Source organism: Urtica dioica, chromosome 10, assembly GCF_054948205.1.
Source record: "Urtica dioica subsp. dioica isolate 48M chromosome 10, U.dioica_male_clone48M_v1_H2, whole genome shotgun sequence".
Taxonomy (NCBI): Eukaryota; Viridiplantae; Streptophyta; class Magnoliopsida; order Rosales; family Urticaceae; genus Urtica; species Urtica dioica.
The window spans coordinates 23,206,401-23,267,348 of record NC_142765.1 but is presented as its reverse complement, the minus strand read 5'-3'; the positions used below and the strand labels follow the sequence as shown (position 1 = coordinate 23,267,348).

Here is a 60,948-nt window from a genome sequence, read left to right as displayed (position 1 = left end):
CGTGCAACATCTAATCTAAGGAAAAAAATCATTCGCGTCAATCATGATCGAGATCATAATAACCATTCAGGAAAAGTCGATATAAAATGTCAACTACTTGTAATTTTCCGTATTTTTATTATTCTAATACTAACCAATCTCTCAACAGATAAGCCGAAAATAAAGACGTGCGAATTGATCTGACACCAAAAAACACGACAAATTAATTAAATATATACACATTCTCTATCTGGACACATACAATCAAAATGTCTGTAAATACTTGCAACCAGTTATGTTTATATTCATGGCTACCACGTCTCACAAAGTGCCACACCAATACATTTATAATATATATATAACAAGAAGTCACACGTATATAAGATACACGTATACACGCAGACAAAGAATTGATTCAGCAGATTATGACTTTGTCAGAAAGATTTCATACTTCTGTGTCTAGAAACCAAAAAAATACACTGAAAAACATATATATTGGCTAATAAGATTAGTCATCAATTATATAGCAAAAATGGGAAGGAAATATGGAAGGCTATGTATAGGGCGTCGAGGAGGGTGTTTCGGGACGAAGCCACGGAAGCGAAGATCAACCTCGTTCGGGTCCACTGCCACGTCAGCGACGGGTCAGACCGCCGAGTTTCTGAGCAGCGGTGGAGGGACGATTTCGGAGAGCTTGAGCAACATAATAAATGATGGTCATAACGACCAAGATCATGATCATGATGAGGATGAAGATCAGAATAAGATCGTTGGGAACAAGATAATGATTTTGGTTGATTCAAGCATTGAGGCAAAAGGTGGTCTTGATTGGGCTCTCTCACACACTGTCCAGAGCCAAGACACGGTTGTGCTTCTTCATGTTGCCATGCCTAGCTCCAATTCCAAACAAGGTATATATATATGTGAATATTGATACATATTATTAATTATCTCTATCTAAAACAAATAGTATCATCATCATTTACTTCAAAAATAATTCATTATAAGCTTTAAATTGTTTTTTTATTTTAACACTAGACCTCTTTTGCTTTTTTCTCAATTTCTGGCCTCCCAAAGTTCAACATCTTGGGATATTTATTAAAATTACTTAACATATTTGCAGATTCAAATGGGAAGGTTAATGATCTGAGGGCTACAGAACTCCTTCACTCAATGAAGAACATGTGTGAGAAGCAAAGGCCTGGGGTGAGTTAAAAACTATTAAGTAATGATGAAAATAGAATACCGTATAGAAAAAGATAAATTATAATAACAATAGTTAGTATATACATATGAAAAAAATCAAATAATAAGTAGATAAAAACTGATGGAAGTCTTAGAATGTTTATGATAGTCTTTTTCTGGCATGCATGATCATATGGAATATACTTATTTAAGAATATATTTATGAGATGAGCTGTTCATAAAGAAATTGCTTTTCATATTTTACTTTGAAATAAAATTGGTTTTTAATCATGCATAGGTTCTATAAAATAATGTTCGAAAAAAGAGCAAGTCCAGTCCGATGTTGTACCTTCCAAACCAATGAATATATATATTTTTTTATAACAACCAGATAAACGTAACAACTTATATTCTCTTGAGAATTTTTTATTTTTTTTTAAATGTCAACAATATTAACTTAAGAGGCCTAGATTTTGTAGTGATGCGTGAATGGGATGAGTCATCAAAGACAAATCTATCCAATAACGAGCATTACATTTAATTCTGTATAATTTAGATGCTATCCCATTCCCAACCAACAACTAATTATAAATTATTTGTTTTTTTCTTTGCATGATTAATTAATTAAAATATGTATAGGTGCAAGTTGAAATAGAGTTGCTACAAGGAAAAGAAAAGGGTCCAATAGTTGTAGAGGCAGCAAAGAGGACAAAAGTGTCGCTTCTTGTGATTGGGCAGAAGAGAAAGAGGTCTATATGGTGGAGCCTCAGGATGATGTGGACAAGGAGGTCAAAACGACGTGACGTGGCGGATTATTGCGTCCAAAACGCTCAGTGCATGACCATTGCGGTTAGAAGGAAGAACAAGAAGTTTGGAGGGTATTTGATTACCACCAAACGTCACAAGAACTTTTGGCTTTTAGCTTAATTTATTTTATACTTGTTTTATGGAGAAATGTTGTTTCGATTAAGTTTGATTTAATTTTCACACCCCTATATTTGTATGCCTTGTGTGGAATGAAAACGTTGATTGGTCCAACCATGTATATGTCATCAAAGCATTTTTTTTTATCCAATAAAAATGAATTTAGTTAATCCTGCATCATGTACCTGTTTACATATATTAGAGTATAGTCCTCGTTTTCCCAAAAACGACTGTCATTTACAGCTTTATTTTCTATCGTTTGTCTAAATGGACTAGTTGATTATGTTAGTTACTTCTATATGTATAAGGACTAAAAGGGATGTAATCTTTAATTCATCAATGAATAATTTCTCGTTTTATCATTGAGCAAAACATTATCTTCGTCAACATGGTATCAAAGCTCTTCTCGTTGTTGCTCTGATAGGTGTTCGTCTTCTCCGATCTGCAACTCTTATCGCTCCGATTGGTGATCTTTGTCTTCTCCGGATTTTCATGGATCATCACAACACAGATCAATGTGTCATTTTATTGCATCCAATCGCGTCGAAGCTGGATGCGAACAATTATATCGTGTGGAGAAAGCAAGTTCAAGTCATGCTCCGTAGTCACAATTTGCAGAGCTTCTTTTTATCGAAAGTCGTTTCACCCTAGAGAGAAACCGCGAGAATGGAAATGTCAATCTTACGTTCATCAGCAGGGATTGGCAGGATCAACTGGTAAATTCATGGCTTATGGCCTCACTTAGCGACATTGTTCTTGTTAACGCCTGAAAATGGATCAACACGAAAACCGGTCCGCGGTTTGGTCTAGGACCGGACCCTATGACCGCGCAGTGGTCGAACGGAGAAGTTGTCCCAACACGTGTACCTCCGCCGTGCCGGAAAAGGATTTCCGACGACTCGTCACCTGAGAAAAGAGAGAAACGTGAGCTAAAGGACCGCGGAGGGGTTTCCTCCGGCGGGCACTCCGACGCTCAACATTAGTCTAGGTGTCGTGCTTCGAAGTTCTAGAGAGAGAAGCTCTGATGAGAGAGAAGCAGAGGTTTTGTAAGTGTGAGCCAACTTACCTCTAAATGAGAAAAATTGAGGTATTTATAGAGATGTGATGATGGGTTGGGGTGAAACCGTCACTTTCTCGGATCCGGGGTGGAGGCCGACATTATGAGGCAGGTCGCCTTTGGCGAGAGTGGAGGCCGCCATTACGAGGCAGGTCGTTATTGACGAGAGTGGAGGCCGACATTATGAGGCAGGTCGCCTTTGGCGAGAGTGGAGGCCGCCATTACGAGGCAGGTCGTCATTGACGAGAGTGGAGGCCGACATTATGAGGCAGATCGCCCTTGGCGAGAGTGGAGGTCTCCATTACGAGGCAGGTCGTCATTGACGAGAGTGGAGGCCGCCATAACGAGGCAGGCCGTCATTAACAAGAGTGGAGGCCGCCATTATGAGGCAGGTCGCCTATGACGAGAGTGGAGGCCGCCATAATGAGGCAGGTCGCCCTTGGCGAGAGTGGAGGCCGCCAATATGAGGCAGGTCGCCCTTGGCGAGAGTGGAGGCCGCCATTATGAGGCAGGTCGCCCTTAGCGAGAATGGAGGCCGCCATTTTGAGGCGGGTCGCCCTCGGCGAGAATGGAGGTCGTCGAAGTCATGACCGGGTGAGAAGGATGCCTTCTTGGAGGCGATCCTGGCTGTGTTTCCTTGTTTTTGGGTTGGGCTCCGATGGTTTTTATGATCGGGAAAAATCCCACATAACAGTTCTCTCTTACCTGGTCTCAATTAGGGCGAAGATTTCTCAGTTTAAAACTCAATTGAATGGAATTAAGAAAGGATCTATGTCTATCAATGAATATCTGCTCAAGATCCAAAACATAATTGATTTACTCGCTATGGTTAGAGAAACAACGAAAGCTAAAGAATATATCGAGTACATCTATAGCGGCTTGCCTGATGAGTATGAAAATTTCATCATAAGCATGGATACGCGATTAGATCCACTCTCAGTACTGAAATTGAGTTATGCTTCTTATACAAGAAAGTAGAACTGAAAATAAGCATCTCACTTAGACTGACTCTCCCATGGCCAACCTCTCTCAATATGCGAATTCCAGTTGGAATCGAGGTCGTGGATCCAATTCTGGTCACAACTCAGGTTACAACAATTCGCCACTATCTCGAGGAGGTTATTATCCTCAGCGTGGAGGCACTCCTCAATTCACTGGAAGAGGTAACTCACACGCACCAGTTCACTTCAGGACGTGGCTACACACCTCAAGCACCTCGAGGTCGTGGATCCGGTGGCCACGGTCATGGTCAATGTCAATTGTGTGGAAAGACTAGTCATCTTGTATTGTAGTGCTATTACATATTCGATCATACCTTCTCTGGTCCCACTGATCAGCTCAGCAACAGTCAGAATCCACAAGAAATACAAGGTCATCTAGCTGAGTTTGGTGATGATCGGTTCACTGACGTCCAATATAACCTTGGCTCAGACTCAGCTTATGATTTCTCTCCCGAAGACTAGTTTCCTGCAACAATGTTAGCCACACCTGAGAGCGTGGTTGACTCAAATTGGTACCCGGACTCAGAGGCAATACACCAAATTGCCTGCTCTGAAGAAAATTTAGCTCAGAGCAACGAGTTTACATGCTCAGAAAAAGTCATATCATGCAATGGTATGTGCTTCAACATCTCTAGTATTGGACTCTTCCTTTGTTACTCACAATCATCACAAACCTCTTCTCATATAAAACTCCAACACGTGCCTAAAATCTCCTTATTGTGTAAAAATTTGCAGCTGACAATAATGCTTACTTTGAGTTTTATCCTACGGCGTGTTTTTTCAAGGATCATGTCAAGGCTTTGTACACAATGGTATATATGTCTTTCTTTGATAAGCCAAGTTGTCCCTAAACACAAAGCCAAGTCTACAATCACAGTCATCTACAAGTCCGGTACTCACAACCTCAAGTTCATCTATGGTGTCAAATAATCATGTCAGTGCAAATGTCTCTAGTGTAAATCAGTTTTCAATGTCTCCTAGTTTTGAGTGATGACACAATAGCACATGCTTCTGAGAAAATTGTAAACGTTGTTCTACACTCCTATAATGTATGTAGTGTATCAAGCTTGTTGTTTAGGCAACGTCCACAAGTTTCCATTCCCATCTTCCAATAATGTCTACACAAAACCAGTTCAATCGATTAACACTTATTGCTACTCGTCCAGTGGTTACCACTATTGCATACACTTCATTGATGCTTATTCACGGTTTAATCGGATCTACTTGTTGAGACAAAAGTCAGAAGCACTTGCCACTTTCAAACTGTTCAAAAAAACATGCCGAGCTAACGCTAGGGGCAAAAATTTTGGTAGTGCAGTCTGATTGAGATGGAGAGTATCGACCATTCACTTGCTATCTTACCTCTCAAGGGATTGTTCACAGAAGCTCATGTCCTCATCGTCATCAACAAAATGGTTGACTGAGCGCAAGCACCGGCATATTGTACGACAAGGTTTTGTGTGTACTTGGGCTCCAACTTGGTTGCTTGGTCCTCACGCAAGCAACACATGATTTCTGCTCCTCCACAAAAGTAGATTTGTGTGCCTTTGCGAGTCCTTTTTCCGAGACGTTATGGCTGTAATCATTGCTTGGAGAACTTGGCCATTTACCTCCATGCCGCCATGTCCTCTGGTGTGACAACCTAGTGCTGTGCAGATCGCTGCAAATCTAGTCCTTCACGCTAGGACCAAGCACTTAGAGATTGATCTCTACTTTGTCCAAGAGAAGGTTTTTCAACGACTGCTCGATGTCCGCCATGTCCCCGCTCTTAATCAGACAGCTTGCGTGCTCACCAAGCCTATCTCCAACTCTCGTTTTCCTGCTCTGCAATCCAAACTCCGCGTCGAACCCTTTTCGACAGTGAGTTTGCGCATGGAATCTTTAGATCACCGATGTGGGACTTTTCTTTAACAAAACATGGTATTTTATCTTTATCGATCTTCACGATGGGTTCATGAACTTCATCTCTAGCTTTGAAGCTCTTGATACCACGGAAATGAGCTAGTTCCAACTAGTAGGGATTTGGATAATTGGTCACCAAAAAATCAGGACCTAACGTATTTGCACTGATATTATTTAAACCACCTTCTTTCATCGTTAAAAGCCAGACCGAGTAAAAAGATTTCACTTGATATTTTAGTTTTCAGAAAAACAAAATTCATTTATTCGAGTAAAAGAAAATGCACTCTACATTTACATTACTAAAAAGATTTGACTTCTTTGCATTAAACTAACTACAGAAGAACAATATTTCAGCTATATACTAAGTTATTTAAATTCTAGTTTTAATTATGTGCTGCAAGATACAATTTTCCTAATTGCAGTCATTTAGACGTGTAAATTGGACATAATTAGTTGTCAGCAATTTATCTTGACTTGTGCTATTGGTATTAAGTTAGGACAAGACATGTATGCAATATGCAATAACAATTCTCCAAAAAATCCATTTACAGTTTTTTGGTTGTAAAAAATATACATGTAACTGATGTACGCTAATAATCTTGACACCAAAATTAATTTATTTTTTTAATTTTTTTTATCCCTAGGGATTTATTGTTTGAAATAATATGAATAATATGAATTATTAAGAGGAAAATCAGGTGATCGAAATTGTTCACTTGAAAGTCGTCTACGGTGATTTGAAGGAGCAATCGTGTCTATACGCGATGCGTTGCAGGTGATCATAACCCGCAAGCACTCCGGCTCCGGCGACACCGAGAAGCATATTTGCAGAGAGTCCTCGGTAGAGGGCTGCGAAGCCTTCGAGACGGACGATCTCTTTGAAGGCGTGAAGCGAATTGCGATACTTTGAGGGTTGTCCCGACGTCATCATCATCCTCCGTCGAACGGTGTCAAAAGGGTACGCACACCCCCCTGAAAACGTCGTCACGCTCCAACCCAAGAAGAAACTCGCTACAAAATTCCCCTGCATAACATACAAATATTATAAAGAACCGTTTACCTCTCAACTCAGTATTTTCGAGCGTATTTACCTCTCAACTCGTTTTTATTCAACATGTAGATTACGTCGTAACTAATTTGCTATTCAAAATTCAGATACGAAGGACAAAAAAATCGAAAATGAAATTGCCAAAATTGCAAGTTGGCGAAGGAGATCACCAAAATATACAAATTAATTAATAAACGTAGTATCAAATGACTGCTACTCAAATAAAATAGATAGGAGGCCATGTAGTCTAGAAAGAAAGACTAGAAGACTACCATAAATAAAAGGTTCTTTCTAAAGGATATCATTTCAACAAGATGAATAGATTAGTTCAAAATAACCCGTTTTGTGGTGCTTACGAAACACAAGAAAAAAACCGATTATCAATGACGAGCCATGGAATCTGAACGGGCTGGTTGATAATATCAATCATTGTATTGCCTTACGGCTCTTTTCCTTGTTGTAAGGAGTTTAAAATGTTCACTTTAGCGGAATTGTGTCGGGATCGGTCTAATTCCTTGTAATTTCTTTCCCTAGTGTCCTTTTGAAAGAAAGAAAAAAAAAAACAGCATGAATGAAAGTGCAGAAGATAAAGACAAAGCCAAATACCTCGAAAGGACCGACCAACACGATGGGTTTGACAGTGTCGTAGATCCCAAAGTACAGGCCTCGGTACAGTGTGATTCCGACAATGGAAACTCCGAATCCCCGATAAAGGCCGGTGATCCCGTCGCTCGACACAGTTTTCCGGTACACATCGACGAGCCCTTTGAAGTGGCGTTGGCCATCGAGCGAGTGCGCTATCGCATCGGTGGCCAAGCGGGTTCGAGCGAAATCGAGATGGTACAAACACAGAGAGGTCGTTGCCCCGGCGGCGCTCCCAGATGCCAAGTTACCGGCAAACCATTTCAAGTACCCGTCTCTCTCCTTGGAGCACCCCAATTTTGATTTGAAGTAACCTTTAAACGCAAAGTTGAATGCCTACGGATATAATAATCCAAAATCTGGTAATCACATTTGGTAGCATTGTAATAATGTGCAGATTAAAACTCGCCAAACACAGGCGATAGTTTCATAATGTTTAGTGAAAACAAAACTTGGCAAAACCAAATAGTAATCCAAAATCTGGTGAATCGCTTACGGTGTACTAAAAATTACTTTGTGAAAAAGAGTATTCACGAAGAAAATAAAAATACATATGTAAATGCGAAATTCATCGTGTGACTAGAGAGGTTAGTTCAGGGTTAGTGGTAAGCCTGCATAGTATACTAAATTATTAATTAATTGTGATAAACCACAAAGGGTTGGTCTAGTAGTAAGAGCGATTCTTGGGACCTTATACCAGTCCCCGGTGCTTGTGGATATTAGTCAGCACCACGGTTAACAAAACAAAAATTAATCATTTAAGCTGATAAAGGGTTCGAGTTATGAAAAGTCTATAAAACAAATGTAGCAAGTTCACAATCCCAAAAAACTCATGCGTTCAAGAAAACCAGAAGCGCAAAAGACACAATCATCTCATTTGATGATTCGGTACATGAAACACATAATCATTCCCACCCAATTTTTTTTTTTTTATAACTGTGGTGTAGACCCGAGTAAAATCCACGAGATAGACCGATAAGGTCTCAAGAATCGCCCTTATCACTGGACCAACTCAAGCCCCTTGGGTTTACGCAAAGTCTCATTTGATATGAATCAGTACATGAAACATACAATCCAATCCACCCAATTAATTAAATCTTACAAACCAAATATTATAGAGAACCCGAAGAAGTGAGTACCTGAGTAGGGAAATATCTGATGACATTGGCCTGGTTTCCTCTCCAGAACGAAGGAAAACCTTCCTCTCTGAAAACCCTTTTAAAGCCGTCTCGAACTCCAAGGTAAGGCCTTTGGATTTGACCCCGCTTGATCATCTCGCCTTGGTTCTGAAGCAAGAGCTTCACTCTCTCTATCGGAGCCGCCGAGCTCTTCGCGATCACCGCAGCCACTCCTCCCATCAAAAAATCTGCCGAGAACTTCTCGGACTGCCTTGTCATTGCCGTTCCTTGTAATCCACACAATGCTTTTTTGCAGTTTGAAATCTCTTTCTAATGGATAGTAAAAGAGGTACGTCTAAGTCAAAGCTATACAAGACAACTTCAAGTAAGAAACTTTTGAATTCGGTCTATGAATTAGAGGAAGAAAGTTTTCAATTTTTTTTTCTTCCTTTTCTATTGAATTTGAATACACATACCCAATACATGAAAATCACCCCAGTTGTTAACAATCCTAATCCCGAAATTCCAGTTCAACCACATATTTTGTCAAGCAAAAGGAAACAAAACCCATTCCACCAATTTATAAAAATTCCGAGGAAAATCATATGAAATGCAGTGTAATGTGAAGAAAGCCAACGAGAGAGAGAGAGAGAGAGAGAGAGGGAGAGAGAGAGAGAGAGCGAACCTTAATATTATTAAACAAATGATTTGGGGAATAAGTCGAACGAATTTGATTTTGGTTTTGGAGAAGAACGCAATCCAGTTATTTGTGGAATGTATAATTTTGCAACTCATATAATAATTTATCATTCCGTCCAAATTTCGACGCCCGAGAAATTGAAGACTAAAAACGACGCCACACCGTCATATTTTTGCAAATAAATTCATTCAAGTATTTATTGAAATGAAATTTCAGGACCTTTATATTTTAGCATATTGCATTTTTTTTTTCAAAGGCCAAATTTTCTAGTTTCAATCCTTTCCTTTTTAAAAAAATAAAATAAAGTCCTTCTCTCTCTCCCATCATTTCTTTTACAAAAAAATTAGTCAAGCCACTGAAAGTCTAAGAATAGTTAGATATCTAACATTTTGTAAATTTTTTTATAAATAACCATCCCAATTTATTTACGGCACTCATAAAAAAGACAAAAATACCCAAAACCATTGAGCCTTATTTCTATGTTTTGTTTCGTAGTTGTGAACTTGTGATATTTTTGGCTTTTCAATGGTTCACAATGAATTAGGACAATCTGCCATCGGAAATGAAATTATGATCTCTATGTTAGAAAACATGAAATAATAAGGATTTAATGACCATATAGTATTCAAGTCTTAGGTTGAAATTGATCTTGGTCGTTCGGTATCGGAAGGGATTGGAATTTATCCGTTCTAACCAATTTCAACGTCCACCAAAACTTTGTTCCGATAAGAACGCTTAAAGTGTTTCCGGTTTTGTGTAAGGAATTGATATGGTACAGTATAGACCGGAAGTCGTTTCTTCTAGTTTGTATCGTTAAGGTTTATTTTGTTTTTTTGTTGGCTCTAAACTTTTAGATTTCTATCCATTGAATTCAACAGCTCCAAGAATAGACTGGTGCCATATGTAATGGAAGCCTGAATTTTTTTTATATTATAACTCTAAAAAGATTTGTCCTATAAATACACCCACACCTTCTCACATTTTTCTTTATAACAACAATATCTCTATGAAATCCTCTCATACTCTCTAAATTTTTGTTATAAAGTATAATATAATGTTGCAGTATATAGTTTTATAATATAATTTAATTCGTAAAGTTTTGTTATATAATTATATCTTACCGAAGTTCTCCTCGATTCCGCCAATCACTATACAAAACACTCCGCACAAATTCCACCACCACCACCATCACATGATCCCTCTTCCCCCGCTAATCAATTTCTTTGTCCCAAGTTAGTCAAAAATACAAAATACTTACCACCCTTGCCTCATCGGGAAGAGATTCCCAACTTCTCGTCACACGAGAAGATAAAAGAGAGTGGGCTAAGAGATAGATTTCTCTCGATACGTTCTCCAACTTTCAACATTAGTTCGATTGTTATGGCTGAGGTAGAGAGTCTCATCTCATTTCTAGACTTTATTGCTTTTAAAAGCGAGTAATAGTAGTTTAGTGTCTGGTGAGAGAGATAGAGTTTTACTAAATGAGAAAAGTTTGCATTTTGAGTAATGCTTGGAATCTATAAAGAGAGGTAAGGAGCTTAGGGACACAAAACTATCGTTTGGTGTACCCGGAAGAGTCATCAGGGCCGGCCCAAACTCACCGGGACTCTAGGCGATTCAATATTTTGGGGCCCTATAATACTAATAAAATTTAAATTTTCAAGGTAAAAATGTAAATTTTTTAAAAAATGGGCCAAAAGTGTAAATTTTTAGAGTAAAAATATAATTTTTTTTTTTAAAATAGGTAAAAAGTGTAAAATTTTTGGGGTACATACACATATGGGGCCCTAGGCCTGGGCCTAGCCCGCCTTAGCCCAAGGCCGGCAATGAGAGTCATGGTCGTAAGTCAAGTCGCGATCACTTGCTGAGACTTGCGAACTTCTTTGTGCCGAGTCTTCCAAGTGTCGGTGTCACACCCTCGAGATCATATGCCGACACCACACCACCGAGCTAAACGCTGACAAGCATCAGCGGGTGGCAAGGGACGACGAGGGATCCATGTTTCTATGCCACACTCTCGAGGCCATAAGTCGTAGACAGCACGACATAAAGGGACGCCGAAGGAGGCAAGTGCTTACATTAAAAACAATGTTTTTTTTTCTTCATATTTTATCACTAATCGTAGTTTTTTCATTACATGTGCTATCATGCTTTTTGAAGAAATGACTTTTATTCGATAATGAGAAAAACACTACTCAATGATCATATTAGTCTTTGACTGATAAAATCGCAAAAAACGGAAATGGGAAATAGACGTCATGAGAAAGAGACCCTCTAAACCGCTCATTTTTTGTGCACCTCTTAAAAAAACCCACCACGAGTAAGACTCTCTCGAACCCAACCCAAAACCGACGAGCCAAGCGACCAAGCCCTCGTGACTAGATCCGTCTAAAACAAGCAGCTTTTTTAGGGCAATATAATGTAGTAAAAAAAATAATTAAAGGTAACATAATTTAATTTTGATGTCTACTCAACCATCTAAAGAGCTCCAATTCGCCCGATTCCTATGTAAATTAATAATTTGTTAACCACATCCTCAATCTCGAAGGAATCTGCAGTGTTGTCACTGACAACAACAAAAAAAATAAATAAATAAAGCTTCCACGTTATATTTCATTTGGGCACACAGACATTATGACTGGCGTTAAAGATTGATTCTTCACATCTTTTTTTTTTTGTCACTGTTTTTGCAAAACAGTAGAGAGAGAGCCAAACCGTCATTGCGTTATTATTATTAGTTTATTACCCGGATTCTGTTTTCGCTCTCTCAATTTCACTTTCCGTATTACTTTGAGCTGGTTCTCGCCTCTTTACTCAGCTCTTTAAGCAGAGTTCCAGGGAATCCCGAAGAGGAAACAGATTGGAGCGTGAGAGACTTGGATTCAATAAAAATTAAAGCTTTGATTGGTTGATTTTCGTATTAGAGAGAGAGAGAGAGAGAACGAATCCCACTGATTGAGAGAGTCCTGGAAGTGAGAGAGAGAGTCGGTCGGTCGGTCGCTTGGGATTGAATCTTGGAAATGGATTGAAAGTTTCTCGGAGAGACGGAGAGAGAGAGAGAGAGAGAGAGAGATGAGACGACGAGCGGCGGATTTCAGACGGCCGGTTCGTCGGCGATTCACGCAATGGATCTGGGTTCTTCTCGGGCTTTTCTCAATCGCCGGGCTGTGCTTGTTTGTTCTTCACCACAACCACGATGAAGATCGGGTTCACCAGCCCTCACTGGTATGCTTCTACATTCAACTCCGCTTAAAAAGAGAGTACATTTCTGATCTCGGTCAATAAGCTTGGAATGTGCATGAACTTGCGGTTTGAATTTGGTTTTTCAGATTTTTGTTCTATTTTTTTTTTTTTAGCTTTATTGGATCAGGTGAATGAATTGTCAGTGTGAATTTAGGATTGTGTGGTTTTGGATATTGTTTAACATTTGGCCTTTTTCTTCTGAACTTGTTCTTGTTGCAACAAGGTCCTGAGGTCTTTCTTCTTAGGCGTTCCTTACGGAATGAGTATATAAATGTGCAGAGTTGGGTATTTTGCACCCTAATAGTGAAATGTCTGCATCATGAATTTGGCTTGTCGTTTACGTTGAGTCGCATAGAATCCCATCGAAATTGATCTGCTCCGATGTTCTAATCTTTTTGTATCTTGAGCTCGAATTGTCGACTTTGGACCGACAGAATCGCCTTTTTTGGCAGAGATGAAAATAGATAAGCAAAATCGATAGCGGTCCCTAATATAAGGATGGCATTTTTTTTTTCTTTCTCTTCTTCTTTTAAATAGTGCCAGTTAGTATTTGTCCAGGGAAAGGAATAAAATTGTGCTACGGCCTTATAATTGGTGTTTGAGTGATCATTGGTTATGTATGGATTCTGAATCTCTCGAATACCCATCTTTCTTGCATTTTTCGTGACATTTTAGTCATGTATTTTTCAAGGTTATAATCATTATCCAATGGATTTTTATTGTTATATCCGTAGTTGCGCGTGTTTTGTCCCCAATTCGTTCGTGTATCTTCCTACTTACTTTCTGTTGTCCAATTGTCTGTATGGCTACTATTTGTTCGCAAGGTAAATGGGTATGTCAAACTATGAATGTCCGTATATTTGGAATATTATTTGTATCGGAGAATTAATTCAAAGGTCTAGATATCCATTTAGTTTAATGTTTAATCTAATATTTGGCTCGTCTCTTCCAGAACAAGAACGTGAGAGTGGAAGAGGTTTCTCGCGAAGACTTAAACTTTACTCGAGAAATATTGAGTGCAACCTCGTTTTCACGCCAGTTGGCGGAGCAAATAACGCTTGCCAAAGCGTATGTAATAATCGCGAAAGAGCACAACAATCTTCACCTCGCTTGGCAGCTCAGTAATAAGATCAGAAGCAGCCAGCTTTTGCTCTCGAAATCCGCGCTGAGAGGACACTCGATAACGCTCGAAGAAGCGGAGCCGCTCATCAAAAGCCTGTCGTCTCTGATCTTCAAAGCACAAGACGCTCACTACGACATCGCGACCACCATAGTCACGATGAAGTCCCACATCCAAGCGCTCGAAGAACGGGCCGTCGCCGCGACCGCCCAGAGCACCGTTTTCGGCCAGCTCATCGCCAAATCGCTGCCCAAGAGCCTCCACTGCTTGAAAGTCAAGCTCGTCGAAGACTGGCTCGCGAGCCCGTCTCTGCAAGACCTCGCGAACGAGAGGAAAAACTCTCCCCGGCTCGTCGATAACAATCTCTACCACTTCTGCGTCTTCTCGGACAACGTCCTGGCCGTCTCGGTCGTGGTCAACTCCACGGTCTCGAACGCCGAGCACCCGAAACAGCTCGTATTCCACATCGTCACGGACGGAATAACCCACGGATCGATGCAGGCTTGGTTCCTCCGAAACGACTTCAGAGGCTCGACGGTCGAGGTTCAGAACATCCACGACCTCTCGTGGCTGGACCCGAACATCGACCACCTCAGATTCTACATCCCCGAGATATACCCTCAGCTCGAGAAGGTGGTTTTTCTCGACGACGACGTCGTAGTCCAAAAGGACCTGACTCCGCTCTTCTCGCTGGATCTTCACGGGAACGTGAACGGCGCGGTCGAGACGTGCCTCGAGGCGTTTCACCGCTTCTACAAGTACCTCAACTTCTCGAGCCCCGTGATCAGCTCGAAGATCGACCCTCAGGCTTGCGGCTGGGCGTTCGGGGTCAACGTGTTCGACCTGGTCGCGTGGCGGAGAGCGAACGTGACGGCCCGGTACCGCTACTGGCGGGACCAGAACGCCGACGGGACTCTCTGGAGGCTCGGGACGCTGCCACCTGGCCTCCTCGCGTTCTACGGCCTCACCGAGCCGCTCGATCGGAGATGGCACGTGTTGGGGCTGGGCTACGATTTCGGCATCGACAACAGGATGATCGAGAGCGCCGCGGTGATCCACTACAACGGGAACATGAAGCCCTGGCTGAGCCTCGCCATCGCTCGTTACAAGCCCTTGTGGCAACGGTACGTCAATCAAACCCACCCGTATCTCCGAGATTGCGCCGTGAGATAATATTAAATTAATGCGTGTTTCGTCGCCCTCCTCGATATTTCTATAAAATTCAGACCCGGGATAGTGCTATTATTATTATTGTTATTATAGAGTCAAGAAAGTAGAAAATTTTGACTTTGTTACAGGAAGAAGAAGAAGGAAAAACAAAATACAAGAAAAGGAAAAAGATTTATTTTATACGGTTTAGAAAGTTTTCATATCTTTGGTTGGTGGGGGATTCATTTTTGGTTGGTGGGGGGTTTTGGGTTTCCCTGTACCAGCTGTACAATTATTTGTTCATCAAATCTTGTAATAATTATCGGTTCGTGCCTTAAGTTATTATCTTGTAACTAATGAACAAGGTTTCATTGTGCATTTCCTGGTAGAAGTCCTCAAAATTCAGTTTCAGTTTCAGTTTCTGACTTGCTTGTATCTAAATTTTATAGAATTGCATTTGCTCAACTCCTAATCACTAATTAAGTATGCCGTGTTTAGAACCAAGAAGTTGGTAGTGACAAAGATGAAAGCCGAGATGTGTGGATACGCGCACGGTCTCAGGTTCAATCCCCCCATAAACTCGCAAAATTTAGTCTGTCGGGCGAACTAGTCATCCTAACCTTTCCGCCAAAACCTCTTTCCAAAGTGATCGTGGAAATAAAATCTAATGATCAAATCTCTTTTTCGTTTATTGGATCTTGTCTCTAGAGAGAGACTCAGATTACATTACCTCTAAAATTTAGTAAAATTGAACAAATCAGCAATATATAGCTATCACTATTTTGGTTTGATATTTACACTATATGGTGTAATTTTACACTCAATTTTAGTTTTTCTCCGAAATTACCATACAATATTTACAATTGTCAAGCTCCAACAATCTCTATGGGAATCCTCCTATCTACCATTGGGCGAGACCAGCCCGTAGGAAAGTTTGAGGACTATTTATGCCAAAAGCTCTATACATAACCTAAAGTAAACAAGAATTATCAAAACCTTGCAAATGAAGGCTAACCAAATTAGCTTGAATTTCTTTCCAAGTTACTAATTATATATAAAGTAGCTGATGGATCTCTAGACACAAATCATTGTCCAGTGAATTTTTTTTTTTTTTTTTTATATATATAGAAAAAAGAAAAAAAAAATTAGATCCTAGACGCAAATAATACTCGTTCGTACGGATTTTTTTTAATCAGTAAATTAAAAATATCTTCAAAAAACTTTAAATTAAATTTTATTCAAATCTAAATATTTCTGGGTATATCTTCATATATTTCTTCCTCAAAACTAAAATATATTAATTATTCCGCTCCAATGCGCGAGGCATACTGCTCGTGTGTACTATAAAGTCATGCATTTGACAAGGCAAGAAATCTCGTAATCATATATGCTTTCAAATTCTAAACGGAAGGCCAGGTAGCGATCTCAGAGCGACCATCCTCGGTGGCACATGCTCGGAACATTCCCATGGTGTTGAAAGGCATAGCGACCTCTCCGGAGGCCGACACGGCGACCAAGCCGCACGTGCCGACGGGGACCCTCTCCACGGCGCAGGCGGCGGCCTCTCGGAGCGGAAGGCCCTTGAACTCCATGAGCGCGGCCACGTCCCTCGCGACCGTGCCGCGGATGATGAACTCGCCTTTCCCCGTCGCAGAGACCGCGCAGAGCTCGTTCGCGTACGTCCCCGACCCCACCATCGGCGTGTCCCCGACCCTCCCCACCATCTTGTTCACCAGCCCTCCCGTCGACGTCGCCGTTGCTAAACCCCCGTGCCCGTCCACCGCCACGCACCCCACCGTCCCTTGGCTGTCCCCGTTTTCTATCGATTTCGGGCTTGGCTCCGTGTAATCAAGCTATAATAATAATAATAATAAGAAGAAGAAGAAGAGAGTATTAAGAGCTAATCAAGTAATAACTCTATGAATATCAAGTTGCAATATATATTATCCATGAACAGCTTCTCTATCCTTATTCTTTGACGATTTTTCGGGGGCAAATTTATAAATTCTTAAAACCAAAATTTCTAGTCTAGCCATATGAAACGTTAGAAATTTTCAAATAACCAACTTTTCATTAATTTTTGGTAAATAGTCACGTAAATCTATTTATGCTATCGAAATGATAAAAAAACACAGAGTAAATTTCTAATAAATATGTGTAAATAACGTTGATTACCGTCATATTTTATGCTATTTACGACAATTTTTTGGCTAAAACGTAAACGCTTATGTTATTTGGCTTATATCGCTAAATAATTGAAATTTCTATTAGTAAGGAATAGTAAAAGAGAAACAAATAATATTAGTATTGCGTACCTGTGTTCTGTTTGCGTCCTTGGCTTGCTTAAGCCTCTGGATATTTTCTTCTGTGACAAAATGATTTGGATCTACAATCTCGACACCCTGTTATACGATCCCGGTAGAGTTAAAATTAGGATAAACCGTTACATGGATGGGTTTCAATGAAGAGAAATGCTCTCTCACTTGTTCCCTGGCGAAAGCCTCGGCTCCGGCGAATCCGAGGTAAATGTGAGGGGTTTTTTCCATGACGAGCCTGGCCAGAGATATCGGGTTGACCACGGTCTTGAGGCCCGAAACGGCACCGCAATTCTTGGTGTTTCCGTCCATAATGCAGGCCTCCATTTCCACTGTTCCGTCGGAAGCTAACACCGATCCTCTGCCGGCGTTGAATTCGGGAATGTTCTCGAGCTCGCGGACCTAATTAAATTAGATCGTATTACATATTATTCGGTAATAATAATAATATAAGAAAAAGACACGGGATCGATCAAAAGAAGCACAGAAAAGTTAGGGTTTGGAAAGTGAGATACCACGAGCTCGACGACGTCCATGGCAGATTTTCCAGCTTTGAGGGCGTCGACGCCGATTCCGAGGCAGTGACGGAGGGCTTCCTCACGTGGCCGTAGGCGTTCCTCCGGCAGACTCCTCGGAATGTCTCCTCCGCCGCCGTGGATTGCTATAGCCCAACCACCCATTCTCTCTCTCTCTCTCTCTCTCTCTCTCTCTCTATATATATATATATATATATGTTGGAGATTAATGGAGTGTGACTTGAGACTTGCATTTACGTATAAATAAAACAAAAAGTATTCGGACTGTACAAGCGAGTAAGCGGTTAGCGCGCTACGCTGTCACGAACACGTGAAATTTAATCCTTTTTCTTTTTCTTTTTTTTTAGAAATTTCAAAAACCACGTGAGTTGAGCAAAATTTAAGATATATGTGCCAAATGTTAAAAATGGTAAAAACATCGAGAATACATCTTCTCACCTACTCTAACAACTCTCTCGATGATCGCGAGTTGAGGTCCCGCACGGCCACCTAAGGCCCTTGTCGTTTGAGTTTATTTCTGTTTTCTTTACCGTTGGTTTCTGTTTCATTCTTATCTTTGTAATCACGGTTTTCCTCCGCCATACATGAGGACTTTTATGACATTTCGTGACTCCGACCACGTTTCAAAAAAAAAAAAAAAACAACTCTCCTCTTTAGCCAAAAAAAAAAAAAAAAAAAGATCTCATATTGTTTAGAATAATTATTGGTAAGTGCATTTTCGTACTTGCTGATTGAAATAATAAAGTACAAAAAATATTCATTAGAAGCATTATTGGTAAGTGCGTTTTCATACTTGCTGATTGATATAATAAAGTACAAAACAACAAAATATTATGATTTATTAGTTTAAGTCCTATGACAACTCGCAATAAATGAAGAATTATGTCTACATTTCCATGACTCTCTCTTTTGATCGCTGGAAATTGTTTAGAATATATATTCACAGCTTAAAGATCAAAATGGCAATTGATTCAAACCGATGATTCTTATGTGAACTATTAATGTCTAGTCATGAGACGAAAGCTGTGACCCTATAATTTTACATCGATACCTTAAATAAATATATCGAATAGGGCCAATAGACCTTTTAAGGCTCGAAGCAAACATCTTCTGAATACTTTTACTAAACATAAATGAATTTTGCATTTTGATCAGATGTGCATTTTGAAAGAAATTACTTTAGACCCATAATAAATTGGTCTATAGTATTCTTTCATTATCTGACAAGATAAGATTGAGAACCCCCATGAGATAAACAGTCATAACTCAGATTCCTCAGCATCAAGAACATCCTGAAAGGGACATGAAATCTAGTCAGCACCACAGAAAAAAAAAAAAAAAAAAAAAAAAAAAAAAAAAAAAAAAAAAAAAAAAAAAAAAAAAACAGTCTGCATAAAGCAAGAGAAGCAGAATCATGTAGCTCTTAAAAAATTCTGAACCTTGATGATCATAATGGCTGCTTTCCTGTGTAGAACCTCATTATATTCCTTGCAAGCAAAACTCTGACACATGCGAAAAAAAAGGTGAATAAAATCTATAAACAAAGTGGTTAAACTGTATCTAAAGATATAAGAATGACTCTGCTGACTTGAACACAGTGCGGGCAACCGGTATCTCCATGACAGTAACAAGAAGTAATAAGCTCGAGTGCCAAGCTTAGTAGCTCCATGAAAAAAGGTTGTATCTATGACATGTTCATAAAGATTGGGTTCTCGTAAGTTGGCGTGAAATTCAATGCCGCTTCGTAATTAAGGTTAAAATAAACATTTAATGTTTGAAATTCCGTTCACACGACATACCTGGACAGACATGCCCACCCCACCAGGATGCTTATCATACAAAAGAATTCTCTCGGGACGATAACGTGTTTCTTGAGGATTTGCACACTCTGGCGCCAGATCAGTTAAGTTGCAAATTATGCGCCTTCATATGAATAAGTGAAACCACGGAGCTAATAAGAATTACACAAACTGATAACAGAGAAATTAAATGGGTTTCAATTCAACTACTTCAGTTAACTAAATGGAAACCATTGTTGAACAAGCCAGTTGATAAAGGATAAAGGGGGTTCGAAATCTATTTGAAAATGAACCGAGGGGGAAAAAAATATGGAAGTGGTTATTTATTAACAAAAAATTAGGAAACTAACTCACTTAGACTTTCGGAATCGCTGTTTAGCCAACCTTCGGTAAATATTAGGTAAATAGCCACAGACTTGATGTATTTACACGTATTTATTTTCCCTTTTGTTGTTGTAGTTAAGCTTTTTGAACGTGTAAATAATGGCTTATGGCTATTTACCAAAAACTTACTCAAGGTTGGTTAAATAGAAAACTAGATACGTAAATAAGGCTATATATCTAATGGACCTATTTTTTAAACACAATATTACGAGACTTACAGAGGCACCACATTCAAAAGAGCGTGAGAAGCGGCATGCAAACCCGCACGGAAATCCCAATTATTCTTCTCAACGGCCACTTTAGTCTTTTGCGGAACCGGAACCCAAACCGCCTGTTCACGAATGAAAAGTTAAACTTTCACAAGCATAAACTATGCATAGTTAGGCAATTGGTAGCACCGATACGAAAGTTATGCGTACCTGAGAATTGTACGAGTATTTAGGAAGAGTAAGGTCAATTGTATCGATTACAACTTTGGATCTTTTATCCACACGGTGGAACCCAAACCAAGTGGTTGTCACGGTACAAGGATCTGCTCGGGCTGTTGTTTTTACGTACGGATTCTTGGAAACCCTTGCAGGGTAAGCCTATATCAAGCATAAGAAGCCAAGGCGAGCAACTTATTAATATACATTACCATGCTGTTACAATATACTAGCCATTATTTAACGTTCTTTCTATCTTAACCATTTTATTTTATAAGCTGATGCGTTCAGTCTGGTTTCCTTGGATCTTCCCGGTACTAAAGCTTTTGTAATACAGGCTTCAGCATCTTCTTATCCATAAATTTTTTATTTTTTACGTATGTATTTTATAGGTGGGTAAAGTACTTCCTAACATAACTCTACTAAGTTTATTATAAAGTTTCAAGATCAAAACAAAACACAATATGTACCCGTTTCCTGTCCCTCCTTAACTATTCTCAGCTCAGGGGTTCTTTTAGGAAATATAGTGATCTGGGTGCAAAATATTCCTCTTTTATTAGTAAATAAACAGGGTATTGGTGCTTATGTAGTAGTTTTTCGATATTGAACGAGTTTCATAATGTACGATATAATATCCAACTCAGCCTAAATTCAGTTGATTTACGATAATACGGTGAAAGAGAATACGCTACTGGGAGGCTGACATACAGTATTCGCACCAGCAACATCAATGTCCGTGTAGTCGCGCGTTTTTGTGTAATACTTTAAATCAGCCACTTTGCACAGAGCAATCTTGGTAGATAAGTTCAAGGTTGTGACAAGGTAGCTCTTTCCTTGGCGCATATATACAGCCCCATCATATACCTAAACATAGGAAGATCAATTATATAAAGCTTTACGAATGCATTAATCAACTTTTCTATTACCTGAAAGAAAGCCTTGCTTTCCTCAACCTCTTCGAGGATCTCCTTTGTGTTTTCATCTATAATTTGGTATCTCTCTGATTCTATCGCGCGGATACTAACTTCACGGGAAGGAACTTTCTTTTTTATTTTTTTTCATGGTTTCCACGAAGAGACACAGAGAAAGAATTGCGGTGAACCAAAACCACAATAAGCATATCAAGATACTCGAGCAAAAAAATAAGATAATTTCAATGTTCTAATTATTACAGTGATATAGAGCATACCTCGTGCCCGATATAGTTCCACATTTTAGTGGAAGAATCACATGGCTGAACAGAAGTCAAGTGTCCTTTACCCTTAAGAGACTCAATGGCACTGCTTAAACCAGGGCCAAAATATTTTTCGTCGTAAAAAAAACTCAATGGATGCTCAAGAGCAGCACAGACTAAATGCTGTTCAAGAACCTGCAAATAACAAACATCAGCAAAATAACCATAAATTAATATTAATCATATATTTTTTTTTTAATATTAATATATGATTAATATTAATCATATATTATTTTAGAATAAGTTAAAGCAAAGTAACCTGCTGGTTTTTAGCATCCACGTGACAGCACTCAATAGATCTACCAAAAAGTTTGCTAGGATTTCTCATAAAATACTGATCAAGAGGACTGTCAAATGCAACATAGACAGCAAGAGATGGCCTCTCTCTCCGACCAGCTCTTCCAGCTTGTTGCCACAAGCTAGTATGCAAAATCACAGACGCGGATATTTGAAGAAACTTGTCAGAATATTTACTAATAGATATATTTAAGCCAGGAAAAGGAACCGATACAGATGACACATACCTAGCAATACTTCCAGGAAAACCGAGATGCAGAGTCACATCAATATGACCAACATCAATACCCAACTCAAGGGCATTTGTAGCAGCAACCCCACAAAGCTTCCCGCCAAACAAATCTCTCTCTATAGCTCTCCTATCCTGCTTCACGAGTCAGCCATTAATTAAGCAAATTAAAAATACAACTGTCTCAATAAATGGTTTGTTATAAGGGACAAAGAGAAACTGGATGGCAAGGGGTGTAGAATATGCATTATAAGTCTTCAAAGGTCAGAAATGCTTCAGCAGTATAGTATTATAGAGAAAACAGTGGAAAAAAAACTAATTCTTGTCCATTCGTAATTTATCAATTTTTGTCAGTTAAAGTTCATGAAAAAAAAATGTGCAAAACAACAGTGATGCCCACAAGAGTAAAAAATAAAAATAAAAAATAAAATAAAAATAAAAAATAAAATAAAAACCTACTAACCTCAGCCATGTAACCAGCACGATAAGAACATACAGACTGAACCAGATGAGGTGCCGTCTCCTGAAGAATTTCACGCCTAGTTTGAAAATATCAATTCAGTTTCACTTCTATATTATTCAGATGCTAATGAGAGATAATTTAGGAAATTCCATAGGCGCCGGACATTAATAATAGAAAATAGCAATCGTTACGTAAATTGTGCCAGATAGAGAATCAGTTTATTCACTCGGTGAAGTTGGTGGCTCTTACGTGTAGCATAAGACAAGTTCACACAGTTTACGTGTCTTACAGAAGGCAATACAACGAAGCCCATGCTGCACCATTTCGGCAAAAAGGATTGCAACCTCCATTGGGCTGCAAATATTCAAAAACTTATAAACAACGAGGATATACAAAACTGCACTTATAGTCATATGAACATCTACACCAAAATTAATACTGACGATATCTCAATGTTGAGTATGATATTAGAAAAAAGTAAGATTTCCGCATCTTTGTTATACGGTCCATGTTATCTTGCCGAAATAAGCTGCAGGTTAATTTGGCTTATTGGATAGGCATGCAAAAGCTGGACGAAATTTGCGAGAAAAAGACTTGTTACTGATTCGCATTTCTTCCCAAAACTATATATTTTTCCGGCTCCCATAACCCTTATAACTCTAGAGTAAGAGGCTTCAGTTTTTGAGAAATTCCTTCTGAAAGTCCTGGAATACCTGCTGCAGGATCTCAGTTGTTTGCTTGTGACCCGTGAATGGTTGTAATAATCACTATATGCCACAACGCATTGGTTTCTACCACAAATCTCAAAAACCATTTAGCAAGCAAAGTCGTGTTTAACTCCTTCAATTTTCCAAGCCGTACTACTACACAGTGTCTAAGACATGATGGTGTCAAAAGACCAGATGATTAATGCTTCCTTCGTCAAGAGATTTTCTGCAGAAAATCTTGCATTTTCCTCTCAACCCAACTCAAACTGGCATTTTTTACAAGGATAAGTGATGCATATGATCCAGTGTGGGTCGAAGATGCCTTGCAGCTCCACAGATCTCCTCAGAGAAGTACCAACAGCGCATGGGCAAGAATCCGCTGGGTTGTGGGTTATTGAAACCTTACAAGATTATTGGAAGAGAGTTGGATCGGTAACGACCCTTTTTGTTCAAATGATGCCCTATACTTGCAAGACTTTGCAATGAGCTGAATAGACTCGTAGCTTTCTTAAGCAAGATTTCAAGTAAAAAATTGGTAGAGAAACAAGGGTGGAAGAGCATTACCCTTGTAGATTTGTTAGATGTCAAAAACCTCAAAAGTGTGAAGGAAGAGCTTGGCTAGATGAAAATGAGTCTTTCCTTGTGAAGTTTATGTTCTATTCGATTACATTATATGGAGGTACTAGGAAAACATGATATATCAAAAGACAGACTATTATGCATCCCTAAACTTTCCTTTCATGTAACATGACAATTACCTGGAACATTTTTCATCAGCGAGCCAAGTAGTATCCAAGCTAGGCTGAGTTTTCTTGGACACCTGCAGCACAAAAAGTATATAGAACTCACAGAACCATCTCGGCGTCCAAAGGTTCATTGAGTAATCACACGAATGAACGTACATTTTCTTTATTTAAAACAGGATTCCAAAGAAGAAAAAGCTTCCTGGAAGCAGGACTTCCGTCATTCTGAATCAACTCCACATTCTGAAGACTCGCAAGCTCCTGGTAATCAACCAATCAGAGGTTTAAAAAAAAATTACCAAATATCAATGCACCCTGTTGCCAGACCATAGCAACAAAGTTAAGCTCAATTTGTACAAGATAATGCAGTTGAGACTATTCATTTCAAAGTACAGGAATTATGCAAAATAATATCATTTTTTTAAGACAGTCAGTTTAAGGTGTGACTCTATCCAAACCCATATCTTAAAAAACCTACAATACAATGTTCGCGAGGATTTGCGGATGTTGCGGTAGAAAAGATGAAAGACGGGTCACTTCCATACACTGCACACCAGGCAACAGAAAAGTGGATTTCCGAGCTTATGTATATAAGGTTTATATAGTCACCATCAACCATCTATACACAAACCCAAACGGGCCTAAAAGGTAAGAAGTTTAATATGCATGCACAGCCACTTTTGGAGAGTGATGAAATGTACCATGTGTGCAGAGTCTCCGAAGTCGCCTTAATATCAAAGCGGTATGGCAGCCAAACGCTCCCTTGTAAGAATGAGCCTCATCAACAATTACAAACCTACAAGATAAGAACTAATTTACTCTCTTAGAAAAATGAGGATAAGATTGTTTCCATAACAAAGTAATAAAACCAAATATATGGCACGAGAATAATCATACCAATAAAACAACTACAACAGTAACATGTCTACATAATTTAGAAATACAGTCAGCAGAGCGATACTTTAGATTGGATAAGAGCCGGCTGAATTGTCTGTGGTATGGCAATATAGACAAATGTAGCATGTCTGGGTTTGTGATCATCTGTGTTCAACCAGATAAAATTCGCATAATTTTAGAGCAGTGAAGCGATCCTGATAAACTAAAAAGTGATCTGTTAATTACTAATACCAGTCTAGCATTATCACGAAGCCATTTCCTCTCCCCTTGAGAAGTATCGCCGTCATATATGCCGATGTTTAAGCCACAATTAAGTTCTTTAGTCATAACTGATAAAGCTCGTAGCTGATCTTGAGCTAAAGCCTTCATAATGTAAAAAAAAAAAAATGCTAGATAAGCAGACAAACAAAGCATGGTGTTATTCTAACAGTTCCATAACAGTATCACAAGGTACCTTTGTTGGAAACAAATAAAGGGCACATGACAACATGTTATGGGATAGCACTTCAAGTACAGGGAGATTATAACAAAGAGATTTCCCACTAGATGTCATCGTCGAAACAACAACATTTTTCCCAGCCAAAGATGCTTGTACTGACTCTGCCTATGGGAATCATAACCATCAGAGCTGATTTAGAAAGACAGTTTTTGGAGATATAAGTCATATGTGTATATTATGCATACCATACCTGGTGACTATACAGTTTAGTAACTCCAATATGTTTTAATGCAGATAGCATGTTTTGTGAAAGTAAATCTGGTAGTTCCTCATAAACCGCATTTCTGGAACTAATGTCTTCAACATGCACCATCTGCATCATAAAGAAACTTCAGAATGAAGTGCTAACTTATATTGAATGTGAAGTAAAAAAATCAATACTATTTGTATATTATATTTCCGTGATAGGCTTCAAGTCCAATGAACTGTAAAATTTATGTACCACCTTCTCTCGGTGATCTTAGCAAAACCAGAAGAAGAAAAAAAGTAAGAAAAAAAAAAGAAGAATATACCTGTCCCCGGATTCCAATTCCCTTCCTAAGATGCTCAACCATTTCTAAAGGTGATAACGCATCCGTGACCTGTAGAGCTCAGCTGATGTGAGAATACCCTATTACTTCTGTTGTACCGTGCGGAAAACTAAAGTGAATGCACATTGATAATTGAAAGGACAGATTAAATTTATTGCAAAACCAAAAGATTTCTATACACTCCTAGCAAAAGAAGTTTCAAACAATACCAAATCGTCATAAGATCAATTTAAATTTTTACAGCCACATCTTATCTGACAGATTCAACATGTTCCAAAGAAACTCACGGCCGTCCCCTAATTGAAAAAATATTCGCAACCGGGGACTTTTATTAATCTAATTTATGTGGAACATAAATGAATCTATCAGAATAAACAAATATACAACAACATTGCTACTTTGTATTCAGAGTTGGACCTACTCTGCATCTCCCTGAATGAGAACTTGAACTTGCAGGACTTCTACTCAATTCGATCCCACCATTTGCACTTGTACTTACAGCACTGGCACGCCTATCAACAAACGGAAATACTTCTTCCAAAGATGAAAACGCAATCTTCTCAGTTCCCCTACTAAACTGCATGAAAACTCTCCACAAATCAGGAAATCTGCTTTTTTTTTTTTCTGAAATGAGGCTAGTAAATGTTATACAAATTAAAGTAAATAACTACAACGGATATTCTGACTGATTTAAAAATAAATAAATAAAGTTCGGTCAGAGAATACAGCTATCTTTCATGACGAAAAAATAGATACATTGTATACCCCAATGTAGCTCACAACTATATGAAAGTTTATTCCTTATCAGGGATTACTATTGTTGGTAGTTTTTATCTGAAAAAGCATTTTAAATTTATATAAATATAAATCTACCCGAGCTAAGGAAATAGATCATAAGTTATACGAGAGGATTGCTCAGTGGTAAACACCTCCACCTCTCAGATGAGGAGAAGGGTTCAAGTTCAAGAAGTTTATTTATTAAAAAATAAATAAAAAATAGCTTACAAGTTAAATCAATCTGTACAAGTCCAAAGGTCACGCAGCCAAAAACCTCAAAATGGGGGGAAAAATGCATTCCTAATGCAACAATTTCGTTCATTTAATTACCTATGAATAATTTTCAACTAAAATATTAAAAACCACACACTTCATGATATAGAACAACATAGTATAAAACACAAAAGAATCTTTAATATATTTTACACACTAGGACTGCTTTGGTATCTAAACACACAAATAGCTGGAATTTAGATCAAAGTATAGAAAATATAAGGAATCTTTTAAGGCATAGCGATAGATTAAAAAATTAGCCAGGTATACTCTATAAATAAATAAATGAATATAGGAACCAAAATAGTGTGCTTTTTTTTTTTTTTTTTTTTTTGCAACAGTTGTCAACAATAAGAAGATTAAAAAAGCAGTTATACACACCATGAAGCTCTCGGCAGCCTCCCACAAATTTGTTCTGAAGGAGTCGTCCCTTTGTTTTAGAACATAGAAAATTTCTAATACACCCATTCCTCTGCATCCTAGAGAATATGCAATAATCATAGAATGAATCCCAAAGGTAATCAGAAACAGAAAAGAGGTTTATTTCCACCACTGTACCAGATTTGGAATTTTCTTTAACTTGAACAAGGTGGGGAGTTGAGCAATCTACAACAATCGCATCAATCGTACTTCTTTCATCTTTGAAGCTATTGACAAAGCGTACTACCTGAACCAAAAGAAACGATTTTCCTCAGAATCCAAAAGCCAATACTTTCTCAAGAAAAATATATCTAGTTTCACGTGTCAAGAAATTCAAATATCGATTTTCTTTACCTTCGGAGAGAGAGCAGAAAGATGCTCCAAGTCCTTCATACCGAATTCAACACCGCGCTTTGCGAGCTGGCCAAGTGCTGTTTCCAAACACGCCAAGGTCGTTCTTTGTTTCCTCAGCTGAAGGATCGCACAAACAATGTTTAAGAAAGAAAACGCCTTCAATATGATCTTCAACCACGCAGGACACAAACACGATGAACTTCCATTGTTGTTCTTCGAATCGTGATTCCCGCGATAGAAACCCAGTGTTGAGCTAGCTCTTCTCGACAGCATACAGTCTCCAGAATACGGATCCGACAAACAATTCAAGGACCCGAGAACCTGAATGAGTCTTTCACAGCTCTCTTCATCAAGAATATTCTCGCTCTTATGAGACCTGAGTATATCCATCACTAAGTCGTCGAGACCTATACACTTTTTCCTTTTCGTTCCGTGACCAAAAACCCCTTCCGTTTCATCTCCTCTGTCAGGGGGCTGAAATTGATTAGTCCCTGTATTGACATCGTTAGTTTTCACGCTGTCATTCATATATGATAAATCTTGTATCATATCAGACCACGCCGAATCAGCAAACTTCGAGAGTGGGTTCTCATTGGCAATGTTATTCCCCGAGGTCTTGGATTCTCCGGGTTTCTGATCCGTCTGATTAGGGTCTTTCTTAGTGAAAGGAACAAGTAGCAGAAAATCTCCGCTCTCAATGCTTAACGTATGTAAATTTCTGTGCAATCTCAATTTAACACCCTACAATATCATAAATTTGGAGAGCAATACATTAATTCAAACCAAAAAAAAAAAAAAAAAAAAAACATCTGGTCATATCGAAGCGCAGTGGTAGAGAAATGGTTTCCTTATACAGGCAAAATCACTGAAATTTTCTCCGTAGGGACAATGAAAATAAAAGGAAGAAGAAATGGAAGATATACAAAAAAAATTATTGAAATAATGGGAGAAAGAGCTCGCCTTGAAAAATAAGTGAAAATTAGGGGAATTCGAAGCCGGAGCGAATTTCCGGTTGAGAATGAGCTTAAGTTGTTCGACGGTGATATCGCCGGTTAAAGAGAGTACGGTGGACTCGCCGGTTAATGTACGGACGACAATGTCTTGGACAACCTCCGACATTTTCGCAGCAAAAATTTATTCGAAACCGTCTTCGTCAAAGAAAGGGTTCGCTATCTTTTTAGGTATTTATACTTTCTTTCTGTGTGCACAATTATTTGGCGGGGGTTTCTTCAAGTGACTGTCCGTACTAGTAGAGTTGTGGAAATTGCTTATGTCTATTTGAAATTGAATAGTCTCTAATTTTTTTTTCAAGAAAATAGTATTTTTCAAGTTGTATTTTCAGATTGTTTTAAAAAAATTATTTATTATTTAAGGAATTATTTATAATTTTATCGTTTTTATTTTGAAGATAATAATCCTAAATAGGTACTATTTTAAAAGGATTTAAAAAAAACCACTATTTAAACAAATTAAAACTTAAAAGTATTATTCTTATACGTTTTTCATGGAGTTTGACTACACATACACAAAAGCCAGTGTCCAACACGATCGGTCGCGTAATCAGTCAAAACCCAAAACTTTTTTAGATTGACGAGCAATTATCGTTCATCAAATTAAAAATTAAGTCAATAACGTAAACCAAATTACGCACTTGTAAGTTAACCATTGAAATAAATGATTTAATCCAAATCGTGGTAGGATAGTCGGGATTTGAAGATATCTCCTTAGTCTAGTACTAGACATATGGCTATCAATGTTGGAGACCAAAAAAGAAAACTCATTATACCATAGTATTTTAATTTTCCTAATCTTAACAATTAATTTAGGTAATGTCCATTTTATATTTACTAATCACATTATATATCCTATAAAATAAATTATTGCGATTCTTAGCTACCCATTAATATCCAATTACAAACTTACAATTAACTTAGAACTAAGCCCTATTGTTATATGCTAATTTTTATTAAAAATGTAACTTATAAGCATAGTATATGGCACCTAATAATATAGCTTCAGAATTAGCTGTACTGCAAGAGGGGCAAGAGGCCTACTTATCACCACTTGTATGTTCTAACTATATGTTCTCAAAGCCAACCTATATGTTCTAACTATTCATTAATTATGCCTCAATTGTATTAATAGTTTTTTAATTAATAAATTCATTTTTTGTAAATATTATATAATAAACAAGAGAAACAACTTTTAAATTATTTAAAATGCAATCAATATATGTGACTATGATATCCAAGAAATAGAGGCATACGTAAGTCTATGATTTGTTCGAAAATTGATCGTATTCTTAAGATTTAAAGAGCGAATTTAAATAAGTTAAATCTGACATCCAATCACTATTGAAAAAAAATATATTTAAAACCCAATCATATTGACTTTGAAGAAATTTGTTCTCAATCAAAATTCACTCAAAATACAAATCTGCATGCCTAAGATTCCTTTGAATTATGTTTTTTGAGACCTTTTAAGGGACTCATAATAGTCCCAAGTCCCGGTTTCTACCGTGACCACCAAAATTTTGATTATTTGAGGTGGTACTGGATATTGAAATCCTCATTCAAGTAAACCATTAGGGTGGTCTTCTCGGAGTACATTTTGATGTAGTCATTCAATGACTCATCATAGGCCAATCAGATGGCTAAAAATATTTGTTTGGTACTCGATCCCATGAACCGCTCCTTAAACTCAGATTGAGCTGCTTCCATGAACTAATGGATTTTGGTCTAAGAATTCATACCACTCCTTAGCGGAGCCGACCAGAACGGATCGGCTTCCATGAACTCATGGGTATGTATTTTCGTGAGAAGCGAGGATGTTTGACATCTTGAATCTTTAACGAAGCGCGTGTTCTAAAACTTGAGCCTTGAATGGGGATGGTGTATCTCCTACTCGGGATGATACTTTCTTTTGGCCCAATGCTTATTCTTCGATTCATCGCTCCACCCTTTAGTAGTTTCTTGGACAAGTCTATAACTTCATTCCCTGTCGAGATTGTCTCTAAAATTAAATACATACAAATATAGTGAGAGATACAAAATGTAAATATGTTCTCGTGGGTGATGTGTGATGTGGAAGAACGTACGAGAGTTTTGGCACATAATTAGCTGCGATATTCCCCACAACTAAAAGTCTTAAAAATTGTGGATTTTTGTGTTCGAGGACCCACGATTTTTGCGGTTACCAAAGGCTAATTATTTTCATCATGACGTCAGGCGATTCCTTTGAGGTAAACATTGAGCATGTGAGTTTAATTTTCTTATATCGTGTGATAATTGTCGGGTTATATGCATCGGTCAGTTATATATTTGATTTATAAGGTGAGTAACTTCAAATGGTAAGTACTGTACATGCAAACATGTTTTGATCTATTTTACTAGTCTTTTAGACCTAGTACCTCTTCCATTATTTTGTGTTATGTTTGACAAGTTACGACTTTTCCTTACGGACTTACCATACCTCTCATTATCTCGATTCATCGAGTCTTAATTAGCCAGCGAGTGATTATTATGGTCGAACGTCAAAATTGTGCATGACTATTGATTAATGTGGTTGAGTGTCGCAAAAATTGGTAAAATACAGTTTTGAATGAGCAAATATTCTACGCTAAAAGTATGTATCAAACGAGGAATATGTGCATAATCGAGTATCGTCTCCCACGATGAATGTTTTTAGATTAAGCACAAGGAACAATACAAGTGATTTTACTTTAGAAATCACATAATTTTTATTTTCTGAGAAAAATGTTGTGGGTGCATAACTACCCATCTAAACTTATCACTGAAGGAATGTATAGCATTTGTCAGCAATTTCAGTCAAAAATAAAATTAGAGAAGTTTTCAAGATCGACAACACGGAAAACCTACAAAAAGAGTAAATTTGCATTTTCTAAATCGCAAGCCTTCCGATCTAGGCATCCTTTCAGGGCTGCCAATCCCATCCCAACCCAGCCTACATTGATTTTACCAAAACTCATTATTCAAATTTGCAAACCAATTAATTCAAAATCAGAAAGATAAAAATGTAGCAAGGTTCCAGATATGCAATCATACTCTATTTGCCACATATATTGTATCTATTTGTTTAATATTGGTGGCTGTTTGTGATTAATTTTAGTTATTGTATCATAGATTCATAGCGATAGTTGTCTCAAGGAGGTCTAATAAAACTATTTTTTTCGTTGGTTACTTTAGAGTGTATTAACAAAAAAATCTTGCGGCTATTTTTTATTTTTGTTGTAGTGAATGCCATACTATTACTATCTTGCTAATTTTTAAGCTTCACGTTACTATTTTCCTTGATCTTTTTTAAAATTATATATATATGCTATAAAACTCATGATAAAATAAAGTCCAAAGAATAATATATAAAATAAAATAAAACCTCATTATAATAAAAAAAATAAAAATAAAAAAGTCACAAAATAATACTATAATAGAATATATATACTTACGAAGGGAAGGCAAAAGAAGTGGTGCTTTCAGCCGAAGAATGTGTGGATTCGGTTGATTCACGCAATGCCTTTTTCTTCCGATCTTCAAAATCATCGTCGACCGAATCAAACTCTTCGTCCACGTCATCGCTCTCCTTCATCACAAAACTCAAATGCGTTCAAGTTAATAAACACGCCATAGAATTTAGCGTAGATATATCAACTGAATTTTTTTTAACGTGAATTAATATCTCTAAATATTATTGAAGAAATTAAATGGACACGGCATATACATATATATATATATATATATGCATATATACGCTTTTTTTATATATTCTTGTTAAGAAATGAGAAAATGGACCAAGGAAAAACAAGTATTTCTACCTTTTTACCTGAGACGATCCAGCTGTCATCATCGTCACCACAATATGGTGATTCGGTATTTTGTTCATAATCAAGCTGTACTTTCCAAAGAAGACACAACATAAAATAATAATGTGAACTCTTCTATAAAAAAATAAAAATAAAAAATAAAAACTGAGTCGTTTACCTTACGATTAACAGGTCTGGTTTCTCTCGACATTTCTTCTGAACTACTCTTCTCATTATTATCGACGTCCTTCTTCGCGACATTAAAATCGCCATCTTCTCCGAAGTTAAAGACAATGAAGTCTTCTTCGTCGTGAAAAACATGAGACCAATTTGAAAGCCCATCATCATTGTCTTTGTCATTTCTAAAAACATTCTTATTGTTCAAATCATCACGCATTGCCTTGTTCTTTCTAGTCTTCTTAGTCAAGGTCCTTTTGGCCTCACTGTCGATACTCATTATTTTTTTTTATTTTTTTTTTGTATGTGTGCGTGTGAAAAGTTTTCAAATTTGTGCAATATCTATAGTCTCGTTGATCAGCATTATGAACGTAATAAATGTTGAGCCATTTAAAAATGGCAGGTTTTGAGCAACGACGTAAAGAGAGTTTATTCTAAGAATGCCAACTGTTGCCTAAGCTTTCCTTTTGCATCGTCCAAAAAAGAAGGCAACTCAGTAACTGTGGTGTATGAATATTTGAATTTTTCTCCACCCAGATATATATCTCATTTGAATCAGTAATAAAGTCAAATTAATTAAGTAATTAAGATCAGAGAGACTCTTATATTTTTAAAAAGGAAGAAAGGAGAGTCTCTTATTTTCATTTCTTCTTTATTCTTGGCTATAAACTCCCATAACTGTAATAATGAGAGATAAAATATAGGAAATTAATCATTATAAAGAAATTAGGGCACAAGTCCAATTAGATTAATAATCACATTTTCTATCAATTAAATAAATGTTATTTGATCTTTAAATAAAGTCTAAAAAATGCATATAATTTACCCCTCTATTTTTAATATTTTTGGTACCGATTTGAATATATCGACAATATTATTATTTTGACACCCATTGAAGACCTATTTCTGATACCGTATCAAAAGCAACTTTTAATGATATTAAAATATCTATACAAAAGCTTGAAATAGCTCAATTAAACCTTCAATTAAAATTATAATTCAATTATTCAAAAATTAAAAAATATAATTCAGGTCATGTCTAATTTTTTCAGGTCAAATATAATTCAGGTCATGTCTAATTTTTTTCATATTATGATGCAATGTGTTGTCGTAGTTTTGACTATTTTTTATTCTTTTGTTGGGCGGCATAAATACATTATGTTATCTTTTAGTTGCACTGTTACTATCAACACTGCTAAGTTTAAGCATAAATATACGCTGATAGCTCAGATGTAACAAACATTTAAAAATAGCTAGCAGTATAAATACATAATATTTTCATGTTTTCATACTTATGTACTCGTTCTCCTTTTTTTGCAGCATCAATATCAAACTCTTAATTTTTAGTTGCAATGTAACTACCAGAGCTATTAATGTTTCTTTCAGGGCTTCGGCAATTGAGAGCTTACATTATTTGTTTCTACTGTTGAAAAAAAATTGAGAAAATAAGAGTCTGAAAACACAAAACATTAAATATTTATATTGTCTCATCAACAACTGTTTGTTAAATATTAACAATTTTAAGGGGACAACTAAAAACTAATATGAAATTACTAAACGTGTACTGTGAATATTATTCATCTATATCGGTTTGAACAACCAAGTTCACTTGCCACACAAGGCCCATAAACAATATTTTTTTTTAAAACAACTCATATGCTTGATATCAGCTACTTATAGAAAAGGCCACACTTGTATTCAATGCAATCACATTTCACGAAGGGAGTGAATAAAAATAAAATAGCGATAATTCATCTTCCTGAACCCTTTTTTAAATAAAAAAAATCTTCATGAACCAACTTTTCAACGCCACGCTCATACAAGAAGTTGGTGATGATGGACATTGACAATATTATTTCATTACCCACGTGAAAAAGGAAAAAAGATCGAATTCAAGGTTTTATCTATCCAAACTTTTTTTATAACGTGTATTGCTTGATTGTTAGATTTAAATTAGTTTTTTTTTTTTTTTGTCAAAGTGTGAATTTTTATTTCTTGGAATTGTAGTGTTTTCTTGGTTTGATTTAAGTATGTCTAGTAAAAAATATCAATTGCGGTATGATAAAATTAAAGAAAAGAAGAAAATTTGATTCAATCTCAAAAAGGAACACTTGAAAAATTTCTTACAAAAAGACATGAAACTTCAAGTGAAGCAACAATAAGAGAAGAAAATTTACCTAATTCAAAGAGTGACAAAGTGATGGTAGAAGAAGGGCTAGAGAAAGAGATTAATATTGATGAAACATGTGATATTGTAATGGTTGATGAATAATGTGAAAAAAATCCTAGAAGAAGAGGAATTTGATATGGACACCAAGGGTGATAAATGTGATTTTAGTAAAAATTCTATCAATATTTTTGACACGTCTAAATGGAAATTATAGATCATAAGTTGAGAGATTTATTGGTGGAAAAGGGCCCCATTAGAAATAATGATATAACATTTCCAAAAGATGATAATTGTAGGGCATTTTTCAACTTTTTTTGTACACGAGAAAATTACTAAACGGGGAAAGATATGATAGAAGATGGTTAGTCTATTCAAAGGAATCGAACAAAGTGTATTGTTTTTATTGTAAATTGTTTTGTACGAAGTCTAGTGTAAACCTATTAGGAAATGATGGAACAAATGATCGGAGAAATCTGGGTGCCAAACTTAAAAGCCATAAAACATATGATGAACTAATGATTAATATGAAAGATTGGTTTTATTTGGAGTTGAGGTTGGTCAAAAATAAAACAATTGATCGAGTGCTCAAAACATAATTAACAAAGAGAAAGAACATTGGAGAAGTGTTTTGATAAGAATCATTACTATTGTTAAAAACTTGGCTAAGAATAACTCGGCATTTCGGGGAACAAACGAAAAGATTTATCAAGAAAATAATGGAAACTTTCTTAGTCTAGTTGAGATGGTAGCGGAATTCGATCCAGTAATGCAAGAGCATGTGAGGCGTATTAAAAACGATGAGATCCGTAATCATTACTTGGGACATGGAGTTCAAAATGAGTTCATTCAAATGTTGGCACATGAAATCAAAACTACAATTGTCAAAAAGTTAAAAGAGGCAAAATAATTTTCTATTATACTAAATCTCTTGAAAAATCATTACGAATTGATTATTTTTATATATGGTTGATCAAGTTGTTTCCTCAATTCAAATTAGATTTGAGAAGTTTCAAGAGTGATAAAAATTATGGATTTCCTTTTACTTTTGATAAGCTAAAATTATTGGACGGGAATATTTTGAAAACATGTTGCTTGAATCTTGAAAATATTTTAAAACATGAGGAATCTTTGGATATTGATGGTTTAGACTTGTTTTCGGAATTAAAAATATTAAGAGTTGTTTTTCGAGAACAAACTAATGGTCCAATTTAAATACTTGATTACATAAAAAAAAAAGGTGGATTCTTTTCCAAATATGTGTATTGCTTACAGAATATTATTAACCATTCCCGTGACTGTTGCATCTGCAGAGAGAAGTTTTTCAAAGTTGAAATTAATAAAAACTTACTTTAGGTCAACGATGTCACAGGAACAGTTATCTGGGTTGGCTATGTTGTCTATTGAAAAAGATTTGCTAGAAAAACTTGAATATAATGATTTGATCAATACTTTTGCATCGGAAAACCCAAAAAAAAAGTAAAGTTTTGAAGTTTTGTGTGTGTGTGTGTGTGTGTTTTTTTTCTTCGCATGTTTCTCATGTTTTGTGTGATGTGAATGAAGAAATAAAGAATATTGGAGTGAAAAGTTTGAAAATGAAATTCATGGTGGTGGAGATAGTTGTTGACAAACATATATTTGTTGAACATTTGTATTATTTAATGGTATTACACTTATGATTACCATATGTGAAATTTATTTTGCGGGTGTTAAAAAAGGTGTGATTTTGTATCTTCGCTTTAGGCCTCCAATTTTTAAAGCCTCCAATTTCGTTAAGCAGGCGCCCTTTGCATTATGTACTATTAGAGTCACAAGAGCTTAAACAATAAACACTATTTAAAAAAAAAAACAAAGAAAACTAAACGTAAGGTTTGGTAAAGCACACCCCATCCCATCCCCCAAATGAGAAGACGAGTTTGAGTCACAGCAAAAGCAATCAATCACTTGGATACACTTAGCAAGTGGCAAATTGATTCGTAATAAAATGAAAGGTAATATCGCCATATTAAACCACGGGATTTTCACGAAGTTGCCGCCGAGTTTTGTCTGAAAACAAACGACTGAAGATGAAGCCTAGCCCTCGCAGCCGCAGCAGCAGAGTTTTCGTCTCTCTTTTGCTTCGCAAGAGCCACGGCTGCCACGTAAGCCTCTCTTGCCATTTCCATTCTCTGCATCTCAGTGTCATCCAAATCATCCTGTGATATTCAATGCACATTAATGTTCTTTTTTTCCATCCTTTATCAACCAATACACAGACAATGTGCTTCGTGGAAAGGGAAAAAAAATGTACCAAAAACATATCTCAAATTTATCAAAAACTTTGATCGATAGATAACAACGATAAAATAAAAATAAAATAAAATAAAGTAAATTATCTGTGCGAGGAATAATTTATTCTTCAATTTTTGGTGGACTCGCGCCTATGTTTTTTTTTTCATCCGACGTAATCATATTTTAATTTCTCATCCCTAAATCTCAATAATCTATTTTTACCTTATCTTTTCCACCCAACCAAACAGAGTCTCTGAGTGTCTAAACAAGAGGTGAAATATGAATGTAAAGAAGAGAGAAACTTAAAAAAGAACATGCAATACACATAGGGGCTTACGATAAAAGGAAGATCATCCGGGTTACAGGGAATGACGTCACAATCTTCAGCACGATGATCAGAGTCGGTTTTTAGCAACCTGTCACACAAGAACATAAGAGTTGAAACCTCGACTTGGACAGAATTCAGCTCTTCCTGAAGCTTCTCCAATTTGCTGCTCGATGTCATCGCTTCCCATTGCACCTTCTCTAACGCGGCTTGCTTATCAGCCAGCTTAATCTGTACCACGAAAGCAGAGCCATTGTATTCCATTATATGCATAATCGATAAACTCACACTTGAGGAAACACAAACATATATATCATGATGGTTCTCAAATTGCAGCAACTTTGTCCAAAAATTTCAAAGACAATAAATTCACGTATAATGACATTGTAACCAAAATAATTGGACAGAGTTTAAACAATTCAAAAACTTGCCCACAGTTCCAAAATTCTGAGTTATTATTTTATACACTTATTCTAATGTTGACTAAAATTAAGTTAAATGCCACAATTAAACTACGACCAAATATCGCTGTATGTCCCCCATCGGTAAGACAAAAGTCTTCCAAACATATCATTTTGAGAATTTAATTCAAAAACATACCAAAAGTTGCAATTTATTAATGGTACAAGTGTATGTCAATTAGTAATTTTTATTTTTATTCTAAAGTTTCTACCACCACCACTATTAAAAATAAAATTAAAAAATGTAATCCACCTTAGCATCAGAAAGCAGCCTCTGTGTAGACTTGATCAAGGAGTCCTTTTCAGAAGTTTGAACCTTAAGCGCACCAAGTTCGGAATGAATAGAAGTCATTTCATTCTTCAAAGCCTCTGCTGAGTTTAGAGACTCTTCTTTCTCCAATAACTTCTTCTGCAAATCCTCCACTTGCGTCTTCAATAGATCCAACTCTTCTTTGTCGCCCGTTGTCGAACGAGTCGAAGAAAAAATCGAAAAGCTCTCGGCATCGGAGCCATTGCTGCCATGCTTTCCGTCCTTTTCACCTCGATCCCGTTTCTTCTTTCCCGCAATAGACTGACCCGCGTTCCTTCCTTTTAAGTCACTTGTCTTCGACAAGCAAAGAGATAAAATAAGAACATTCATGCATAAATTCGTGCAGAGGAAAAAAAAAAAGAAGCAAACTTATTCACAAAAACGTGAGTTGGAGAAAACAGAACCTATATTAACTTGAAATTAAAGGTAACACAACGGTCTCCGAAAATTTCGAGAAAAAAACGAATGTAAAAGTGAACTAAATACTAAATTAAAAATTATGAAAGTAAATTACCAACACAATCCAGTCTAAAATCCTGTAATTGGGACCAAAGCAGTAACATTGTACAAGAGGTTTAAGCAACAGACTGATTTAAGGCAATGACTTGTTTCTATAAAGAACATCAGATCAGAAAATATTTCATTTAATGTGCAATCCAACTAAGAGAACGAAAAGAAAGAACGGGATCATAAAACGTCAACGATTCAAGTATTGGTTAAAACAAATTAATCAACTTTAGTGCAGTCTAGTCTATTCAGCTTAATACTTCTATCTATTCTATGCACAAGAGATAAAAATAAAAATAAAAAACTTTCCTCAACTATTTTACCAGCGTCTAAGGTGTCTATACCTCGAATAGGATTTTCTAACTTAAGCCTATGAAATGCTCTACTCAATTTCGGATCTATCCCTGAATTAGAAAAAGCCAAAGTTAAAGCTCATAACTGGCAATTTTGACGCTCGCAATAAGTTAAGTAACATAGAGAAGTTAATGGCATTCAATTATCAAGATTTTCAAATGATATTTGATGATTGACAAGAATATAATGAGTTTTTCATCATCAAAAAAGAAGAGAAAAGAAAACCAAAGACGCTTGAGAGTAAAGACTGACCTTTCTTGATAATGATTCTCTAGAAGGCGTTTTGGTGTAAATCACTGACCCGCGGCGCGTAAACGAACTCGCTGGTTTCCGTTCCTACAAGACATTGCTGTCAATTTGCCTCTATTCCACTTTCCAAACTCTCTTCAAGTCAAACAACACAGATTTTTTTTTCTTTCAAATCCCTATCAATCAAAACGAAAGCAAAAGAAGAAAAAAAAAACACCCAATTCTAACGAAATTGACACAATCTAAAGCCAAATTCCTCGCACGCCAGACAAAAATTCCCCGAGAGAAAGCGAGAAAATAAGAAATCCGGTGAAAAGGGAAAGAGAGGTTACAATGAGAGACTGAACGAGAGGAAAAATCTCGACGATGTCCTTAAAGAGGTCGCGATCGAGGTTCCCGGAGGTTGAACCCGCAATCGCGGGCTGATTCCGGCGAAAATTCGGCGACAAGCTCCGATCTTCCGAAAGCCACGAGTTTGGGTCTTCGAAACCGCTCGCTTTGTCTGGCAAGTCTACGAATTGCTGAGACTCGTACATTTTTTTTTTGTACAGTATTTATTCTTAGTTTCTTTCTCCTTTAAAAAAATCCGAAAATGGAAATGAAACGGTGTGAGTTTGGGAAGGAAGAGAGATTTTTGAAAGTTGAAACACAGCAGCGCTGGATGAAAAAAAGTGCAGAAACAACTAATACTTGTCGAGGACTCACTCGACTGTCTGTATTCGTTTTTGAAATTACATTTTTATAAATATTATACAAACACCCCTTTTACTTTATCTAATTAAAGTAATGGAATTTTTACTTCTTTTTAAATATAATTAATGACATATTTATCCCTTAACTAAACTAAGACGCTTTATATAATGAAGAAGATAAATTAAGTCAATAACTCAATAGCTCACTCTCCTTTTAAAAAATAGTTAAAATTTTGTTTTATTTAAAAATAGGTCAACAGACCGAAGTAAATTAAATAAACAAAAATTTAGCGAAATAAACCACATAACCATAAGCATTTGTGTTTTAGCCAATCGTTTGTAAATTTTTCGTAAATAGCAAAAAAAAAAATTGTAAATGTTTCATAAGTAGCCATATTTACTAAAAATTTACTCTGCATTTTTGTTAATTTGATAGCGTGAATAGATTTATGTGTCTATTTATAAAAAATTAACGAAACGTTGACTATTTCAAAATTTCTAAAGTTTCATATTACTAGATAGCCATTAGACCCTGAAAAACTGTTTTAGTTCATTTAATTTATTATTTCGGTCTAATGGGCTATTTTCTTAATAAAATAAAATTTTGGCAAAAATTTTAAAAGAAACTAGCGGATTGAATAGTTGCAACAAATTCTTCTATATAATACTTGTCCCCTTAATTTTTTTAATATATTTATTTATCTTTTTTCTCTTTGAATCTTGTCTTTTAGTAAATTTTTCGTCAAAAAGTTATTTTATTGAGCACAGTGTTCAGAATGACGACTAAAAAAAAGTAAAATTATTATTTTCCCCTCATAATTATTGCAAAATATATATTTTAATAATTTTTCTTTTGTTTATGAATATTCTTTATTTATTATTGTTTTTTTAAAAAAAAATTAATAATTGTTTCACTTACCGAAACCGCCTCCAGATCAAGCTCGTAAAGAAGCTTCCGACGAGATTCACTTATGCTCCGCTGCCATGGAGCCAGCGGCGGATTGTACATGGGAAGCTTGTGATTGAAATTCGTTAGCGATGCCGACAAAGCTCTTGCCTTGGTAAAAGGCTCGTTGTAACTCGAGCTCGGAGGGCTATCTAGTAGCGAGTAGCTTGTTGTCTTCTTCCTTTAGCTCGCAAGCCTTGGCTATGAAGACATCAACATCATTCTATAACCAAGCTTAAAAAGTGATAAAGGGCGTGTTTGGCACAGCTTTTTTAAGCTTGTTTTTGCTTTTAGTAAAAACCAAACTGCAATACACCTGTTTGGTAAAACAGTTTTTAGTAAAAACTTGAAAAACGATTTTACAAATTGTACTATGCATCGCAAAGCTAGGAATCTCAGCTATCTGTAAAAGCGATTTTAGTTCCTGAATACAATTACTATTATATCCTCTGTTATTTTATAAATCCAGAAATTATATCCTAAAAACTCTCTGTTATTTTATCAAAATCATTCTGAATATACATGGTTTCATATTAAAGTGGACCCACGTCTTCCGTCGCTCGAGGCTTTTCTTCGCCCGCTCGGTGTCGTCGACCACCTTGGCGCCGCCGCCGAGCGCCTCGTCTACCTCTTCTGCGTCGTCTCGAGGCAAACCCTAATCCACGACAACCTCCTATTCTGATACTTTGAAGCCGATCTCAATGTCGAAACAAAAAAAAAAAAAGCTCAAAACCTTAAACAAAATAATCCCGAAGCTCAAAATCCAGGCGTCGTAATCAAAATTTGAACTAAAACCCCCAATTTTGAACAGAACAATCGGTTTGAGGAAGAACAGAACAAAAACCCCAAATTTTAAACCCCAAAACCAGAAAACCTAGAAATAAAAAACCCCCCACTTATAAATCAGCTCAACGATTTAAAAATCTACCTCGAGCACAACGGATTTGAAGAAAAAATCAGCTCACAGCCCTCGTTTCCCCGGCGTTCTACGCGCTCGCTCGCTCTCTCTGAAAAAAATGTCGCGAGCTTTTGAAATGTTGAGGAAGAAAAAAATTAACTTGGGTTAGTCTCACCACACCACCGAGTGAGTTAAGTAGAGGAGGTTAACCGGTGTATATCCTGTTACATTTTGTCCTAAAAATTTGGTTCTTTTAAAATGCTTTTATATTAAATACAAGTCATGATTTAAAAAATAAGTATAGACTTTTATGATTATCGACTTACAAAAATAAGTCTCACCACAAATGACTATTTTGTGACGACGAGGTTCTAGGCGGTTTTGGTTTCCATTGAAATATATATTATGTGATACATAAGATAATTTTTAGTTACTTGCAGACATACAACTAAAAGAAGAAAAAGAAAATGTTATGGATTTTTAATGAATCCTGATTTCTAATTTGTTCTAGTAATTTAATATTTTTTAGTTATTTGCAAACATTGAGCTGAAATATTTTGATTTTTTTTTTTTTACCTAAGAATAGTTTTACTTGATAAATGACGAATGCTTGTGTAAATATGATAATAATCTCACGATTTATAACACCTAGGTTATATAGCAGAATAAATGCAGTATGTATACTTGTAGTTTACATTTTTGTCAATAATTAAAAAACTTTATATTAAAAATAAAATAAATTTTTGCCGTCCATATTTTTCTAGTTTGTAATTATAATTCATATATATGCATATAAATAATTATTATTTAATTTTTAATACCATATCTATTTTAGTCTTTTGACCATAATATATTTATTTTACCAAACGCTAAATCAGCTTTTGTTACCAGCAACAACTGTTTTATAAACAATTTACCAAACACCTGTCAGTTTAAAAAAAAACAGTTTTTTTTTAAAACAGAAACTAAAAGCACTTTTTAAAAAAACAAAGCTGTGCCAAACGATGCCAAAGTGAGATCCACTTTGAGCAACTATAGTTGCAATTCACATTGGAGTGAATTTTTGTTGTAAATTGCTAGGAAATGATTGGATGAAAAAAAAAAAATTAATAAAATAATTAATTTAAACGTTTGACATTGTTAAATAACCAACGTTTTATAAATTTTAAGTAAATTTAACAAACGTTGGCCATTTAGCAATGTCAAACATTTAAATTTGCTATTTTTCTAATAGACCAAAAAAAAAAATCTAGTGATATCTAAAAACTTGGCACCTCCATGCATTAGAGTTGCTCTAAGAAGCTATTCTCGTTTTGGATTGAGGTTAAACATGAGTTTATTCATAATTTACATGTCTAGCTCCGTCCCCCGTGAGTTCATGTACGTTTGGGTAAGAAAACATAAAACAAGGACCAACACGCCATAAACTTTATGATTTAGAGGGCCAATCGAGCAATTAAGTACGACGTAGATGTTAATTTTTGTTGGCTCTGTACCAAATGAGTATGACGAATTGACGATGATGTGGTTACTGAATAACTTCTCGTGTTGGCAGAAAAAAAAGAGAGCGACAGTTCAGTTCCCATAAACATCAGTTTCTGTTTTTATGGATGTTTATTTGCTTGACCTGTCCTTTTAATATTAAGCTTTTTTGGGGTCGCTTGCTTTGTAAATTCCAAAACACTGCTACGCATTTCCCTTCTTTTTTTTTTTTCTTTTCTTTCTTTCTTCTTTTGTGAGCTCTAAACCACTTGGGTGATCAATGATCATTGATACACTTGTGCACGATCATTCTTTTGTCTGTTTATTTCTTCTTTATTTCCATGGCTGTTGTTTATCGGAACTCTATCTATGAGTTATGAAATAGTATATATCCATGCAAAAAGAATAACAACCCATATTCGTCTCTGGGCTGATATTCAGGTAATTCTCAAAGTTTCCCTTTCTTTCATGATTTTTACGTCAGATTTTCACTATTTCGGGTTTCAATTTAAGATTTTTTTTAATTATAAATATATATATATATATATATATATATATATATATATGTTTTTTAATTGATGGATTTCAGTTCCTGTGAGCTAATTTTTTTTATGGTCTGTAAGTGGAAGCTTCATAAGCCATTTTCAGTGGTTAATTGTTCAATACTTAAATGGACATGACTTTTATGCTAAGCTTTAAGAATGGTTGAGTTGAGACAGAACCACTCTTTAAAATTGATCTGATTAAAAAAAAAAAAACACATTGGTTTTCAACACAAAATTTATTGTTAATTAATGGCTGAACAATCTGGAGACATTAAGAGAATAGATGATGTTGGTCCTTGTTTTTCTGCTCTCTTGGTTGGTTTCGATTTTCGTTCCTTTTTATACTTTCCTTTTTTCTCTTCCATAATTTCATTATCTCTGCTATCTTTATCATTGTTTTGCTTGTCTATCCAGAAAAGAATATGCCGTTTTGTCACTGGTATGTTCTAAAAGGAAATTCTGAGGAATAAGCATTTTGTTTGAATAGTGAATAGCAAGAAAGAAGAGGAAAATCAAAAGTTATATATGTATGTTGAAACGCATTAGGTAAATTACAAAATTCCCTGTATTTATTTTTTTGCTATGAGAAAGAACGGAAAAAAAATTCATAGACTAACCCTCAAGTAGTTGGTTTTATGAATTTTATTTGAGTGTTACTTTTTTTTCTGAGATCTTCTAGAATTTCCTTTTCCCCGAGTCATTTATTACTTTCCTTGTCTAGAGTTTGGAAAATTATTGTTGCTCTACAAGAAGAATGACTAGATTCCATGAATCTAATCAATCTCCATTCCAACTTTCTTTTACATGAGTGTAGATTTCGACAGGCCATCGAAGCGATATCTTTCGGAATATCTGGAATTCTGTATCAGGTGTTCCTTTTGTTTCAAGCACTTCTTCGAATCAGAATTCCAGTAAAGCCGGTGAGTTTCAAATGATTCTGTAACGAAGATTTTGATCGATCGCGTATCTCTTTCAAGAAGAAAAATTATGCCTTTTGTTATCGTAATGAAATTGATTCTGTAACAAATATATTTATGCAGTTATATGAGATTAGGACGAGTATTATTAGTGTCGATACTATCGCAGAAAGTTCAACAAGGGGAAATATTTTTTTTCGCGATTCGGACTCTTATAACAATCTTAAAGCCTATGTGTTCATTGCCATTGCTTTAGATACAAGTTGTTTTTGGTAAATAGTGTGACTGACTTGAGACATTTATTTTTGGGGCACAAAATAGATGGTCGATTCATGTGCAGCGAGCCAACTATTTTGTACCGCCCCGATTACAAGTGTTTCAAATTCATTGCAGACAATGGGGTTATGAAAGAAGCAAAGGCAGAGAAGGGCTGTTGTGTCTCTGATTCCGAGAGAGAAAAAGGCAACAATGGCTCGGAGGAATACGAATTGCCCGAGCTTGTTGTTTTCCTTAACGACGTATGCTTTGAAAAGAAACCGACCGTACAATCTCGTGGGAAATGTTTGGTAGAGAATTGCGAGTTGGATCATAAGACCATCTCTTCCATTATCGAGTCCGATAGTGCGGTCACGGGACAGCGTTTTTTAAAGGGCACGAGAACTACCGACGAAGACGACAACGAGAGAATCAGAGAAACGAATGCAATAGAACTTGACGAGGTAAGGCATTTGTTACTTTTACATTATAGTAAAATTTGTTTGTTAAATTATTGATGAAAAATTGACTTTAAGATTTATAGTTTATATTATTTTCTCTTTATTTATACTTATTTTTTTAAAATGCCAATTTGAAACCGTGTTCTTTTTCCCACCTAAAGCTTGAGGAGATCTTAGTAACAAAAAAAAAAATGTGTTACTCTATATAAATATCTTTTGATTTATTAAATTGCAATTAGAGATGAGTAAGGAAATCAATGAAGGGGTTGAGGCTTAAATCATACTTTTGTTCCACCTTCACAATTACGAGACTCTTTTTAGATGTATAAAGAGAAATAAAATATCCCCTCTTTACTTTGTTCAAGCTTTTAGAATAATTATGAGGCCATCTATTAGAAGCCCCTTAATAGTCAAACCAAAGTTGGTGTGCACTCACCATAATTTTCAACTTCATTTATTCAATCTTTCATACCTTGAGGCCACAAACACACACACACACACACACAAAAACAAAGGAAGATCTTAATCCTCTCCTTATTATTAGCTCGCCATTTGAAAAAAATAAAGAGAAATTGTCATATCTACCACCATTTCAATAACATTTTCCAATAATCCACTAAAACATAATTTTGGCCAAAAATACTACTTGGATTTGTGTGGAAAAACCAAAGTACCCCTCACTTTAATATTCCTTACAATTAATATTTATCTATATTTTGAGAAATCGGTGAAGGTGAGATTTTGAATAAACTCGGTTAGGAGAGAGAAAGAGAAATAAAATCAATTAAATGAAAAAATAATTAATAAAGATAAATATTAATTGAGTTTTGGTTTTTGATCAAAATGTAAGAAATATTAAAGTGAATGATATTTTGGGTTTTCCACACAAAACCAAGTAGTATTTTTGGCCAAAATTAGTTTTTAGTGGATTATTGGAAAATATTATTGAAATGGTAGTAGATGTAGCAATTTCTCAAAAATAAAATGGCTCCGATATCTCTCTTCGACCGTGTAGGTTCGGACGTCGGATTTGGCGATCTCTATGGCACCGAAGAAGGACGACGATGCGAGCGAGAACCGCGATGACATCATCGTTCTCGAGGAAGCGTCAGAGAGAAGGAATAGCGACTCTTGCGACACCGCAACGAGCGGCGCGGAGGAGCTTTTGCTCGGCCCGGGTAGTCATCAAGTGGATCCCGATCCGGTGGAAGCTCTTAGGCTCGTCGAAGATGGGCTGACCAAATCACGTGGGCTTGCTGAGTCGTCGAGTCATCAAGCCCACCAAAGCTTCAGCGAAGAGTCTAGCCTCTTCGTGGCCGGTCACCTCTCGGGCCACGGACCGGTGGGCCCGAGCTTCCGATGCGCCTCTCATCGCTCAAACAGCAGCACAACTAGCTCTCGCTCTTTCGCTTTTCCCGTGTAAGAAAACTCGAACTCTTTTTCATCAATATTAGTACAAATGGGGAATAAAAAAAAATGTAGTTATTTTTTTTAAGAGGTTTATAAATGGGTTCATTAGGAAAATAGCCAACATAAACGTTTTATATTGGCCAACATAAACGTTTTATATTGCTAAATAGCCAACGTTTGATAAATCTTAGGTAAATAGTCACTTTCCTGTATTTGCAAACGTAAATCTTAACTAAAAGCCACGTCATAATTTATGGCTATTTACTTAAGATTTACGAAACGTTGGTTATTTAACAATATCAAACGTTTAAATTGGCTATTTTCCTAATTTTTTGTTTATAAATTAAACCATGATGTATTAGAACTAAAAGCTTTGGCATGTGTGGCATTGTTTTTTTTTTTTTTAATTATTTCTAAACCATGCATTGAGTTTATACTGTTTTTATTTTGTAACTTTGTATATATAGGTTTAAATTGGAGAACAAGTTAAAGAATTCAAATGGATCAAAATTTTCATTTATTTCTTCATTATTATTATTTAATATTTCTAATTTTTTTTATACAATTTTAATCCTCATACACTTTTATTGTTTACAAAAACATGTTTAGAAAGAGAAACATAACAAATTGATTTTCTTAGCAAACTAGTCTAGGATTCCATTATAATAGACTAACCTCTTAATGTCAAATATGTCGATGGCTTGTTTTAGTTTGATTAGTAAATATAAAATAAAATAGAAATTTTGTTGGTTCACTTATGATGATTTAATTTGGCTATTTTGCGAACCATGTTTCACATTGCCTATAAAAAAAACAAATTAAAAAAATTAACTTTTATTTACAAGCGGAGCCTCGTTAAAGATCGGTTTATGTTTTGAGACGATCACAGAATAGCTTCGGAATGGCATGGAAGCCCAGAAAAAATGGTGAGACCCGAGAAGCGAAAGCCGAGGAAACAGGAAAGAAAGTGCGCGCGATTTTTCTGCTGTAAATTCTTCTGAAGGTGTTTGTATAGTCCTTCACAAGACTTTGCTTTTTTTTTTTTTTTAAATTCAAGTTACAATCATTGATTCTTTGGTTTCCATTCTGCGCCCACATTTGTTTTGTGGATGTGGTGTGGGTGTAATTTCAGGAAATGTGGATTACTATGTGCGAATGCCCTTTCTTTTTTTATTGTTAAAATTAGCAATACATTGTATAATAATAATTAAAATTTATGCTTGGTATTCCAGCCATTGTTTTAAACCAGAAGACAATTGGCTTGTTGTTTGACTTTGGGAAGCTTTTCTAAAATTCCTGTTTGAAAATTTTATTTATTTCTTAACAAAGTTTCATCAGAAATTGAAAATATAAGAGTTGAAAAATAATAGTGGACTAATTTGTACAAATACTTCTCATATTTATAATTTTGGACGATTTTGTCACTAATATACCTGTTTCGTAGAGGGATGAATTTTTTATCTACTCTAGATGGACTAGAGAGAGATGGAAAACTTGAAAAAAATGTTAAACGATAATTCTAAAATTATGACCCTTTCGATTTTTTTTTATCAAATCTAATAATTGTTTTTTATTCTAAAATTATGATCATGACATAAGAGAGATAATTTGGGTACCAAACACCCTTCATCATTAATCATCCAACTCTCTGTTGGTTAGAGGCAAAGGTTGGGTTCATTTTAGTTCTATACATTTATTTGTACTTTATGTTGATTTTGTGCTTCATTTTTGTAAATGTTTAGAGTTTAGGGATTTACATTAAATAAATGTTTAGGGTTTAAGTATTTGCATTGAATATTGAAGTAAAAATTATAATTTCGATGTGTTACTTTTTTGGTTTCCATTTTTTTTCTTCTTTGAAGATTTATTGAAATGTTTTTCAATAGTTCCTAGATGTCGATAAATCTTCAAAGAATCTAGGAATATTTTTTTGATAATTTATTAACATGCTTGTCAATAAGTTTTTAGATGCAATAAATCTTCAAAAAAAAATTATGAATATTTTGTTGAAGATTGACAGTAGATCTTCAATGAATCTAGGATTTTTCTTTTAAGATTTATTGACATATTTGTCAATAAATTTACTGATGTCAATAAATCTCGTAGTTTTTATATAATTAAAAATGCGAAATTTAACGAATCAACATCTTGAATTTATAAATAAGTAAAGAGAGGGAAAATAAAAATAGTGTTATATCTAAGAAATGGGTTGTCATAGTTTTGGAGTAACATGTAATTAATGGATTCTGGCCCAAAATATTTTTTATGATCATAATTTTGTTATTATCCCTTGTATTATATCGGGCCCACAATTTCTAATATTTTCAATTTAAGAAGGAAACGAAAAGAAATAAAATAAAATGTTGATTTGCTTAACATGAATAACCTTCAAATCAATAATTAAAATATACAACTCTGATTTCACTAGCAAATTGCATACCGTGTTTGCGGTAATGCTGCAATATTTCACCAAGATTACCAATAATGGCTACCGCATGAGTAAACAAAACAAACAAAAAAAAAAGTAAATCATATAAGGTTGTATGATTTCAGTTGGGCCTATCTCAATGAAACTAGTTGGGCACTAAAAGCCCAATCTCTTATAAATAAAATAAAAAAATAAAAAAATAATAAAAAAGAGTAAATCATATAAGGTTGTATGATTTCAGTTGGATCTATGAGAACATGCGTTGTGGAAGACTTGAAATGAGAGAAATGACTCACCACGTAACCCCAAGAAAGACGATACGAAGAAGAACCTTGATTGCCTATAAATTCATTTAATTTCATCAGAATGCGGGACAATTTGGTGATAAAAAAAAATTACGATTATTATGGGTATAAGATTCGGCCTTATAAGAAAATGAATATTATTGAGCCCAAAAGCCCAATGGTCGAGAAAGACCCAGGCGATTTCAACAGCTTAAGATGACTATATGACGATATTGTTGCGTTTATATGAATAGTCTTGTATATTCAATAAAACATTTGGGCCTGGCTCGAATGCTATGATCAAAGCTCAACCCATTCTCCTCAAAGAGAATCACAACGGCGAAATCAGCGTGGAATGCGCTATTCCACCTCGAGACTCGGAGTGTTGACAATTTCTACCCAGCCATTTAACCAAGCGACGGGGCGTGGCAAGAGAGGAGGCAATGGAGGACAAAATCATTGACACGCGTTCCCAGATGAGGCGCATTTCATCAGTCTATAAATTCCTCGCCTACGTGAAGAAATATAGTCTTTTTTTTCTTATTATCATTCTGAATTCCTTATTTCTCAATTGTATCTTCGAACTCTATAACTAACTTTGTGATAACTGAGTTCGGCAATTGTAGTTGAAATTGTTACGTTAATAAAATCGTTTTTAATTCCCTTTTGATTCAGCTTTCGTTTATTATCCCGAGTTTATCTTTGTTTCCTATACGACGACTTTTTGAGATCCACGCTTTAAATACAAAACGACACAAACTTTATCTCTTTAGCTTTCTCGTGATTGTTGAGGCTCGAAAGCTACAACAATTATCTTGTTAGTTTGACTTCTCTATGACAAAGTTATCGAACTCAACCATATTGTATACTTTTTCCAAAAGAATAAGATCTATTATTTCCTTCATATAATACATTATTACTTATATATCTTGTAGATATTTCATAAATTATTCACACTAAAGTTTATCTTACTCCACGAGATTTTGAGATCCACAAATAAATTCAAAACGACATCTGAAAACTATAATTATTCGTGATTGTTGAGACTGAATTTTATATGAACAAATCTCTCATGGAAAATTTCTCCAACTTCGTTCCAGAGTGCTCTAGATGAGTTCGCCATCGATCTTCAACATTATCCACTACAATAAAATCAAACCTTTATGCACGCTAGTTTTTAGAGACGAGAATTTTGTGTTTCACTAAACCCATATTTAGTAATAGACGTGAAAACTTTTTTTTTTTGCATTTGAAATATTGCTGTTAGAGAAACGTCCACGTTGGATAAGCCACCTCAATACGTTAGTGGAGTTAGTTAAACCAGCTGGATTCAGTTACAGTCAATGGATCTGTTGACTGAAGAGATAGTGAACGAATGTAGACTGTATATATATACATATTAACAGATGGTGTAATTATTCATTCAAGCAAATATAGAGATCACAATAGAGAGTTCTGGTTCCTCTCTAAGATCCAAACACATCTTGTATTTCTTCTTGGTATCAGAGCTTCTTCAATGGCAATCGATTCGTCCGATTCGGCTTCATCGTCACTTGGAAATCCTCTTGTCCGTCAAGCTTCATCTCCGTTCTCATCGTCACTGAGCACTGGAATCTCAGTCAAGTTAGACAAAGACAATTACCTCATTTGGATATCTCAGGTGCTTCCAGCCATTAGAGGTCATAATCTTCAAGGAATAATTCTCAGAACCAAGGTGTGTCCTCAAGAGTTCTTTGTCACCACCGATGAACAAGGAAAGCAAGTTGAAACTCCGAATCCAGAGTTCGAGATCTGGAATCGTGAGGATCAACTTCTACTCAGCTGGATACTCTCCTCGTTGACGATTTCGATTCTCCGAAATGTCACTCGAATCAACACAGCCAGAGGCGTTTGGCTAGCCTTGGAGAGATTGTTCGCAGTGAAGTCCAAGGCAAGACTCATGCCTTTGAAGATCCAACTAAAAATGACGAAGAAATGAGGGATGTCAATTTCTGACTACTTCTCAAAGATGGAGGGAATAGCGGACCAACTGTTTCTGGCTGGCGAAGATCTCTACGAATCAGATCTAATCACAGCGATTCTGACTGGACTTCCGGCAGAGTATGACATCACTGTAGGTCTAGTCAACAATCGACTTCAGATGTCCGAGATTCAAGGCTTTGAGATCTCTATTCAGGAGATTCAAGCTATGGCTCTTACGCAAGAAATGAGAATTGAGCAACAAAACTTAGTTGCGTTAACAGACTCAAGCCAATCAATAGCGAATCTTGCAGAAAATCGATTTGGTGGCTCTCGTGGACGAGGAAGGAACGTTTTCCAACCATGAGGTCGCGGAGGTAGAGGAAGGTCTAATGGAGGTGGACGAGGCACAAACTCCAGGCCAACTTGCCAAATCTGTGACAAGAAAGGCCATACTGCCTTGGCATGCTGGCATCGACTTGATGAAAGCTTCACCGGCAGTGTGGATCTCAGGCGCAACAACTACAGAACAAGTCAGCTGTTGTATTCTTTGGCGGTCCTGAGACAGTTTCCGATCCATGCTGGTATGCTGACTCCGGTGCTACTGATCATGTAACGGCGGAACTAGAAAATCTGCAGTTCAATAGTGAGTACAAAGGCAAAGGAAAACTCATGGAGGGAGATGGTAAGCAATTGCTGATTACACACACAGGTTCAACTGTCATTCCCATCAATAATCACACCAAGCTAAAAATGAATAACATACTCAGAGTACCTAGTATTAAAAAGAGCCTCATAAGCATTTCAAAATTGACCTCTGAAAATCCTGTTTCATTTGAATTTTACCGTGATTTTTGTGCTAGGTGTCAAGCTATTGTGTGTGGTCCCATAGAACTTGTAGAGTCAGATAAATTGGCAGGAAAAATATCTCCAAATTGGCATTTATGGCATAGACGTCTTGGTCATGCCTCAAATCAAACTGTATCAAAAATTTTAAATAAATACAATCTCACCATTCCAACCTCAAAATCAAACTTTGTCTGTGATGCTTGCCAATATGGAAAAAGTCACACCCTACCTTTTGAAAAATCAAAATCAAGGGCAACAAAACCACTAGAACTGATTCACACAGATGTGTGGGGTCCTTCACCTCACATTTCTTCTCATGGATATAGGCATTACATACATTTCCTGGATGATCACACAAGATTTACCTGGATATACCCCTTACAGTTGAAATCTGATGCCTTCCATGTCTTCAAAAACTTCAAAAGATTTGTTGAAAAAGCCTTCAATTCAAAGATTGTTTGTGTCCAGAGTGATTGGGGTGGTGAGTACCGTAGTTTCAAAAGTTTTCTAACTGATCATGGTATCCAAATGAGACATCCCTGCCCTCATGTACATGGCCAAAATGGTCGAGCTGAAAAGAAGCACAGGCATGTTGTTGAGCTTGGCTTGACACTCCTGGCTTAGGCAAAACTCCCACTGACCTTTTGGTGGGATTCCTTTCAAACAGTTGTCTATATAATAAACATTTTGCCAACCCCAGTCCTCAATGGTCAGAGTCCCTTCCAAGTCTTATTCAACAAATCACCTGATTACAACTTCTTAAAGGTGTTTGGTTGTGCTGTTTTTCCTCACCTTCGTCCCTATAACGCCCACAAACTTGAGTTTAGGTCCAAAAAATGTCTTTTCTTAGGGTATAGTCCGTCCCACAAGGGATACAAATGTCTCTCTGAGTCCGGACGTGTGTACATCACTCGTAATGCCATTTTTTATGAAGAGGTCTTTCCTTACAATGAGCTGTTTGGGTCTGAGTCTTGTCCTCATGTTGATGTCAGTCCTGAAATAGTCCCTTGGTCCCAGTTCTCGGTGTCTCCTCATCATTCCTCCAGTAACACAGGTGTGACTACCTCTACAAGTGCTCTTCTTGACCTCTCTAACCTTGTACCCTCACCAGATTCTCACCTCACTCCCTTAGACTCAGAAAGAGCCAATACACCACAGAATACCTTGTCTCAATCCTTAACTCCTAACCAACCCGAGCCTTGTGACCGTGTCCTGACTCATCTGATTTTGTACCACCACAAGACACCACCTCGGTGCTACAACGAGTGGGTGAGCCAGGTTTGCTTCAGCTATACAGACCACCTTCCACAACTCATTCACACGCCATGACCACCAGGTCCAAGTCTGGGGTCTTCAAGCCTAAGGCTCTCACTGTGAACCGGCATCCAATGGCTTTTAACCCTGGTCCTTCAGAACCTCATTCAGTGGCGCATGTTTTGACTGATGCTAAGTGGCTTGCTGTCGTGAAATCTGAGCTGCTTGCCCTTCACCGAAATGAGACTTGGGATCTAATTCCCTTCTCTCCAACGTTCAATATAATTGGGAACAAATGGATTTACAAGCTCAAATATGGTCCCGATGGTAAGGTTAACAGGTACAAGGCAAGGCTTGTTGCCAAAGGCTATACTCAGACACCTGGTATTGACTTCTCAGAGACCTTCAGTCCCGTAGTCAAACCCTGTACAGTGAGGATTGTATTGACACGCACAGTTCACAATGCATGGCGTGTAAGGCAGCTTGATGTTGATAATGCATTCCTGAATGGGGTTTTGAGTGAAGATGTCTATATGTGGCAACTTGAGGGGTTCATTGATCCTTGTCGACCTCAACATGTTTGTAAGCTCAAGAAGGCGTTATACGGTCTAAAGCAAGCCCCGCGAGCCTGGTTTGAGCGTCTCCGGACTGTGTTACTCGACTGGAATTTTGTAAACTCCAAGTCTGACTCGTCATTATTCATACTTGTGACTGGGAATGATGACACAGCCATAACTGCTCTAATCACCAGGTTGCACAGTATCTTCTCGCTCAAGCAACTGGGAGATTTGCATTACTTTCTTGGGGTCGAGGCTTTTCGTGATGACTCTGGTATCTATCTCTCTCAGTCAAAGTATGTTGCTGATCTATTGAAGAAGGCAAGAATGACTACTGCCAAACCTTGTTCCACACCCTCAGCTCCAGGTCACACGTTGTCCAAGGTCGAGGGGGAGCCAATGGATGATCCGGCTCAATACAGAAGTGTGATTAGTGCTCTTCAATATCTGACTCTCACCAGACCAGATATTGCATATATAGTGAACAAGTTGAGCCAATTCCTGCAAAGTCCCAATGAAGTTCATTGGCTCGCCTGTAAACGGGTACTAAGGCATCTCAAGGGTACCATCACACATGGCATTTATCTTCAGCCTACACCAGCCTTGGTCATTTACGTGCTTCGCTGATGCGGACTATGCAAGTTGTCCAGACAATCGCCGATCCACGAGCGCCTATTGTGTGTTCCTTGGTGGATGCTTAGTTTCTTGGAGCTCAAGGAAACAACATGTGGTCGCTCGGTCAAGCACAGAGGCAGAATATCGCGCCCTTGCACACGTTGCAGCTGAGATACTGTGGATCAAGTCATTACTGAGTGAGCTTCACGTTAAGCTACCGAGACTGCCCATAGTATGGTGTGACAACATGGGAGCAGCTTCACTTGCAGCGAATCCGGTGGCTCATGCAAGAACAAAACACATTGAAATAGATGTGCATTTTGTACGTGGCATGGTGATCAGAAAAGAGCTTGAAATTCGGTATGTCCCAACGTTGGAACAAACAGCTGATGTCTTGACCAAAGGCCTATCAGTGAAGCGCTTTGGCAAGTTGTTGAAAGACAAGCTCACGGTGAAGGAGTCCCCTTCTTCGCTTGAGGGGGAGTGTTAGAGAAACGTCCACGTTGGATAAGCCACCTCAGCACGTTAGTGGAGTTAGTTAAGCCAGTTGGATTCAATTACAGTCAATGGATCTGTTGACTGAAGAGATAGTGAATGAATGTAGACTGTATATATATATATATATATATATATATATATATATATATTAACAGATGATGTAATTATTCATTCAAGCAAATATAGAGATCACAATAGAGAGTTCTGATTCCTCTCTAAGATCCAAACACATCTCGTATTTCTTCTATTGCCAATATTTTTTCATTTAAAATGCAATTGATTCGCCTAAAATCGCATCTTAATATTTTAATATTAATTAGACACGAGTTCCCTCATTCTAACACCAAAGTGTTGACAAACAAAAATGTTACAACATTATTTTCCGTATGAAACCCGAAGAAGAAGAGCAGCGAGTTTTATTTTCCTTACCTTGCGCGAGCTATGGTCGTCTCGCACGCCTTCATCTTCGATTCTCCCGCTTCTCTCTCTCTCTCTCTCTCCCTCTCTCTCTCTCTCTCTTCCAATTTTTTTTCTTTTTGTTGTTTTCCTTATGTGGGTTTGGGCCTAAGGGAATACGTGAAGCCCTAGAGTAAAAAGAGTAATTTGCTGCAAAACATGTACGACAGACTTAAAAAATTGTCGTACATGTGTCCAAATCGTGACCTTGTACAAGAATAGCCAGGCTAAGTTACATTTGGTTGGACGAAAGTCAAGAAATTGTCGTCCAATCTCCAGGTGATGACTTGGAAAATTTTCGTACAAATGTATATGTGCCGCGGCCGACTTATGGTCTGTCGCGAGCGAAAATGCTTAAACGACAGTTTTTCGATAATTTTCGTCCAAAGAATGTCGTCCAAGCCACTATTTGTAGTAGTGCATGCAATGAACACATATATGGTACGTGGTACTATGAATATTCAGGCAAGAAATATTTAAATATCAGCGAACCCAGTAAAAAGGAGAAAAAAAAAAGAGTAAAATGTAGTTCGCTCGTGTGACTTTGCCAATTCTTACAGTTGGTAGACTTTGTGAAAAATTTTATTTTTATATTTTTTTTTCTTTTAGATGATGGTCACGTTTTATTCTTATTTGGCTAGTCATTTTGACCTATAAACTCGGCAGCGAAGGTTGCGTCCTTATCTTATGAATCGGTCGTTTCTCTTTTTATATCTCAAGTGCTCGAGCCTTAACAGGCTTGGGCACTTTACGGGTATCAGAAATTCTAGATTATTTTGGTGATTAACAACTAACAACATGTGTATGGCACGATCTATCTTTGTTTTGGTAATCTTCTTTCTTTGTTTTAATTAATTGTGCGCCTTTGGCAATATTTAGAGATACGATACATATGGTTAGGATACTATTTTTACACAAACTTGTTTAGTTCATGCATCTTCTGGCAGTACTCCTCGTGATCTTTCTTTTTACATTATCGTTTTTTTTTATGATAAAATGAACGAAAAACCTGTAAACATATATCGTACGTTTTGTCTTTTTATTTATTTATTTTGATTTTTTCCCTTCAAACAAAATACACACTCGTTTTCATATGAAAATATGATGTTCGTAAACAAATAATAATTCATCCAGGAAAAAGAATAATATAAATACGCACATCTCAATACTCAATTTCTTACAACAATAGAATTGGGAAGTGCTTAATCATGACACCTTACTTTGTAGTCAACACAAAAAAATTCCGTAGTTTTTTTCTTTTTTTTTTATATGTATTTCTTTCTTGGTACCGTTTACGTATATTAAGCAGTTCATCGACATTCCGATAATTAGAATATACGATCACGTGAATCTTCCGGAAATCGAACTACGTAAATACAGAATCAACTAGTAAATAAAGTCAACTAATTATACTCTCTCTCTCTCTCTCTGTGATTTGGGAAGACCTAATCACAACTGAATCTCCCCAAAATCCATGCACGATAATCTGTGGAGAGACCACTCTTCTATAAGCTCCTCAGTGGACCCCACCACCACCACCACTTCCCCAACCTAAATGCGGGACCCACCACACCCAAATAGCGATGCGAGATCTTTTGCCTCGTCACCACTATCTTTAAAGTTTGAGCCGAGCCGAGCCGAGCCGGCGTGGAAAGGCGACAAACCGTCCTCTCCCATCTGCACTAATCAAGACGCGACGCGTGGCCCCACAAGAGGGAGGACCATCCCCTTGCGGGTCCCACCCGACTCCCCCGCGCACGTAGAGTCATAATCGCGCATGGGATTGATCACTCACTACTCTCTCTCTCCCCTTTGTGGGGCCCGCCTCTTCCGCATACGCACCGCCTCTCCAACCGACTCCCATCGACACGCTGCTGACGTGGCCCCCATGATTGCGACATCGTTTTTTGTATGCAAATTAGCAGTTGATGATATTATTACTAGTGACTAATATGAAATGAAAACGACAAAACAAATAAACAAAACTCTCTCATTCTTCTCTCTATAATATATGCTTTTCCTCTGTATATAACATATATATATATTCTATATGGTAATAATCTTGAGAATCCAGATACATAATTAAACAAAAAGCCAATTCTCCCACATCATAGAAAGTACAAAACTAAAGTAAATAATAACAAGCTCCTCCAGATGTTAGATACACTGCTTTGACGTAGAAAGGATACATTAAGTATTCAAGCCCCAAGCCTCAATTTAAATCAAACAAGTAAAAATAATATTTTTATATATAAATATATTTTTGGAAATTTACATACAAAGTAAAAGTCATATTCATAATAGAGAAAATAATTTAGGGAAAAAAAAACTCTCTAATACCATTTTTTTGTAGTTGTTGAATTTGTTTCGTATTGTTTCTGAGAATTTGAGAGTTTTCTTCTCAGTTTTTTTTTTCTTTTTTCTTTTTTCCTTATAAAAAATAGTAAGACCAAAAAAAAAAGTAAAAGAGATTTTACGGAAGATATAGATTAGCGTTGTCTTGATCGCTCCATTGGTTCTGGCTCCAGTACTGTTGATCAACGTTATTCGTGAGATCAAACAGTCCTTGATCTCCGCACTGTTGCCAATCGCCCAGCGATCCGAACCCTCCGCCGTTGGATCTCTCTTGCTGCAACACCGATAGATCAACCTGAGCCGTCTGATCGATCATCAAACTCTCCTGAGCCTTGAGCTGATCGTTTTCACGACCCGGATTAACGTCCTTCTGCATATTCCACGACTGGCTGATCAGACTCTGGTTGAGCCTGAACTGCGAGATCGAGCCGAACTCGAACGGCAATGCCGATCCGTCTCCGCCGCCGGAATTCGCCGCCATGAGGTTCGCGAGGCTCCCGATCTCCGAGAAGAGTCCGCAGTCGGAGGAGCCTCCTTCCAGAACCGAATTCGCCGCCGCGGCGGGAGGCTCGGCCAGATTCGGCTCGGGATTCGACGGCGGCGCCGACGCGGCCTCGGCGGTGGTGGTCGTCGCCGTGAGGCTGGAGCTCTCGCTGCTGGAGTGAGAGTTCGTCATCGTCTTCATCCTCTCCTCCTCCGCCGGCGCCGCCGCGGAATTCGCCTTCTGTTTGGATCGCTTGGTTTTCCGGCAGCCGCCGCCGACGGGGACGTTGCGGAGGACGCCGCCTTTGGTCCAGTATCTCCGGCAGCTCTTGCAGAAGTGACGTGGCTGAGAGAGGTTGTAGTTGTTGTAGTAGCAGAACTTCGTGTTCGCCGAGTCGCAGCGAGGACACTTCAGCACCGGCGGTTGCTGAGCCTGGTGGTGGAGATGCTGGTGCGGCCTCAATCTCCGGTCACCGCCGCCGCCGCCACCGCCGCCGGAGCCTGTGAAGAATCTCCCTCCTCCGATCGAATGAATGTCTTGCATTTCAAAATCAATACGATTTTCACATCTATATCAGAGAGATGAACTTTCTCTCTTACTTCTATTTTTGCTCGCGCAGTTTTTTTTTTTTTAAGAGAGAGAGAGAGAAATCAGAGAAGGAATGGAAGTTCTTAAATCTTAACTGAACTCTCTGACAAAATATCCCTTCGTATCTTTCTTTTTCCTCTGTTTAATTAATTTTCATTTCCTATAAAAATATCTCTCTATTCTCTCTACCACTTCCTGTGTAGATTACGAAACAGCCCTCAATGCGCCGGGGAAATAACAGGGAAACCCAAGGTGAGAGGTTTGTAGAAGACGAAAATACCCCTGCAGATCTTTTCTTTTTCGCCGCGCGAAATACAGCGGGTTTTAGCGACCGTATACGGACCGTAGTCACGTTCAGTCATTCCCTGAACGAACAGGTTTCTGTTTGGGCTAATAGGACGGTACGGACTTAAGGACAGGATCGGAAACAGTTGGATGGGGACACGTGGACGGCGCAGAGTGCTGGAGATTTCTAGTCCACAAATCTGGTTCTCGCTTTGTCGGCCACTTTTTTTTTAATTATTATTTCGCGCATTAGTTTCCAAAAAATAATAATTATCGGGAAAAGTTTTATCTGCTTCTTTGCTGATCTCCAGTGGTTCACAGATCGCCACGTAGGCAGAAGGTTTTTGGTGAGTTGTCGAAGCTTGATTAAAAAATTAATAAGATTTATTGAAGAAAGAAAACAGTTCGAGTTCATATCGGATATATAGTGCAGCGACGTGACGATTCGATGAACCTGGACCCCATTTTCTGCTTTACTCGTATGTGTTTCTATGCTCTTGGTGTGGTTGAAATGCTAAACTACATGTTTTGAAGATCATGATTTTTTGTCGTTGAAAGTCTCTATAGGGACAGTCATTTATTATTTTTGACCCGCGATTGGTAATTTCTACTTAGTTTTGCCTTTCCTTTTTCAACATACATACGATATGCTGAATCAACCAGTCCTAAGCCAGTAAGCCTAACCGGCAATAGCACCAAAAACATGTAGTAAATATCTTAATACCGTTATGATGGGAATTTATCATACCAATCACAACACCGAACAGCTGCGAAGCACCGAATAACATCGTTTAAGGTGTAAACACGTGAGAAACGATCAGGATCATAAGTTAATTAGATCCAAATATCGACCAACAAAACCAAAAGTATCAGAGAAGTACTCGATATCATTAAAGACTAGTCAAACTACGCTTACAATGGTCTAAATATGAATAAATGACCGTTTGTTAGATATGCGAGAAGTTCAGACCGGTTACCACTCGCATTTGATATGAACGGTTACTAAGTAACCGTTTAGAACTTGAGATTGATCCACTCACGTTCAAATATGACCCCACCTATAAAAAACACAAGACCCCAACAAAAAAAGGGCACACACTCATTCGCACAATACAACTACGCTGCACAATTATTCCTCTA

At 37.0% G+C, this 60,948-nt stretch overlaps 8 protein-coding genes across 11 annotated transcripts; 3 read left to right on the top strand and 5 right to left on the bottom strand.

Annotated features, from left to right (window-relative positions):
• The first annotated feature begins 355 nt into the window (after positions 1–355).
• Positions 356–2,301, top strand: LOC149384182 (uncharacterized). Its single transcript, XM_089629196.1, has 3 exons — positions 356–890; positions 1,103–1,185; positions 1,804–2,301. Exons 1-3 carry the CDS (start codon positions 512–514, stop codon positions 2,089–2,091), a joined length of 750 nt encoding a protein of 249 aa, XP_089485322.1. The 5' UTR covers positions 356–511; the 3' UTR covers positions 2,092–2,301.
• Positions 2,302–6,547: 4,246 nt separating this feature from the next.
• On the bottom strand, positions 6,548–9,710 carry ER-ANT1 (endoplasmic reticulum-adenine nucleotide transporter 1). The gene is made up of 4 exons (XM_089628754.1): positions 9,542–9,710; positions 8,878–9,186; positions 7,703–8,074; positions 6,548–7,072 (listed from the first exon to the last, which is right to left on the bottom strand). Exons 2-4 carry the CDS (start codon positions 9,133–9,135, stop codon positions 6,776–6,778), a joined length of 927 nt encoding a protein of 308 aa, XP_089484880.1. The 5' UTR covers positions 9,136–9,186; positions 9,542–9,710; the 3' UTR covers positions 6,548–6,775.
• A 2,480-nt stretch (positions 9,711–12,190) lies between these two features.
• GAUT11 (galacturonosyltransferase 11) lies at positions 12,191–15,490 on the top strand. Of its 2 annotated transcripts, XM_089629146.1 has the most exons (3): positions 12,191–12,781; positions 13,752–15,043; positions 15,218–15,490. In XM_089629146.1, the coding sequence occupies exons 1-3, from the start codon at positions 12,629–12,631 to the stop codon at positions 15,423–15,425; spliced, it is 1,653 nt and encodes a 550-aa protein (XP_089485272.1). In that variant the 5' UTR covers positions 12,191–12,628; the 3' UTR covers positions 15,426–15,490. The 2 variants fall into 2 exon arrangements, with proteins under 2 accessions (XP_089485272.1, XP_089485273.1); XM_089629147.1 differs by having other exon boundaries at positions 13,752–15,437.
• A 908-nt stretch (positions 15,491–16,398) lies between these two features.
• ASPGA1 (N-terminal nucleophile aminohydrolases (Ntn hydrolases) superfamily protein) lies at positions 16,399–18,106 on the bottom strand. Its single transcript, XM_089628775.1, has 4 exons — positions 17,899–18,106; positions 17,552–17,785; positions 17,384–17,470; positions 16,399–16,921 (listed from the first exon to the last, which is right to left on the bottom strand). The coding sequence occupies exons 1-4, from the start codon at positions 18,061–18,063 to the stop codon at positions 16,469–16,471; spliced, it is 939 nt and encodes a 312-aa protein (XP_089484901.1). The 5' UTR covers positions 18,064–18,106; the 3' UTR covers positions 16,399–16,468.
• Positions 18,107–18,854: 748 nt separating this feature from the next.
• LOC149384178 (UBQ, helicase-c and DEAD-like helicase domain-containing protein) lies at positions 18,855–29,147 on the bottom strand. Its single transcript, XM_089627997.1, has 28 exons — positions 28,911–29,147; positions 27,951–28,691; positions 27,735–27,843; positions 27,558–27,655; positions 26,548–26,703; positions 26,109–26,177; positions 25,787–25,909; positions 25,552–25,701; positions 25,329–25,460; positions 25,162–25,241; positions 24,902–24,996; positions 24,679–24,746; positions 24,360–24,461; positions 24,216–24,277; positions 23,464–23,565; positions 23,000–23,104; positions 22,751–22,826; positions 22,286–22,422; positions 22,021–22,180; positions 21,717–21,896; positions 21,454–21,570; positions 21,236–21,391; positions 20,522–20,689; positions 20,321–20,433; positions 19,719–19,842; positions 19,508–19,603; positions 19,359–19,421; positions 18,855–19,211 (listed from the first exon to the last, which is right to left on the bottom strand). The coding sequence occupies exons 1-28, from the start codon at positions 29,067–29,069 to the stop codon at positions 19,179–19,181; spliced, it is 3,774 nt and encodes a 1,257-aa protein (XP_089484123.1). The 5' UTR covers positions 29,070–29,147; the 3' UTR covers positions 18,855–19,178.
• A 7,795-nt stretch (positions 29,148–36,942) lies between these two features.
• MPB2C (movement protein binding protein 2C) lies at positions 36,943–40,301 on the bottom strand. Its single transcript, XM_089629581.1, has 5 exons — positions 39,923–40,301; positions 39,594–39,677; positions 38,424–38,774; positions 37,722–37,940; positions 36,943–37,308 (listed from the first exon to the last, which is right to left on the bottom strand). Exons 1-5 carry the CDS (start codon positions 40,124–40,126, stop codon positions 37,135–37,137), a joined length of 1,032 nt encoding a protein of 343 aa, XP_089485707.1. The 5' UTR covers positions 40,127–40,301; the 3' UTR covers positions 36,943–37,134.
• A 3,543-nt stretch (positions 40,302–43,844) lies between these two features.
• LOC149384176 (uncharacterized) lies at positions 43,845–48,440 on the top strand. 3 transcript variants are annotated; one of them, XM_089629185.1, is made up of 5 exons: positions 43,845–44,049; positions 44,968–45,073; positions 45,464–45,789; positions 46,802–47,205; positions 48,086–48,440. In XM_089629185.1, the coding sequence occupies exons 1-5, from the start codon at positions 43,978–43,980 to the stop codon at positions 48,195–48,197; spliced, it is 1,020 nt and encodes a 339-aa protein (XP_089485311.1). In that variant the 5' UTR covers positions 43,845–43,977; the 3' UTR covers positions 48,198–48,440. The 3 variants fall into 3 exon arrangements, with proteins under 3 accessions (XP_089485311.1, XP_089485310.1, XP_089485312.1); XM_089629184.1 differs by having other exon boundaries at positions 43,846–44,049; positions 45,392–45,789; XM_089629186.1 differs by having other exon boundaries at positions 44,004–44,049; positions 44,568–45,073; positions 45,392–45,789.
• A 9,787-nt stretch (positions 48,441–58,227) lies between these two features.
• On the bottom strand, positions 58,228–59,715 carry LOC149384175 (dof zinc finger protein DOF5.4-like). Its single transcript, XM_089628787.1, has one exon. The coding sequence runs from the start codon at positions 59,476–59,478 to the stop codon at positions 58,570–58,572; it is 909 nt and encodes a 302-aa protein (XP_089484913.1). The 5' UTR covers positions 59,479–59,715; the 3' UTR covers positions 58,228–58,569.
• Between the last annotated feature and the right edge of the window lie 1,233 nt (positions 59,716–60,948).

Coding starts and splice junctions, on each gene's coding strand:
- LOC149384182 (XM_089629196.1), top strand. CDS start 512: ATGGGAAGGAAATATGGAAGGCTATGTATAGGGCGTCGAGGAGGGTGT. Junction 891..1,102: donor TAGCTCCAATTCCAAACAAG/GTATATATATAT, acceptor ACATATTTGCAG/ATTCAAATGGGAAGGTTAAT. Junction 1,186..1,803: donor GTGAGAAGCAAAGGCCTGGG/GTGAGTTAAAAA, acceptor AAATATGTATAG/GTGCAAGTTGAAATAGAGTT.
- ER-ANT1 (XM_089628754.1), bottom strand. CDS start 9,135: ATGACAAGGCAGTCCGAGAAGTTCTCGGCAGATTTTTTGATGGGAGGA. Junction 8,075..8,877: donor TCAGATATTTCCCTACTCAG/GTACTCACTTCT, acceptor TTATATCCGTAG/GCATTCAACTTTGCGTTTAA. Junction 7,073..7,702: donor TGTTGGTCGGTCCTTTCGAG/GTATTTGGCTTT, acceptor TATGTTATGCAG/GGGAATTTTGTAGCGAGTTT.
- GAUT11 (XM_089629146.1), top strand. CDS start 12,629: ATGAGACGACGAGCGGCGGATTTCAGACGGCCGGTTCGTCGGCGATTC. Junction 12,782..13,751: donor GGGTTCACCAGCCCTCACTG/GTATGCTTCTAC, acceptor CGTCTCTTCCAG/AACAAGAACGTGAGAGTGGA. Junction 15,044..15,217: donor TACAAGCCCTTGTGGCAACG/GTACGTCAATCA, acceptor ACTTTGTTACAG/GAAGAAGAAGAAGGAAAAAC.
- ASPGA1 (XM_089628775.1), bottom strand. CDS start 18,063: ATGGGTGGTTGGGCTATAGCAATCCACGGCGGCGGAGGAGACATTCCG. Junction 17,471..17,551: donor AGGCTTTCGCCAGGGAACAA/GTGAGAGAGCAT, acceptor ATCGTATAACAG/GGTGTCGAGATTGTAGATCC. Junction 16,922..17,383: donor AGGACGCAAACAGAACACAG/GTACGCAATACT, acceptor TTATTATTATAG/CTTGATTACACGGAGCCAAG.
- LOC149384178 (XM_089627997.1), bottom strand. CDS start 29,069: ATGTCGGAGGTTGTCCAAGACATTGTCGTCCGTACATTAACCGGCGAG. Junction 28,692..28,910: donor ATTTTCACTTATTTTTCAAG/GCGAGCTCTTTC, acceptor ATGATATTGTAG/GGTGTTAAATTGAGATTGCA. Junction 19,843..20,320: donor CTTTTGAATGTGGTGCCTCT/GTAAGTCTCGTA, acceptor ATTCATATGAAG/GCGCATAATTTGCAACTTAA.
- MPB2C (XM_089629581.1), bottom strand. CDS start 40,126: ATGTACGAGTCTCAGCAATTCGTAGACTTGCCAGACAAAGCGAGCGGT. Junction 38,775..39,593: donor GAGAATCATTATCAAGAAAG/GTCAGTCTTTAC, acceptor TGCTTGTCGAAG/ACAAGTGACTTAAAAGGAAG. Junction 37,309..37,721: donor CGGATGATCTTCCTTTTATC/GTAAGCCCCTAT, acceptor TGAATATCACAG/GATGATTTGGATGACACTGA.
- LOC149384176 (XM_089629184.1), top strand. CDS start 43,978: ATGAGTTATGAAATAGTATATATCCATGCAAAAAGAATAACAACCCAT. Junction 44,050..44,967: donor GTCTCTGGGCTGATATTCAG/GTAATTCTCAAA, acceptor ACATGAGTGTAG/ATTTCGACAGGCCATCGAAG. Junction 45,074..45,391: donor TCAGAATTCCAGTAAAGCCG/GTGAGTTTCAAA, acceptor GGCACAAAATAG/ATGGTCGATTCATGTGCAGC.
- LOC149384175 (XM_089628787.1), bottom strand. CDS start 59,478: ATGCAAGACATTCATTCGATCGGAGGAGGGAGATTCTTCACAGGCTCC.